This window comes from Rhamphochromis sp. 'chilingali' (assembly GCF_963969265.1).
Source record: "Rhamphochromis sp. 'chilingali' genome assembly, chromosome: 2".
Taxonomy (NCBI): Eukaryota; Metazoa; Chordata; class Actinopteri; order Cichliformes; family Cichlidae; genus Rhamphochromis; species Rhamphochromis sp. 'chilingali'.
In genome coordinates this window covers 55,219,418-55,274,536 of record NC_137930.1, presented here as the reverse complement: position 1 = coordinate 55,274,536, position 55,119 = coordinate 55,219,418, and the positions used below count along the sequence as shown (strand labels likewise).

General features: G+C 41.5%; 3 protein-coding genes across 5 annotated transcripts; 1 reads left to right on the top strand and 2 right to left on the bottom strand.

Annotated features, from left to right (window-relative positions):
* The first annotated feature begins 1,200 nt into the window (after positions 1-1,200).
* Positions 1,201-14,596, top strand: pkp3a (plakophilin 3a). The gene is made up of 13 exons (XM_080875483.1): positions 1,201-1,529; positions 6,233-6,324; positions 6,741-7,486; positions 8,410-8,524; positions 8,964-9,168; positions 9,937-10,138; positions 10,406-10,523; positions 10,957-11,118; positions 11,213-11,392; positions 12,050-12,206; positions 12,386-12,581; positions 12,693-12,780; positions 13,568-14,596. The coding sequence occupies exons 1-13, from the start codon at positions 1,307-1,309 to the stop codon at positions 13,607-13,609; spliced, it is 2,526 nt and encodes an 841-aa protein (XP_080731609.1). The 5' UTR covers positions 1,201-1,306; the 3' UTR covers positions 13,610-14,596.
* Positions 14,597-15,108: 512 nt separating this feature from the next.
* Positions 15,109-32,241, bottom strand: sigirr (single immunoglobulin and toll-interleukin 1 receptor (TIR) domain). Of its 2 annotated transcripts, none has more exons than XM_080867094.1 (9): positions 31,993-32,241; positions 24,372-24,579; positions 24,153-24,280; positions 22,919-23,059; positions 22,687-22,830; positions 17,658-17,760; positions 17,302-17,452; positions 16,481-16,658; positions 15,109-15,549 (listed from the first exon to the last, which is right to left on the bottom strand). In XM_080867094.1, exons 1-9 carry the CDS (start codon positions 32,060-32,062, stop codon positions 15,380-15,382), a joined length of 1,293 nt encoding a protein of 430 aa, XP_080723220.1. In that variant the 5' UTR covers positions 32,063-32,241; the 3' UTR covers positions 15,109-15,379. The 2 variants fall into 2 exon arrangements, with proteins under 2 accessions (XP_080723220.1, XP_080723221.1); XM_080867095.1 differs by lacking the exon at positions 31,993-32,241 and adding an exon at positions 24,811-24,933.
* A 2,306-nt stretch (positions 32,242-34,547) lies between these two features.
* On the bottom strand, positions 34,548-51,746 carry LOC308392221 (anoctamin-9). Of its 2 annotated transcripts, XM_080875162.1 has the most exons (25): positions 51,583-51,746; positions 51,351-51,469; positions 50,603-50,677; positions 50,363-50,485; positions 50,139-50,275; positions 49,772-49,821; positions 49,620-49,678; positions 48,700-48,779; positions 44,105-44,239; positions 43,941-44,034; positions 43,787-43,847; positions 41,315-41,397; positions 41,115-41,219; positions 40,777-40,941; positions 40,659-40,695; positions 38,721-38,832; positions 38,153-38,210; positions 37,955-38,052; positions 37,666-37,862; positions 37,421-37,573; positions 37,189-37,339; positions 36,970-37,083; positions 36,774-36,867; positions 35,846-35,958; positions 34,548-35,069 (listed from the first exon to the last, which is right to left on the bottom strand). In XM_080875162.1, the coding sequence occupies exons 2-25, from the start codon at positions 51,369-51,371 to the stop codon at positions 35,054-35,056; spliced, it is 2,331 nt and encodes a 776-aa protein (XP_080731288.1). In that variant the 5' UTR covers positions 51,372-51,469; positions 51,583-51,746; the 3' UTR covers positions 34,548-35,053. The 2 variants fall into 2 exon arrangements, with proteins under 2 accessions (XP_080731288.1, XP_080731287.1); XM_080875161.1 differs by lacking the exon at positions 51,583-51,746 and having other exon boundaries at positions 51,351-51,556.
* Positions 51,747-55,119: the final 3,373 nt, after the last annotated feature.

Genomic DNA, 55,119 nt, shown 5'->3' with positions numbered 1-55,119 from the left:
TGGACAGAAAACAAGTGGTAACGGGAGCTTTTTTTGGGGGGGGGGGGGGGGGGGGGGTCAAATAATCACCTATTTGTATGAAACCAGTCAGGAGACAGGCACAGCAGTGAGTGTCTACGGTCATCTGTAAACAGTGGAGGCTCTGTTATGGTTTGGGGCTGTAATTTAGCCAAAGGTCTTGGGTGGTCTTGTCAAAATTGATAGAATTATGAACACAGATAGACTTGGATCCACCATGCTTTACCATCTGCTGAGTGTCTTATTTGCAAACATACTGCCAGTACAGTAAAAATAAACCTGGATAGAAAAACACACAGTAGAACACTGTCAGTCATGGAGTCCAGAGCCTGGACCTCAACACTACTGAAGCTGTGTGGCATCATTTTCACAGAGAGCAGATGAAAAGACAGCAAACATCCAAAGAAGAGCTTTAAATGTCCTTCAAGAAGCCTTGAGAACTATTTCTAAAGACTACTTTAGAAATTATAAGAAAGCTTGCCTAAGAGTTCAGACTGTGTTAAAAAGAATAAAGGTGGTCACACCAAATCTGGACTTTCAAGCTCGCCAGAACTCCACAGACTGTTTTTGCCTTTATATGCTGTATTTGCATATTTCAATACATCACTGCAGCTATTTCACATTTTTCTACCAAAATTTGAAAAATGAAAGTTGGCTTAATAATTCTGCTCGATTACTGTTACATGCATCGCTCGCTATATTTTGTGTGTGAACTCTTGACGCTAAAAAGTGTCAATTTGAAAGTCATCTCACCACTTAAAATAGAAATACTCGAATACAATATTCAGCTTTATAGTATTTGAATAAATCTTCTTAATTTATTTATTCTATTTAAAAAATCGTTACTACAAAAAAAATGAGTCAATTTAAAAACAAAACCAAGAAGAAAATCAACAACTTAACGAAACAAAAACGGAAGCTGACGTTCCCACAACCGTTTTAAAGAGTTGTTTCCATATTTGTCCCGGTTTCTGGTATTTTCCAGTGAAGTAGGGAAAAAATGCAATCAACTTCGCATGACTGTTTTGAAAAACCTTCAAATGACTGACTGAGTCAGCGAGAATTTGGATTCTTCTCCATCTTATCGGACTCTTGTCTAAAGGGGGAGCAGCTCACCTGTGAATCTGGTAGTAAGTGTGACTCGTCTCTGAGGCTCCACCTCCGGCTGCAGAGCTCGGCTCTTTCGGTGCGTCTGACCAAAGACAGTTTGAGCTGCCACGACGCAGAGCGCAGGCACCCTGTCCGCGGCAGTGTGTGACCTATTTTTGCTCTCTTTTAACTTTTCACCATGAGTACAGTCGGCTCAGAGCACGTGTTTTTGACTGCTTTACAGCCCAACACTTCAGTCTCAACTTACGCCCTCCCGTCCGAGATCAAAGTCGGGAATGGGGGCTCTGTGTCTGACGACTCTGCGAAAGCGCGACGCGTCCAGCAGCAGATCCAGATGAGACTGGCGGAAAAGTCCACACTTCCGCGTCAGAATGGATCCACCTCACACTACGCCATGTCAGGTAAACATCAACGAGTTTTTAAGTCGCTTTCACATGGAGTTACACCTACACTCTCTCACTGCTCTGCATTTCCAATTGAGAGCTGCTGTGTGAGGTGGTCTGTGTTCAGTGCGGACAAGTGGCGGAATTAAGTGTGACAATCCAAGTTTCCAGCCTGGCGCTGCGGGCACAGGTGCTCAGCAGTGCTGAGTGATACAGATGAGTTGTTAATCAGACCACTCAGTCCTGTGACCATGTTTCCTTTGGTCTTATTTGACGACATTATGATCTGTCACACTGACTCAGGTAGTAAACATGCCAGGTAATAAAAGCATGATCTTTATATGTCCAGACATATCAAACTCCAGCCAAGAAAGGCTTGGTTTGAGTTTTGAAACAAGACATATTCATAGAGCTCACGCTGAGCTATAAAAGGATTCATCTACAGACTCCAACACCCATAGGAAATTTAAAATGCTGACATTTAAGAGGCTGCATTCATTTTCTTTTACACTTTTTACTGTGAAAATTACCCAGATGATTAATCCCATCAATACAGCTTGAAAGAGAAACTACTTCCCTGTTGCTTCACCACTTGTTTATTTGTCTAATAAATAGAAACCTAATGATAAAATTAATTTGTTTTTCTTTCGATTCGTTTTTTCCCTAAACTCTTTTCAGACCTCCAAGTCTGACTCCGAGCCAATAGTTTCAAATGCAAGAGTGACACTCAACTGATATGGCCTGGGGGGTGGGGGGTGTTCTGCATGCTTGTCTGAATTCCTGTGGACTCATTTTTCTCGTCAGCTCTTCGAGGAATTTGCGTTTTGTTCTGAGATGAGCTCCAGCAGCAGCCATTTTACTCAATGTCATGTCTCTGCAGAGGAGAAACGGTTAATGTGTAACAAGCCCGAACAAGTGCTCCTTTCATGAACTTCACTGATAGCAGACTAAGGTGAAAACCTCTCCCCCCTCTCCCCACCCGTGGGATTAGGTTTCAGGTAGTGCTTGGCTTAAAGGTAGGTGGGTTCAAGAGATAGCAGAGGGGCTCGTTCACAGTTGATACATTATCATAACTGGTCCGTCGGAGGCATGTTGACACGCAGTCAAAGTCAAGGTGGGACTGTTATGTAAGCAGTGACAACACTCCCACAAGGGGAATGAAAGGCAATACTGAAGCGCTGGGAATTAGTATGATCAGTAGTTACATCAAAGTTTATGATAAGACTTCAGTGAAAGAGCTGAGCTACTCATGCTCACAGTCTTGTCATGGCCTGTGTCTGCTCTTAAACCTCATGACTGCACACGTGACTGATCCATGAAGCTACATGCCAGTGGCATTTGAGGCCAAAGCATATCTCGCCCAAAGTGACCATAAAGTATATCATCCCGTGCATACCTTTGCACTCCATAATTTTCTGTGTGCGACCAAACTGCGAGGAGACGGCAGAGGAGCTTGACGGCTTGGGTCTTTGTTTACCTGAGCCTTTACTCGCCTGCTTCAGCGGAGAGAACATGACGTTCATGCTGTGTTCAGCTGCAGAAACATACGTGTCGGATAAATATGTCATTGCCTGCGTTTCTGTGTGCCATTCTTTGCCCTGGGTTTAGCTTGGAAGAAAACTTATTGTCATTAACTGTGACTTCATATTAATCATCTTCTGAAAGCATCTACAAGAGGCACATTCCTTACCACACAACAGGGAATGCTGCTGTTTCAGTGGTTTGCGGTTTTAGAAAAGTTCATTATGAATGCGTAAGTGTTTGCACATGGTTTCTGGTTCATGGATTCTGCAAGGAATGTTTTTTCTACTTCGTCCCAATTCTAAAAACTGCTGCAGCTATGCATTTATGACAGTGAGTGAACAGTGTTCAAGCTGTATGTGGACAAGTCTCAGCAGAAAGCGAGGGTGAAAAAGGAAATATTTACAAGGAGTCCTGGCTTGGTGATCAAAGTACATTTTTTTTGAGTGGCAGCAGAGGAAGGGAAAAAAAGTTTCCTCGCTGAAGGACTTTTCAGGGGGTGTGTTGTAACGGCTGTTGCTCTCAGGTGTGTTGGGCGTAGTCCAGGTAGAACAGGGGTCAGGCCCGAGAATGTGTCAGTCTGGTTTTTATACCTGTGGTATGCAATAAAGTAGCATAAAGGGCGGTCCAGCCCACCTTTCTTTACATATATGGTAGGTGTAAAACCGCTCAGGTTCAGCAGAAACATGCATGTTAAGTACACTAAGATACAATGCATGGCAACAAAAACACACAAACCTGATTTTTTTTTGAAAAAATAATGTCTACAAGCCAGAAGCTCAGGTTTTGTACAGTTTTTTTGCTCTTGGATCAGTATGATGTCATAAAGAACGGATATACCTTATATAGACATGTTTCAGATACACTGAAACATCTCTGATGAGACATCTCTGACTGTGAGCAGTGCAGCCGCACCCACCTGCATTTCACATCATTTGTCTTTGATGTGGGAAGTAATGAAAATACATCTTTACTGTACTTAAGTAGACTTTTCAGGTACATGACTTGAGTCTGTGTTTCTCTGACAGCATTTTTCTTTTACTGCCTTAATTTAAACACAAACATCTCTACCTTATACTCCTAACATTTTGCTAAATGAGATTGGTTTTTTTCCCCCAGTTTAAGACGTTTTAGGGGAGTTATAGTTTCATGTCACCACACGCCTTCAAACATCAAACCAAACCAAAATGAACCTAAATGGAGCTAACAATAGCACATAAAAGGCAGTCCTATTGGTGTGTCCATCACCTGTGCTTCTGACACTCAAAGAGATCAAAGAGGCAAAAAACAAACTTATAATTTATATCTTATGTATTGTGATAATTTTCTTTTAATTCTCTTTTTCTCTGCATAACAGATGTTCAAGCTGAGTCCTTTCATTAGAATTTAAGTTGTAATAAAATTTGTAGTACCGTGTGTTAATATTATTTTCTTATGATATTAACATTAAAATGAGATTCATTTAGCAGGCAAAAAGAGTTGGTAGAAATGCCTTCTAAAGAGCTCTCCTTTGCCTTTATAGCACAACATTTCTGTCTGTACTTTTATTTGTATATGTACTTCTGCTTACATGAACGATCTCTGCAAGTTTACCACCTCATTGTATGAAGTGCAGCCAGGCGGAAATAAATAGTGTTATGGGAGAGGCGTTAAAACTACTCTGAATCAGAATGAGCGGGTTTAATACAAATCATTAGCTTGAACCTCATTTTAGATCATTCAAAAGGTGAGTTGAAGACATCACAGTTTGAAAACTGGCAGCTAGTTACTGTTTTATGACATGTTAGTAGTCCAGCCTGTAAACAAGTCCATAGACTGTTACATAATATTAATAAATGTCCCTCTGCCACTACCTCAGTTTTGAAATTTTATTTTATAAATGACACATTCTGGTCACCATTTTGATCCCAATCAAGTGTAATAAACACATAAATATCCCTTAAATTACATTTTCCCTACAGCCACCAGAAGGTCAACATTTATGACCAAATCCTTGCAAAACTAATGATTCTCCAATAAGTCATGGCTCTATTTTGTGTTTCAGTAAATTACAGGCTGCAGAATTAATTTCTTGGGAAGGGATTCTAAATCACATAAACATAATTACACCCATAGATGCTACTTTATAATTAACATAGTTTTGTCACTGACATATTCCCCTCTCAGCTTAGATATGTGGGTCGACAAACTGTAAGCCTGCTTACACTGTAAATAGCTTGCTCCATGGCTGCTAGTGGAGTCACCACTTGCCATTTGAGTCTGGACGGAGAGCAAAAAAACATTCGCATACTCTGTGTTTGCTGACAGAAACCTGCAAATGTCTTTGTATGTAGGACAGGTAACCGGAGACATCGGCCCTGCTGACTGGTCAGGTCCTGCTGCAACACACCGTGTGAAATCAAACCTTTGGGCTTCGGCGCAACACGACACCGGCTATTTAGACAGAAATGTCTTTCATGTAAAACATTGTTGTAAATTAAAGAGGCACACCTTATTGTGGGATTTTCGTCTGCGATTGATCCCACCCTAAAAGTGCCTTTTTTATGACATGCAATATCTTCTTTGAACTTCTTTTTTAATCACACTTGGCCTCTTAGAAGTTGCAAGAATACAGTCAGCAGTTGATTCAACTTTCAGAATGAAAGTACTGTATAAATGAACTTCCCTTTTTGAAAAATGGGAGAGTGTTTCTTAAGAAAAAAAGGGAACTTTTTCAACTATTTTTGTAGTCCAATCACTTCCTGCTGTCATTGTTCCATTTTTGTCCAGACCTGTTTAGAAGGGATTTTCTTTGACACTAGTAGCAGTAGGGTTAGGCTAAAGACGAGCTGTTAAGTCATAAATCTCTCAAATTACTGATTCCTTACCTGACTTGGTGGAACAGCGGTTTAACAGAGACGTTAGTCACCAAGAAATCGCTTACGTTTCTGTATAAAACAGAATGATTATTATTTATTATTATAAAGGTTCTATAAAACATTTTTGTGACTGTAGCTCAGGAGGTAGAGGATAGAAAAAGCTTTTAGAAACAAGTGGTTGTGTGAATGAGACGTGTTGTATAAAGACTGCTCCAAAACACCATAATTATATACAGCAGTTGTAATGTGTATAAATATATTTTAATGTGTTGTAATTATGTGTTATTCACTGACAAATGGTGGATTACATTTTTTTTTTAATTTTTTTTTGCTTCTTTTCAGATTACGGTGGTTCATCGTCAGTGAAATATAACACCCATAACCCAAGTTTCAGCTCTAAATCATCCTTCATGTACTCTGGTTCCAGAACAATCGTGAGTGGAGTGTTTCTCACTTTTTCAGCCCAATATTCACACACACAAATGATTAAACTGAGTCTTTAATCTAACACCAGACGTTATATTAGCTGGAAGCTCCCATCTTAAAAAAGCTGATGGCTTTGCTGACATGTCACGTAGGACACAGCGTGTGTGGTATTTCACAGTAGGCTGTGATTAGATCAGCTCTGAGTTTTCTTGTCCACTCACTAGATTCCTCAATCTTAGTGATTAAATTCGAAAGACGCTGGCTGATTAATGCACGTCAGTGTCCTCGCCTTTGTTTCCGTAACAGTCCCCTGAATAGATTTAGAAATATTTTTGATTCATCCAAACTTACAGTTCAGTGAAATATATTGAGTAACTCTCTTTACACATCTGTTTGTAACAGTAACTCCTCTCTCCACCCTCAGGGTCCGCAACTGTCTCAAAGGTCAGGCTTCAGCAGCCGTTCTGCTGCCCCAGACATGGCTGGCCTTCAGAGGATGAGTATGAGGAGTGGAGGTCCAGGTTATGCTGTTGGTGGGGGTGGTGGGGGTTTTTATCAAGAAGAAATGCGCATGGGGACCATGAAACGAATGGACCCAGAAATCTCTACGCATTCAATGCAGCCAATGCCAATGCAAATGAGGGGCTGGGGTGTCGACAACAGCGATGCTGGCAGTTTAGTCTCCGAACGTGACACCACCTATGGTCGCTCGTATGCTCAGAGCGCGGTCAATGGCTACACCAGCCAGATGATGCAAGGAGGAGGCAGCTCGGGCTTTCAGTCAACCATGCGCCGATCTCTAAGCGGCACTCTTTCCCGTGGCGGAGGGGTGCCAGCAGGTGGGACAGAGATTGTCCAACAGCAGTCCTTCAAAGGCCCGGCCCACCGCACCATCAGCAGGATTACAAACCGTAACCGGATGAGCGTGGGCTCCATGTCTGGAACCATGCAGCAGACGTCAGGTGGGAGCGTCTACGGGGGAGGTGGAGACACTGTGGACGGAGGGTTCATGATGTCCACGATGTCTGGCTCCCAGGGGAACCTAAGGATGCAGCGTCAAGGCACCATGTCCCGTGCCATGTCGGTGAAGAGCATGCAGAGTGTGGGCAGGGGCATGGACATCTACGACGGGCAGATGGAGTTGGGAGCCAGCATGGGCAACCTGAGCGGGTGAGAAGCTTTTCACATTCATAGGATCAGTGTTTTCATTGGTAGCACTGATTTTCCTGTACTGTACTGAAGTTTGTGATAACTGTATGATGTGGTGCAGGTCAGTGTCTGGAAAAATGCCCATATTTACATTTGATAGGTCAGGTTTTATCAGTCATCAACATCATCAACCTCAACAACCAATGATGTTGGGTAAGAGGAATTCTAGAATCCTAGAAAAACAGAACAGTGATTGGTCTTTCTAAGAATTCAGTATAGTTTAGTGTGTGTACTGTATACAGGTCTTCAGCTTCAGCCCATCATTTTTTTCTGTCAAAGAGAAAACGGAAAGCAAAGAAAGCAACGCTAGCATGAAGAAAACTGGCATGAGTGTGATGTCACACAACCTTTAGAAAAAAAAACATTTAAGTGCTGATGAAAGGAATTGATGAGCTCAGAGGCGTATTGATCAATTTGGAAGCAGTCCTTTAACAGAGGTGGTTCTCCACTCCTCTCTCTAGTCATCCTCATGACTCAGTTTGTTGTATTTGTCACTGACGTTCTTAGTGAAGGTGATGAACCAATGTGCCATAAATTTCATGTGTCACTAAGTTCACAAGGGGAGTGTGCAATGTGAAAAGTGAGTTTCCTAAGAGCTGTGGATTGGGAGGTGGCTCCATAGTGGCAGGACTGGTTTCGGGTGTGGCAGCTCAGTGTCAAGCTTCACATTTCACACATCCCACAGCGTGTGGTTAGGGTGAGCTGATTTGCAGCACACTGTGCGATTTGGAAGAAGTTCAACAACACAATTTTGCACACAAGTAACAAACCGCCTGCGAATAGCTGTCTCTTTGTGTGCTACCAAACATAACAGCAGGGAAGTTATGTAATAAAGTGTTTTTTTAAGTTCCTGTGTTGAATTTGTTTATTTGCTTCTTTGTCAGGTTGGACATGCAAACAGCAGTGCAGTACCTGACAGAGGAAGATCCCAGCCTGCAGGCCCTGGGTGCCGCATACATCCAGCATCAGTGTTACAATGACAAAGACTCTAAAAACCTGGTACTTTGCACTGATTAAACTCATGGTTACAATTCCTTCAGTTCTTTCCTCTGTGCTATTAAGAAACTCATTCATGAAAGTTGTTTTCCTTCAAGTGCCAGCATCCACTGATAGATGTTTCTCCTCTTCTGGTGACTTTATATAAGCTGGGGCTTCGGTTCTGGTGTGTCCTAGTTCTTCTTCTACTTTTTCTTCTTCTTCTCCATTTCTTAACTTGAGATAGTGCGGCAATCTCTTGTCGGCAGATTTAACTTCTCCAAAAATAATTTTTAAAGGGAATTTTCTGACTTTTTCAAGAATTAAATGACCCTTTCACATTGTTTCACATTGAAGCAACTCTCAGTTTTTATAATTTCATTTAGGTCCCTGTCCCAGTCCTACAGTCCTAGAGATTGTATAAATACCCAAATGCCCAACTGTTTTTTCCTTCCCTCTTTAGGTGCGTCAACTGGGTGGCATTGGTGATTTGGTGCAGCTGTTCAACAGCCAAGACCTAGAAGTACGGCGCTACGCCACTGGTGCCACACGCAACATCATCTACGAGAACCAGGAAAACAAGTCGGCCCTGATCGATAAGGATGGCATCCAAGAGCTCGTCAAGGCGCTTGAGGAGAACGATGACGAGCTCCGCAAAAACATCACAGGTATTGCAACGCATGCACCAGAGAAGCACCTAGAATATTGTTTTGGAGCTTTCCCACAAGAGGAAGTGGCTACAGATTGGTTCAAGTCAGTGTGTGGATTTAAAGTGATCAGATTGTCAAAAAGAGCAGTCTTTGAAATTGATATTGTTCAAACAAACGAGAGCACACCGCGGAGATTTGCAAGGCATGGGGCGTGTCTGAATACACAGAGAGTTGGATGGGGAACTGCTGTCATGTCTATAGACTGTGTAGGTGAGGATGGGAGCTGTGTGGGCCCGTGAAGCAGCAGTATGTCAGCCGCCCCCTTTGATGAGACAAGACCTTGTCACTTTTGTCCTTTAAGCCACAACACAGAGTGCTAAGTAAAACGCCTTGGCATAGGGAATAACTTTTACCTGTACTTATTAACATCAGTGGGCTTCCAAAATGTGACAGCAGATGACAGGTTTTTGATTCATGGAGCACAATGTAATCCTCAAATGGATATTTTATTTTAATGGCATGTGTTTTTTGGGGGGGGATATTTCTGCTAAGCTATGGTAGGTTAAATAATTACTGTGAAATCATTTTAAATTGGTTAATGTTCATTTAACTCACTGCTGGCCTGAAAAAACATAGTTTCCCCCAATTTTTTGGTTAACTGTTGCCATACTTCTTGAACTCAATCAATAAAAACATCCTGAAATCATATTTGAGAAAAGCTGATGACAAAAAAAAGAAGCAATAGTATGCCTAAATGCCAGTTTTTATTTGTCCGTATTCGTGCAGGTATCTTTTGGAACCTTTCATCCAAAGAAAACCTTAAGGAGAAACTAGCCAAAGCGACACTTCCTACACTTGCTCAAAAGATCCTCGTCCCCCTCTCGAAAAACGAGATGGGTCGGACTGCGCATACCGATTCAGACACAGAAATCCCTCCTGAGTCCCCTTCCGAGACAGAAATCTTCTGCAACGCCACAGGATGCCTCAGGTGCACCTCATTTATGTGTCTTGCGTCTGCAGCTGCTACATGATTGATTAAAATGTATGCGTATGCTTTTCCTTTCCCATGACTGCATTTGCATTTGGCAAGCTTGTTTTTTCACACCCAGCGCTTTTTTTGCTGATTACTCCAGCCTCCAGTTACCTTTGACTCTAATGCATTGGTGCCAGGAGTCCTGTAATCTATATGTGCACAACACTCAATCTGACCTGAAGAAGTTCTCTGAAATCACTTGCTTATTTTCTGTGTTCTTAGGAATTTGAGCTCCGTGAACGAAAAGACCCGCCGGTCGATGAGAGAAACAATTGGAATTGTGGAGTCTTTGGTGAACTACATCAAGGCCTGCCTCAAAACAAACAGAGCCGATGAAAAGGTGGGAAAATAGCTAAAAAAATAAGGAGAAATCCAGAGAAGGCAAAAAATAAAATACACATTTTTTTAATAAGCCCCTCCTACCAGAGGAGGCGAGGCACTGCCACATGCTTCAATAGCACTAAAAGTAAGTCAGTGTTGACGTTGGCGTTCATGTGGGATTCAAACCCTGGTCCTCCAGGTGAAACCCTTCTTTTTATCTCTTTTTTAAACTATATATATAGTGCTCAAGTTGGTTTGATAAGTGACCTCTTACAGGCTTGTTTTTGTTGTTGTTGTTTTTAACGCCTACAGTCTAGTTTCCCCTAAGACAACTTGAGTTGCAGTATATTATATATGTTGTTTTTTTTGTTTTGTTTTTTTGTCCAAAATGATACACAGGCCTAATTTCCTTTGTGTACTTATTTGTCTGGATGTGTGTATGTCTGTTCTAGGGGGTGGAGAATTCAGTGTGTATCTTGAGGAACCTCTCCTACCAGCTCTACAGCGAACTTCCATCTTCTGTTTTAGCCCGCATTGAACCAAACAGAGATCAGGACAATGGGCTGGGCAAATCCATCGGCTGCTTTACACCTCAGAGCCGAAAAACCAAAACTGTAAGCACGTGTGAGAATCGCTCCATTAGCAAGTGCACATAGACCATCCTGCACATCTTAATTCTGCCTTCTCCTGTATTTCTTTGACTGACAGAAAAAGAAGCAGTTTCAAATTTTAGGTCAAGTTGCCAAAATGCCAAATGGTATGGAGTGGCTCTGGCATCCTGATATTTTGAAGGTGTACCATGAATTGCTGAAAAAATGCGAAATCAACAGTAACACCCGCGAAGCAGCAGCTGGAGCACTGCAGAACATCACAGCTGGAGACAAAAGGGTGAGCAGCAAATTCATCAGGGATTCAAATGTAGTAACCATACACTGTATATAAAAGATGTAAACAGCTACAGTGGCATCACCCAGCATCCCAGAGTGGTGGGAATACAAGTTGCATTAATAAAGAGTTTGTTGTGTTTAATGTAATGAAGACGTTCAGAGATCAAAGACAAATGGAGTACATCTTATCTTAATAAGGTCCAATTACCTAAAAGAAAAGTAAAACAGTCGAATTTCACTCACCAAAATGAAATAAAGTTTTCTTGGATGCACTGTAACACAGAGAAAGCCAAAACTGCTTTTTCCGCTAATTCCATTAAAAATGTTTCCAAAGGAGTCGCTGGTACATACAAGGCCAAACTGTCCGGATAAGGGACTAATGTCAGCCGTAGTTACATTTTTTGTCTTGTGCCCGCTCTCGGGGAAATACAACTACAACTGGAAAAAAAGACATCACAGTTACGGACATTACACATATTACAAGGAAGTGCTGAGTAACACAGTGATAACATCATCACAAATCAAAGCACAAGCGACACAGAGATGAAGGACTCGGTATAAAAGATCTCTAACAATGCAAAGTTTACAAAGGTTGTTTGATAATTGGCTATAATTAGTCCATCTCATACATTAATTGCTCTGTCTCTTTAACTTGTAGTGGCCTGCGGTGCTGAGCGATATGGCTTTGGACAAAGAACGCATGCTGCCAACCATCATAGACATGGTACCTCGTTCTGCCAAAGATGCAGAGCTGCGTTCGCTCACAGGTTTCCTACGAAACCTTTCCCGCCATACCGACGATAAAGACGACATGGGTCAGTCTTCTTTTTTTTCTTTTTTCTCTTCCCCTTCTGTAGAAATGTTGATGTCTCTAAGACACAGAATATAAAACCCTAAACTGTTGTCTTTGCAAAATTTTAAGAATTAGTGGATTGTCAAAATTGATTTTCACATTTCTTTTTATAAGATGTGTAATTTGTATCGGTTTATTTAGCCAAAAAGACTGTGAACACACTGGTGGATAAACTGCCTATGGATGGAAATCAGAAGTTTCCCTCCAGCGAATCGGTGGTCAACATCTGCGGTGTTTTCAATAACCTGGTGACTGGCAGCATGAGTGCAGCCAGAGACATCACCCAATTTGATGGCCTGCTAAAACTGATAAGCATCCACGACACACGAACCAGCAGGTTGGAACATTTTTCCAGACTCCTGATGTTCAATTTTAATGTTGCTATCCAAAATTTTGTGTGTGAAGTCATTTGTATCATTTAATAACCTTGGATGAAATATTTTTCTAGCCTTGAAAACAATAAGGCATCCACAGCAGCAGCCACAGTTCTGTCCAACATGTATCATTACAAGAAGCTGCACAGACAGTACCAATCGGTAAGAGATGGCTTTGAGCTCTGCACTTCTAATCATGACATGCAAGAAAAAATCAATAATATATCAAAGATAGAGCATCTAATTTCCTTCTATTCCTCATATATTTAGACAAACACCAATCTTTCCATTTTCAGTTTACTATTTTTTTCCAAGCTTTTGACACTTAAAAAAAAATCCTTTTAAAGAGTTTCCTGACCTGTCCACACAAAAGTGAATATTCATTGAAAACAGTTTCTTTTCTCGCCGCCCCACCCTCATTCTTATCAGCTTGTGTGCATTTGTGTGTACATGCACATTATGTCTGAGTGTGAAAGAGTGAGAGTGACGGGAATTCTATGACGAACTCTGTTCATTCTCTGCAAAACTCTCTCAGTTAGATGACACGTTTAACACCTCACACTGCTACTCTTTAAACACACACACACACACACACACACACACACACGCGCGAACATATCCAGTCAGGCAGGTTCAGGGCTTGAGAAGGATAAGGTAATTTTACTGCCTTCTGCAGATCGCAGCTTGTCCCACCCAAAGGTGTGGCGTACAGCTTGTTTCTTCATGAACTTGTTCACACAACAGGAAACATGATTTAATGTTGGCTTTGATTAGAGTTTTCATTTTATTAATCAGATACGCACTCCATTGCGTTACTTTACATTTTGCATAATACTGTAAGTACAAGAGCACAGATTAAACTTGATCTTAAGATCACGGCAGGATGTTTTTCTGTGTTTTGAAGTATATTTAATATCATAACATCTTGTTTGTACCTTTTGTGCTACAGAAAGGATTCACAAAACAGTATCAATCAACGCTATTGATCTAAAGCTGAGGTAACTTGGGACAAATTCAATTCTACAACAGCGAACAATCCTGAAGTCTACCAGCACTCAGTGGCAGAAATCTATACCACAGTAACATCTGCTCTGTCTTCACCTGCAATCATTTATGTTATGGATATCAATACACAAGTAACAGAGGATCCATCCAAAGGAAATGTCAGTGGCATCAATGCAGTGCAAGAATTTATGGATTCTAATACACATATTTGCACCTTAAGCATTTACTCTCTTTGTTAGATCACTGTATGCGTTTTATGTATAATCAGGGATTTATTTTCTGTCACAGAGGTTTTAAAGCAGTTGATGGACAATCTGATGGACACTTGTGCCTTAGGTTTTAACAAAACTCCGTTTTGTCTCTCTCGTTTACGGTTCAGATGCAAGATACCCTTGTTTTTGTAAATATTGCTTTTTCTTTTGCATCGAAATGACATGTGTGTGTTTTATAGACAGCAGTCCTTTGTACTCGTAGTTTTCAGATAGATGATGTCTGTTATATTTGAATGTAAACCATAGATTTATAGAAATTTGGATGTAAATAAATTAGCTTAAGGGGGGGGGGGGTGTCATTCAATGTGGAATTTTGTTTATACATATTTCTATTCTTATGCAATGTTGTTATTGTAATCACTGTTTTTCTGTTGTAATTAATGGTGTGTGCTTAATGCTGGGGTGGCTTGATTACTTGTTGCAGGACAGATGAAACCAAGTATTTGTCATTTTAGCTATTAGCTGTGGCAAATTGTAGATGTAAACGTCTTTCAAACCTGGATCCATTGTGCAGTAAATCTATTTTGCAAAGTCTATTGTATAAAAATTAAATCCCTGAACTGCAGCAGTTGCTGCTCAGTGGCATAAATGGTAACCTTGTGTTTCTGTGTGTGCAGTAGAAGACACTTTGTTTGATTCTTTTTGCAGAGGTGTCATCTGCATATTTAACATCTAATAAAGAGAAACATTTGGAAATGAAATGACATTTTGTTTGCGTTTCTTTAGCGTGTGCGCACAGCACCATTTGCTGCCGAAACAGACTCACACCAACACTGTAAAATGCCAGCCACACCCTGTTTGCATATTTGTTCCTGCTCAGACAGGAACAATACCAGACCTTCCCTGCTGCACCCTTATTTAGGCTCTTACCTCAGTGCAGGACCTCCATGAGGAGAGAGAACATCAACGTTTACAAAGGAAGAAAACCTTGTGATTGATTTCCAGTACGTGCAAAGCTTCCAGCTAAACAATCCTATTGTGTGGGAGTCCCGTTCCTTCACCTGACTAGGAAAAAAAGCATATTCCCTGGATTCTCTGGACTGATATCTGATCTGTCATGTGTATGTTTTTATGTCTTTGCCAACTATTTGTTTACTGCCAACTATAAAAGGAAGATCGAGTGCTTATAAATTAAAAAAGAAAATCCTTAAGACACCGTCATTACACTGTCTTTTGTTGGAGACTAAAATAAAGATCAACAGGGTAAATTGGCAATTAATAAAATATTTATTGTACACACACTCTTAATTACACTTACTTCCCTGAAATACTTCAGACAATTTCTCACAAAGTATGTTACACATCAGTATGAAATGTAAAAATGCTAAAAATCATCTATGGCATGTAGAAACAGAAAGCAACACACTGATTTTAATAACACATTGTACAGAATGGAAACAGTTGGCTACACGATGGAGAAAACAAAGAAAAGACGTGCCGACAGCGATCTCTACAGAGCGTCGAGTTTTAGAAAGGAGTGTGAATCAGATGTCCTCAGCGACCAGGCAGTAGAAGTCTGAGCGTGCTGCGTAGTTGCGTGATCCCAGGTCCGAGATGTCGATGTCAGAGGGTTTTGGCTCAGCTGCTGAGCTGGTTGCAGCGGGGAGAACTGGAGCTTTGCAGGACAAAGCTTTGTAGACAGGGAGGCGAAGACCTGCGACACAGAGAGAAAGAGAGCGATGCAAAATGTCACTTTCCCCTTCTTTGGTTTGTATTGATTAAATTGTGTGGTGATTTTTTCTGTATGAGTGTACAAATAAAATATTTTTTTTACATTTTTACTGCAAAGTAAAAGGAAACTATTGCTTTGATTTTTTATAAAGACTTAAAATGGGTGCTCTCTGCTGGGCTCTGTCCAAAGTTACCATCACTTGAAAACCTCACCAGCACCAAAGCTTCAACATGAATAATTGTATGCTCAGCTCTTTGTGGCTAAGTGTAGCGGCTTTTTGAAAACTCATAAATCCAGACCTAGGACGAGTGTGTTTATTACTCTTTACCTTTGGACAGACCCAGCCAAGTTGTTTATGCCATCACAAAGTTAAACTAACCTAAGCCAAGCCAAGCCCACCATCATTTGACTGCAGCGTTTTGTAAATAGTTTTAATTCTTGCATCTAACTTCCTGCAAGAAAACAAACTAATGAACAGTTTTTAACTCTTAAGAACGAAATGAAAGCATTCTAATCAATAGTGAAATGAAAAGTAAATATGTGAAAGACCATTGTGATATAATGCCTTAGTTATGAAGTTAAGTATTAACTATAGCTTAGTCAGTATTTGTTTATTCAAATTGGGAACTAACTAAGTGAAATGAAGAGAGTTTCGACTCTGACGTGTTTTTTTTGGTTTTTTTTTAAGTCTTTCAGGTTGAGACTTGTATGAAGGCTGGAACATTTTATGTTGCACTCTTGTGACAACAAGTACAAGAACTGCTGAATAGTTGATGATTTGCATTATTGGATCAAAGTCATTAACAGGTGCTTGTTAAACATGTGAATGCTTGCCTCAGTATTTTTTCCAGATATTAAAATTTTAACATTTTTGTGTGTGTTTCTCACACAAAACCTAGACTGCACCTCTTACCCAGATCACCGGCAGGGTCCGTATCTGAACGGCAGTTCAGGTAGTCCGGCTGAAGGGTCAGCATCGGGTCTTTGTCATCCTCCAGCAATGTCTGAGGGTCACCAGCAGACTCCTTGTGGAAGACAACACTGCGAGGCATTGCTAAAGCTAGCTCTTTCCAGAAGACAGATGAAGGCGTCTGTGCAAACACAAGCACAAAGACACCAAATAACATTCATCCCAGCAAGCTGCTACAAAGTCAAACGAACCTTCTAAAGTGCAATGCTATAGTTTTCATTTCATTTTGAATTGATAAAGCTGCTCATTTTTGATATCAATAATGCATGATAGCAAAGTGAAAACAAAGATGTTTCAACTTTTATGAAAGACTGAGAAAAATATGTGAAAATGCATGACTGTGGCAGTCACTTTTACAAGCTAACTTAGTGGTAATTCAGATCTTCTTGGGGGGGGGGGGTCCTGTAAAATAAACACTAGCTTTATCACTATTATTATTCTAGCCTTGAACCTTCCAATAAACTTTTGAGAACGTAGAAGAACACAAAAATCTTCTGACTTGTAACTGACAGATTTCTATCTGCACTGTTACTCTCTGTTATTGTCTCCTCTTCCTGGTTTTCCCTGGTTTGAAGTGGGCAGTGCTACAGTTGAAAATGTAATGGCATGTACAAATGCAAACCAATCATTAAAATTCCCCACATTTTAAACCTAAACATCGTGACAACCAATCAAATCTACCACACCCACAGTGTCCTTCGGATAATGTCAGTCGAAACTATCCATCATATTAGCAAGGAAACAACATATGGCTGGAGTATTACCACAGAGTTGTGTCTCCAGGTAAGTATGGTGAGGCAGTGCTGGTGCTCACTAAGCTGCTGTTTGAACTCTGGCCTCATGCGCTTATACTGAGCATCCAACAAGATGAAGATGGGCTGCTGACACAACTCCAACAAGTGCAGGAGGCCTTGTCTAAAAAATACACAGAGCTCCAGTTAAACATAGGACACTGCATATTGGAGCAATTCTGCCCTCAAGTGGTACGATGTACTAATACACAAATTATTACATTTGCTTTCACACTTTCATAACTTGGCTGTTTGCTATATAAATTCAATATCATTTTTATTTATAAAGCAAAGTTTAAATAGTGATATTTCTGTGTATTCCGTCCTACCTGAAGTTACTGGAACACCAGTCCTGTTCAAGGTAAGCAAAAGAGAGCAGCACGATGAGGCGCCGAGAGCGACTCATGTTCATTAGGAGCTCTGCAGAAGGATCTGAAAACAGATGGTGCAATTAAAAAGGCAAAAATTAATGTTTTTTACACGAATCAGTGCAGAATATTAAGAACACTCTTACTGTTTCCATAAACATTAGGAGGGTAAGTAGCAGCCATGTGCTGCTACCTCTATAAAAGTAGAAGAGCTGCATCTCAGACTTTGCAGGCCTCAGTCAGCATATTAAAGGTTAAAGTTACAACAGCCCCTCCTTGAATCGCTACCTTATCGTGGTGGAGGGGTTTGTGTGTCACAGGGATCCCAGGGGCTATGTTGTCTGGGGGCTTTTGCCCCCTGGTAGGGTCTCCCATGGCAAATTGGCCCTGGGTGAGGGACCAGACAAAGAGCGATTCATAAGACCCTTATGAAAAGGACATCGAGGGAACAGTTTACCCTGCCCGGGATAGGGTTACCGAGGCCCCGCCCTGGAGCCAGGCCCGGGGAGGGTGCCCGAGGGCGAGCGTCTGGTGGCCGGGCCTTAGTCCATGGGGCCCGGCCGGGCACAGCCCGAAGAGGAGACATGGACCCATGCTCCCGCAGGCCCACCACCCGCAGGAGGCGCCATAGGGGTCGGGTGCATTGTGTGCCGGGTGGCGGCCAGGAGCGGAGGCCCTGGCGGACTGACCCCCGGCTGCCAAGACTGGCAATAGGGACATGGAATGTCACCTCTCTGGTGGGGAAGGAGCCTGAGTTAGTGCGTGAGGTTGAGAGGTACCGGCTAGATATAGTCGGGCTCACCTCTACGCATGGCTTGGGCTCTGGAACCAGTCTCCTGGAGAGAGGCTGGACTCTGTCTCAGTCTGGAGTTGCCCCTGGTGAGAGGCGGCGGGCTGGGGTGGGTATTCTAATATCCCCTCGGCTTGCTGCCGGTACGTTGGGGTTTTTCCCGGTGGACGAGAGGGTTTGTTCCCTGCGCCTTAGGGTCGGGGAACGGGTCCTGACTGTCATCTGCGCTTATGCGCCGAGTGGCAGTTCAGAGTACCCAGCCTTCTTAGAGTCCCTGGGGGGGGGGGGGGGGGGGGGGGGGGGGGGTGCTGGAGGGTGCTCCACCTGGAGACTCTGTTGTCCTGCTGGGAGACTTCAATGCTCACGTGGGTAACGACAGCGAGACCTGGAGGGGCGTGATTGGGAGGAACGGCCTCCCTGATCTGAACCCGAGTGGTGCTCTGTTATTGGACTTCTGTGCTAATCACAGTTTGGCCATAACGAACACCCTGTTCGAACATAAGAGTGTCCATAAGTGCACGTGGCACCAGGATGCTCTAGGCCGTAGGTCGATGATCGATTTTGTAATCGTATCAGCAGACCTGCGACCATATGTTCTGGACACTCGGGTAAAGAGAGGGGCTGAGCTGTCAACTGATCACCACCTGGTGGTGAGTTGGATCAGGTGGCGGGGGAAGACGCTGGACAGACCTGGTGCACGTCTAGCAGAGGCCCCAGTCCGCGAGATCTTCAACGCACACCTCCGGCAGAGCTTCAACAGCATTCCGAGGGAGACTGGGGACATTGAGTCCGAATGGACCATGTTCAGCGTCTCCATTGCCGAAGCTGCTGCATTGAGCTGCGGCCGCAAGGTGGTTGGTGCCTGCCGTGGTGGTAATCCCCGAACCAAATGGTGGACACCAGAGGTGAAGGGAGCCACCAGGCTGAAGAAGGAGTCCTATCGGGCTTGGTTAGCCTGTGGGACTCCGGAGGCAGCCGACAGGTATCGACAGGCCAAGCGGAATGCGGCTCGGGCAGTGGCTGAAGCAAAAACTCGAGTGTGGGAGGAGTTCGGAGAGGCCATGGAAAAAGACTTTCGGGCTGCCTCGAAGAGATTCTGGCAAACCGTCAGACGTCTCAGGAGGGGAAAGCGGTGCTCTACCTGCACTGTGTATAGTGCTGGCGGAGCGCTGCTGACGTCGACTGAGAAAATTGTCAGGCGGTGGAAGGAATACTTCGAGGACCTCCTTAATCCCACTGACACGTCTTCCGAGGAGGAAGCAGAGTCTGGGGATGAGGGGAATGACCCGCCAATTTCCGGGGGCGAGGTCACTGAGGCAGTTAAACAACTCCTTGGTGGCAGAGCCCCTGGTGTTGATGAGGTCCGCCCCGAGTTCCTGAAGGCTCTGGACGTTGTAGGGCTGTCCTGGTTGACACGCCTCTGCAATGTTGCGTGGAGATCAGGGGCAGTACCTGTGGACTGGCAGACCGGGGTGGTGGTCCCCATCTTCAAGAAAGGGGACCGGAGGGTGTGTTCCAACTACAGGGGGATCACACTCCTCAGCCTCCCTGGGAAAGTCTATGCCAGGGTGCTGGAAAGGAGAGTTCGTCCGTTAGTCGAACCTCGGATACAGGAGGAACAATGCGGTTTTCGTCCTGGTCGCGGAACACTGGACCAGCTCTTTATCCTCTCCAGGATACTTGAGGGTACATGGGAGTTTGCCCAACCAGTCTACATGTGTTTTGTGGACTTGGAGAAGGCATTCGACCGTGTCCCTCGGGGTGTCCTGTGGGAGGTGTTGCGGGAGTATGGGGTGTCTGGCCCATTGCTACGGGCCATTCGATCCCTATACAACCGTTGCAAGAGCTTGGTTCGCATTGCCGGCAATAAGTCAGACTCGTTCCCGGTGGGTGATGGGCTCCGCCAGGGCTGCCCTTTGTCTCCGGTTCTGTTCATAATTTTTATGGACAGGATTTCTAGGCGCAGCCAAGTGGCGGAGGGCTTTCGCTTTGGTGGCCTCAGAATCTCATCTCTGATTTTTGCAGATGATGTGGTTCTGTTGGCTTCATCGGGTGAGGGCCTCCAGCTCACACTGGAGCGGTTCGCAGCCGAGTGTGAAGCAGCGGGAATGAGGATCAGCACCTCCAAATCTGAGGCCATGGTTCTCAGCCGGAAAAGGGTGGAGTGCCCACTCCGGGTCGGGGATGAGTTCCTGCCCCAAGTGGAGGAGTTCAAGTATCTCGGGGTCTTGTTCGCGAGTGATGGGAGAAGGGAGCCGGAGATCGACAGACGGATTGGGGCTGCAGCTGCAGTAATGCGGACGCTGCACCGGTCCGTCGTGGTGAAGAGGGAGCTGAGTGTAAAAGCGAAGCTCTCAATTTACCGGTCGATCTACGTCCCTACCCTCACCTATGGCCACGAGCTGTGGGTAGTGACCGAAAGAACGAGATCGCGGATACAAGCGGCAGAAATGAGCTTCCTCCGAAGGGTGGCTGGCCTCTCCCTTAGAGATAGGGTGAGAAGTTCGGCCATCCGGGAGGGGCTCAGAGTAGAGCAGCTGCTGCTCCACATCGAAAGGAGCCAGCTGAGGTGGTTCGGGCATCTGACAAGGATGCCCCCTGGGCGCCTCCTGGGTGAGGTGTTCCAGGCATGTCCCACCGGGAGGAGGCCCCGGGGCAGACCCAGGACACGCTGGAGAGATTATATCTCTCGGCTTGCCTGGGAACGCCTTGGTATTCCCCCGGATAAGCTGGAGGAGGTGGCTGGGGAGAGGGAGGTCTGGGCCTCTTTGCTTAGGCTGCTGCCCCCGCGACCCGGCCCCGGACAAAGCGGATGAAAATGGATGGATGGATGGAGTTACAACAGTACAAATAGAAAAAGACTGACAAAGTGTGGCTTGTTTGGAATGTTTGAAAAGTTGCATCTTAGCAAACCACAAGACTTCTGGAACAATGATCTGTGACGGCCAAGACCAAAGTGGAAATGTTTGGCCATGACGCAAAGCACCAAATATAGTGAATACCAAACATAGCATATTAGCACAAACACCTCATACCAACTGTGAAGCACGGTGGTGACGGGCTGTGATTTGCGCTTGTTTTGCAGCTACAGAACCTGGGCACCTTGTGGTCTCTGAGTTGACCAATGGTGCTGGAGTTTAGTGACTAAGAGGCTGGCAAGGCTAGCACAGAGAGCTGACCAGTGGATTTGAACTCATAAACCTTTTCTGTTTCATTTCTAACATTTCTAACTATTGTAACACTGTATGGCCTGAGTGTAGTTAACCTCCTAAGACCCGAACTCTTCCATGGCATGCATTTTTAATTTCTCTTTGATATTTGGGCATACTGGGACCTGATGAGTGTAAAAACAAAGAATTGCCAGATTTTTTTTGTTTTACCTGATTTTTGTTCCTGACAAAAATGAGATGCACATATGAGGATATTTGTTTAAAATTTCAATAGAACAGTGGCAGTATAATGTCCTCGTAAGTGGATATCAGGCCCTTGTAGAGCAAAATTTTGTATTTTGGTCTAGACAACCCAAAACGTGATGTCCACATATGTGGACACCGGGTCCTAGGAGGTTAAAGATGAATTTGACTTCTTCAATTTCACACATTCCTGAAAGATGTGAACTCAGACAGTCAAAGACAGCTGTTATACATTAACTCTCACTCTGTCTACAGGTGTGACAGGCAATCTGACAGAGAGTGAGACCTATATTTTTGGTCTTTTTCTGACTGGGACAACTGATTTTCTATGGTTTATACAGAGTGCTGGCTTTCAGCACTTTAACCATATCTAGTCACATATGGGGCAATCTGTCTGAAAGCTAAAGCCTGGTATGAAATTGGGTCATGCAACAGGCACAGCGGTAAATATACAAGAGAAAGCTTGAAAAAGAAAAGAATAAAGGTGCTACAATGCCCCAGCTGTGCATAGACGAATACTCACAAACTTCAATGAACTAAAGCAACAAAGAGTGAGACGAAATTCTTGCACAACGATGTGAGAGACTGATAAACTTGTGAAGAAGTTATTGCTCTGATGTGGTTCTGAAAATTACTGATTCAGAGTGTCCTATAAAAATGATGTTTTTCATGATTGTTCATTTCAGTGGGTTACTTAAAATTATATATGCTGATCATGAAGCAGGCATGAATGAGGGAAGCAACACAGAAGCAATAGTAGAGCTGCAGTGTGGGAATATAATCATACCTGCACCAGGTAGTATATCGTTGTCATTGAGGTGCACTTTGTACCCATTTATATTTTCCAGGTGAGGTTTGAGTACGAAGTTGACAAACTTCCTGTCATAGTCATTATTCACATATGAGATATAGGCATCATATAATTTCCCATCTGAAAAGGTTCAGACACAAACATCCAGGTGTTGTTAATACAAAAATATCAGTGCGGCAACTTAATTTAAATTCAAGAGAGGTCTCACCATTGAGTTCATAGTCTCCATACGAGTTCTTGTACCAGAGTTTGATGTTCAGGTGGCACCTCGAGTAAATGACAGCAGCTAAAGCCAGGAACAGGAGGAGGATGACAGCTGCAATCACGGCACCTGTGTGACTGGGGCTGCCTGGACATAGATACCAGAAGCAAAAGGAAAATCAATGGAAATCAATGGAGAATATAAAGGTAATACTCCAATTAAAAGATTTTATATTATACAACATATATTGTGGCACAATTTTTAATATACAGCATAGACAGCAAGTAAACTTTTGGAGGAAAATCCAAGATAAAAAAAAAAGCACAGTTTTTTCAATTTAAATGATTAAAGATGTATGCTATATAATTATTCCACCCCGGAAAAAGAACAGCTCAAAGAATTAAAAGAACAAAATTACCATTATATTTATAGAGTATATGTGAATGTCTGACCACAACTGCACAGAAATAGTTTCTTTCCCAGTCTTTGTTTTTTTTTTAAAATAACAATAATGTATACTTTATTGATCCCCGTGGGGAAATTCCTCTCTGCATTTAATCCATTCACCCAGTGAAGCAATGGGCAGCCATTAGGCACCCGGGGAGCAGTGTGTAAGGATGATACCTTGCTCAGGGGTACCTTAGCGTAGCCTTTCAGTGGATTTGAACCCCCGACCTACTAATCATGGGGGCACCACTCTACCTACTGAGCTATCCCTGCCCCATTTTTTTATTTTATTCTTACCATGTAAAAAAAAGTAGTTACTGCTCACATAATATGTGACTATAGTGCTTTAAAGCATCAGTCTGGACCTGAACTAACTCATTATCAAAAATTATTCAATCAAGACAGAGCTACACAAGCATATCAAGTCAGATTCCTGTGTTTGTTGAGTTTGATGGTCCTGTGTAAGCACTTTAGTTAGTCTTTAATATTTAAGTTTGCAGGGAAAGGGCTGAAAATATAGTGTACGCTTAAACTAACTTCTTTTAGCTGCCGACTGTGTCCAGAGCAGTACATGCAAAGCCTAATGCCATCCACTGGAAGTAAGCCACTGACTGTGGATCAAAATTTCAAAGAACCCCATTTAAAAGAAAACACCCTTAGCTGAGTAGATGGAATTTCTCCGTTAAATAGTTAGTATTTAAAGAATATGTTTAAATATGGAAAATAGACCCATTATGTATCCTGAATAGCCTCAACTCCTATTTGAGAAACTTGTTTGTTTTTTTATTTTTACCTAGATTCTTCAGACTGAAGTCAGCAGAAATGTTCCTCACTGTGCAGCTGTACAGCCCAAAATCTTCCAGCTCTCTGAGGGTGATCACTAGGAAGCTATTTACCATCAGCTGGTTGGCACCGGGGGACCTGATATAGTTAGACAGAAGATTAAGCACAGGTCTAAACACAGGTACATTATTAACTTTCGCCAAGCTAATATTCAACGGCTTCAAATCACCATGATGATGTGTTCAGCGAGGAAAGTGTGTGGTTATTGAGGGGATGACCATCTTTACTCCACTGCAACGTGGTGTCACATTGCTTCTCTGCTGGGTCCCAGAAGAGGAGAGCAGTGCAGTTCAGTTTCACAGTGGATCCCACATTTTCCCAGAGTGTTGTCGAGCCCCCGTTAGGTTTAAATTCTGGAGCCTTGGAGCACTGAGACTCTGTGTAAAGACACACAGCTGTTATCCATGTTCACTGCAAGATCTCCAGACAATAGGGGCCTTCATGCCAGGTAGCACCTGAGCCTGTTACTAGAAGGCATGCTGAAACAAAATACCTGTTTGCAGGTATATTCATTCAATTAACCCCTTCAAATCCACACACAAACTCTACAGCAGCTCATTGATTTCGAAATAACTTAATTACTCTAGCACACTGAAACATTACTTTACCTTTAACTAGGAGACGCACAGTAAATGTGACCGTGCTGTTGCTCTGTTGCATACAGGTGTAATTTCCTTGGTCTTCCAAATTTAGGCTATTAAAGTCCAGGTAGATTTTGCTCTCATTTGTAGGGAGCTCGTATCAGAACAAATGACCAGACATCCTCCAGCTTCTGTCTCCTGAGGGGCACCAGACAGGGATGCCCACTCTCCCCCTCACTTTTTGCAATTTTTATCGAACCTCTAGCAGCAGCATTTAGACAGGCTACAACAATTAAGGGCATAAAATGTAAGAACATAGAACATAAAATCAGTCTCTATGCGGATGATGTGTTGCTTTTTCTGCAAAACACACAAACCAACCTCTCTGAGGTAATTACTTTAATAAACTGGTTTTCAAGAGTTTCAGATTATTCAATTAACTGGCCAAAATCTACAGTTCTCCCCATTAACTGCTCCTTCCATAATTCTTCCTCTGCCCCACTGCAATCCGGAAATATTAAATATTTAGGTATTAATATCTCTCCTAAGCTTTCAGACTTAACTAAACTAAACCACATCCCACTTCTAAAGAAAGTAGAAGGCGATCTGACTAGATGGAAATCTTTACCCATATCACTCATGGGAAGGGTCGCCACTATAAAAATGATGATCTTGCCAAAAATAAATTACTTATTTTTGATGATCCCTAACAAACCATCACAAGATTGGTTCAGATCTCTGGATTCATATATTTCCAAATTCCTTTGGAAAGATAAACCCCCGCGTATTAGCTTAAAAACGCTACAAAGAACCAAGGATAGAGGAGGATTAGATCTGCCTAATTTTCACCAATACTTCTTAGCCAACAGGCTTCAGTTCATCTCAGAATGGTTAAAACATACCTTCTTAGTTGAGCCCTGGCTAGATGTTGAACAGGCACTATGCAAGGATCTAGAGATTTCAGACCTACCATTTATTAGCTCAAACATCAAAAGACATGAATGCTTTAAAAGTATCAACATCAGCTTTTCTCTAACAGCATGGTGGGAGTTTCTAAAAATAACGGAGTCTTCATTAATCCCATGCAAACGTACACCTATCTGGAATAACCCTGACATATTACAAAACAATAATATGATTAATTTCCCAGAATGGAGTTGTAAAGGAATTAAATACTTAGAACATATATTAGAGGGAACAGAATTTATTCCATTTGACAGACTAGTTGAACAATATGGGATCAACAAGACAAGGTTTTTAGAATATCAACAAATTAAATCCATAGTAAAAAAGAAATTTAACCTCAGTCAAGTTGAATTACAAACACCACTAAGTGCGGCACATTTTCTTACTCTTAAATCCCCCAAATTATTATCTAAAATATACAGAACACTTTCTAAATTAGATGAATCAATATCCCTTCCTACTGCAAAGTGGGAAGCAGATTTATCAGTCAACCTAGACCAAAACTTCTGGTCTCAGATTTGCTTAAAAACTTTTAAATTAATTAAAAATCCCAGTCTGCAATTAATACAATACAAAATACTTCATAGAGTGCACTATACAGGTCATCGGATGTTCAAGATGGGCTTTACATCTTCCAACAACTGCTCACACTGTCAAGGCAATACACCAGACAATTACATCCACGCTCTTTGGTTCTGTCCACCAGTGCAAAAGTTTTGGCGCGAGATATGTGAAGACTTATCAAAGTGTCTGAAATGTAACATTCCAACCTCCCCCTTAGTGTGTTTGTTGGGCAGCTTAGATAATGTCACTTCAGAAAAGAATATAGCCCATATGATCTTCACTGCCCTATGCATAGCCAAGAAAACAGTCCTCATGAACTGGAAAAATAAAAATAATCTTAATTCTAACCAATATAGAAATTATCTATTAGATTACATTAGTCTTGACACAGCCTCTGCCACCACATTAGATCAATTGCTCTGGGCCCCTTTTATCAGCTCCATCACCTAGTGGGGGTGGGGGGTCATAGTTTGGTCCCGCCTTCACTGTTGTGATTGGTGAGGGGGTAGGGACAGGCTTAGGGCGTCGGGGGGTTCCCCGGAGGCATCTTCCTTGGGGGGCTCAACCCGGGGTAGCGGTCACGTCCGGTTGAGGGCTCTGTTGGCTCTCAGGTGACTGTTTCCTCGCGGCTGCGTGCAGCGGGGCTAGGGGAGGGTCTGTGCTGACGGACGTGGGTTACTGACCTGGCAACCTGGCTGCCCCTGGGTGGGTCCGGGATGGGCGTGAGGTTTTGGGGGCGCTCCGTCTCTGGGCTGGGGCCCGGGCCGGGCCTCGGGGGCTCGGGTCCTGGTTGGTGTGTTGCCGGGGTTGTGGGCGGGTGGGTGCATGGGGGCCCGGCCCTGGAGCAGGGTGCCGCCGGTGCATCGAGCCGCCTGGGGGGCTCTTCAACTGGTGGGGGGGATGGTCACATCTTGCAGGAGCTTTCTTCTCTCAGGAACTCTCTGCAGGAGGGGGAGATACAGGAGAGGTGGAGGAAGATCTCAGCCTGGGCGTTTACCGTCTTATGTAGTCTGGAAGATGTGTGGTTGGTGGGGTGGGTGCAGTTTTCTCTGTGGTGGGGTTGGGTGGACTGTCCAGGGCTCTGTGGAGCCGGGGGGCGCTACTGCACTGGGCCCCGGTCTGATGGGCCTGGGCCCCCCTTCCCTGGCGGGTCGCGGAGGGTGGGAGTGCCTACTGGGGTCAGCGGGGGAGCTGGCCCCAGGGAGGGGTTACCTGCCCCTCCCTTCCTTCCCTCCCCATCTCCAGCTGCCTCCCTCTTCCCGCTCCTCCACAACCACCCACACATGCAGGGCCTTGGAGTGGGGGTATGTCACCAGGGTGCAGAGGAGGCTACCCCCCCCCCCCCCCCCCCCTGTCCCCTTCTGGCTGCCTCTGCCTCAATTTTATCCCACAACTTAGACATTCACATTATTCACACTCTCATTACACATACATATAGGATCTTGGGGGTGGGCACAATCACGGAGTCCAAATCACCATCAGGGTGTATACCTCACCCCTGACGTCGTTGCCCACCTCTCAATTTTAAATACACTTAGTCATTGAGGGTTAGCAGGAGGGACTATGCGCTTACCTGCTGCTCCTTGGCAGGTAGCTCCATGCCCTCCTGGGTTTTAATTGCACCTTAGAACACATATGCATCAACACTACAATGAGCGGGTGGAGGGAGGTTTGGAGTCTTCTCCCACCCCCATTCTCTGCGGCCTGCTGGAGCGGGAGGGCTAGTAGGAGGAGTTGGCCGTCCGACTGCGGTCTGGGGTGTGGGGCCTCCCTGCTGCTGCGGAGTCGGGGTGGTCTGCCTCTCCCCACCGCAGGGAAAAGGGTAACACCACCTGGGTCTGGGTGCAATTCCCCCCTCCAGGGGCAAGGGTACCTAGACCTGGTTTGTAGAGTACGCTTGGGGAGTGTGATTGTGTGTACAGCGTCTCTTTATGTCTGTCTCCACGTTGGTTGAGTGTGGAGTGAGTGCATATGAGAGCATGAGGGTGGGAATGGATGTTTGTGTCTGTGTGTGCCTGTATGTCTGTGTCTATATGTCAGGTTGGGTATCAGACGCCACCTCTCTGGGGACACCTCAGGCCCTCCAAGGTTTGGAGGCCTATCTCCACCCACCACCACTTCCCCTGCCGGTGGCGGACTCCCTCAGGTGTCGGTGTGTTGGTGGTTCTTTGTGTCTGGGGGTGGGCGTCCGGGTGCACACCGGCTCACTCCTTGGCGGCCGCTTGTCGGGGCCTGGGGCCTGGGGCTCGCTCGGGCCCCTTTGGAGGTGGGGTGCCCCCGGCCTCTCGGCCTGGGGCTCGGTCACTCAGGCGCAGCTGGGGGCCGGCGGAGCTCACGGGCGCGTCACTGCAACTCCCCCTGACTTCTGCTCCGCGGCTGCTGGGCGAGCCCTCATCTGGGACTCTCCTCAGCTCTTACTGGGACAGTGGCGCGGCTGCCCCTCTGTTGGTCTTCCATGGTCTCTTGTGTTCTGGGGGCCTCTGGATGTCTGGAGTTTTGATCTCCTCCATACCCGCTTCACACCCTGGAGGACGGGGCTGTGGCCCCCCCACACTCCCTAGCAGATCATTACATGGAGAAACCTTTGGAATGCAAGCATGCTGATCCACACAGGTATGCACACATGGGTATTCACAGACGCGGACTAAAGCTTTCTTGGCTGCTGCCTCAAAGCACACTGTGCGCTGTCTATCTTGCGTGCTGCACAATATCGTTTATTACTTAGTAAATACTGATATCTATGACTAGCTAGTTTATTGTGATGGTGCTTTGTTTTCTCTATTATTATGTTGCTCTTTGTTGTTTGCTGTCTCCTCTGTTTGTTTTTGTTTGTTTGTTTGTTTGTTTGTTTTTTCTCCATACAGGTGACCCAGGAGTTTTTTTTTTTTTTCTCTCTCTTCCCCCCCCTTCTCACCGTCTCTTCTCCCCTTTGGTTTTCTTTCTTTCTCTCCCCCTCTCTCTCTCATTCATTCCCCCTGTCCTATTTATTAAAAAAAAAAAAAAAAAAAAAATGACAAAGGATGAACTGAAGCTCTGCCATCACGTAATGTCGCATACTGCTGTTTCTGATGTCATTTAAAGGGAAAAAACAAAAACAAAAAAAAAACATACATTTGCTGGCCGGCTTGCCGAAACGGGAGTGTGGGAGTTGCTTCTATTCACCGTTTAATGGTCACACTTAACGACCGCTTTCACAATTGCTCGAGTGTCCTGGAGAGGATATGCTGCTGTAGGTAAACAAGCAAATTGTATAGAAGAAAAGCTTCTTAAAAAACTGCAATTTGTTTTTTGTGGGATGGCAGTGATTGACCACTGTGGACTGAACCCAAAACATTTGGTCTCCAGAGCAATAAAAGGATGAAAGATTTTTTATTTTACGTTTTTTCCATCTTAAAAAAAATGTATTTCAGAGATAAATGGTGCCTGACGTGTCCTGATGACGAATTCCACTTATCTTTGTATCCCTAATTTTTAAATATGTCAACATTTATGAAATGCAATAAGACAAAACTGTGCAGACAGTAATTGTTCCCCTGAAAAGGAAGTTTAAAACTCATCTCTTTGACTTCCAGGTGTTTACTTACATTCTCATCAGGCTGAAAACGTCTGTTCTTCACATTAAAATTTCACTTTGCTTCTCAAAAAAAAAAAAAAAAAAAAAAAGGTTTAAATTCTGGAGCCTTGGAGCACTGAGACTCTGTGTAAAGACACACAGCTGTTATCCATGTTCACTGCAAGATCTCCAGACAATAGGGGCCTTCATGCCAGGTAGCACCTGAGCCTGTTACTAGAAGGCATGCTGAAACAAAATACCTGTTTGCAGGTATATCCATTCAATTAACCCCTTCAAATCCACACACAAACTCTACAGCAGCTCATTGATTTCGAAATAACTTAATTACTCTAGCACACTGAAACATTACTTTACCTTTAACTAGGAGACGCACAGTAAATGTGACCGTGCTGTTGCTCTGTTGCATACAGGTGTAATTTCCTTGGTCTTCCAAATTTAGGCTATTAAAGTCCAGGTAGATTTTGCTCTCATTTGTAGGGAGCTGCACGCAGTCCTTTTGCCAGGTCAGCTGTGTTTGAGATGTGCTCTGAACAATCTTCAGAGGGCACTGTAGTTGATATGGATGCCCGACAAATGCCGCCTGTTCTTTAAACCTACTCTCATCCACGCAAGTTTGACCTTCGTAGAGAAGAAATACAGAGGTTTACTTAGGACAGAGTATTCAGTCTGTGTCAGTGCATTCATATCCCTAAGATAAAATCTGTAGGCTACACCTCAAAGTATTGAAAGACTTAATATTTATATTTACATCTAGATTCAATTAATTTTATGAATCCCCAAAAGGGCAGTTAGTTTGCATCTTACCCAGACAACCTATTTAACAGTCAAATTCACACAGCCTACACTCTTTAAACACTACTCACAAACATTGTTCCAGTAGAAGACACAGATCAACAAACAATGAAGTTAAATAAAAAATATTAATAAAATAAATTAATAGATTAACAAGGAGAACTGTTTAAAAACTAGCAATCATGGAAAAATTAATCTAAATGATCCTGTCAGGGTTAAGTGATCAAATAGCCGAGGGAATTGAGGATTTTTGAGGAACCATTTGTTCTATACTGGACATAGCAGTGACTTGAGAGCAGCTTCCTGAAATGAGACCACAAAGCATACAAAACATGATCAGGATGGTCAATACTGTTTTTTTTCCTCCTTTATCCCCTGTTTTTTCCTGATCAGGTATCATGTTATGTAAGGTAACATGACACCACGCACTGTTGCATCACTAAAAACTGAATCAGATGCCCAACAATCTAGTATGAATGGGATTTATGTTATTTTGGCCCATAAACAAACCACAATGTAATAAGGCTACAGTATTAGCACAAATCTACCCCTGATGCATGCGGTATGATCAAATGGATGCAGGCCAAAATCCCCCGAAACTGGCTTTACTTCCTTTTAAAGAAACATTTTGCATACAGTCTGTGCATACAAGCAGCTTGCACAGACTCTGTGGAGCGACGCGACACTGTGTAGTTTTTAGGGCCTGGAGTAAGAGGTTAATGATGTATGAAGGTGAAGTTGTTTACACTTTCACCCATGAAGACGATGAGCAAAGGAGTGTTTCCCTGACTTAGATTATAATAGATTCAAACAATAATAATAATAATAATCAAGAAAAACACCAGTGTAAACAAATGAGCCTTACCAAATTAAACACATCGGATAAACTAATGTCAGCTGCTGCTCTATTAAATCCTAACCTGTCGGTCAAGTTGGTCAGCGCATGCGCACATTGTGACGTTAAGGAAAAACCAACAAATATTCGCTCCTCCTTTTGACTTTTCCTCCTTTTCTTCTCTTTTTTTCTTTCAACCCGTCCGGGTCTAAAGTCCGTTTCTGGTCTTGTTGCCGGGCAACAGCATGTGACTGCGTGACAGTGACATGCGTGCACGCAATGACCACATGTGCATTGACCTGGTTGTTTAGCATACTCATCAGCATCTATGACCGCGATAAATAGTTTATAATAAAAACGCATCCACAATGAATACATTGAATACAGCCACAGCTCCCAGCTGTGGAGCTGTTAAGCAGGTGCTCCAAGCAAACTCTAAACCTGCCCTTAAAAAGTGATAAGTAAATAACACCCTTACCGACTGCGAGTAAACCTCTGTCCCATAACCCGGAGCACATCAAAGTGAAAGCCACTAAAATCACAGCCATGAGCGGGCAGCTGTTTCCCTCTTCCTCCGTCCTCAGGTGAACACTGAACCGAGTGCAGAGTTTTCTGTTTAACTACATCACTAAACCACAACTTTCCTGGCTTATTATATGGTTACAAACAGAGTCGAGGCGGATATGCAAACGACAGCCTTGCGGTTCACTAACTGCACCTGGAAAAACCTGAAGCTCTCCTGCCGATTGGCTGGCCCTTGGTCATGTGATGCACACACCGACTTTTACCTGCCTTGCACTTTAACTTCCTGTACAGGAAGAAAACTGGCTAAAAAGGGATGTATGTGAATACTGTAACAGAGAGAACAACCAAAATGGTTTATTGTCAACTTTTTATTTTAGTATTGCTGTTTAGATGTATGACACCTAATATACAGGCGCCATCTGGGCCCGAGAAGCTCTGGCAATAGAGATTATGAATCTCTAGATTTTGAATGCCTGGTAAAATAGAAATGAATAAACACCTACATAATATTAGTTGTTTATTAACAAAGGGTTTGTAAAAGGTGCGTTGAATTACTTTGTCACAACCTAGTACCGGTAAATGTATTACCTAAAGCTTTAAAATAACTTTTTATTACAAATAAAATTTACAGTATTTGACCCCTTCACAGTTTCCTTTTTCTTTTTCTTTTTTTTTTTGTGCATATTTTTCAGACTTCTATTATTCAGACCAATGACTGTAGAAAAACAGTCATTGATTCAGACAAAGACAAAGACAATACAAGCAAGTATTTGTAATAACTGGTGTTTACTTTGTCATAGCGCTGTGAAGGCATTTTGGCCCACTCCTCTTTGTGAATTTGTTTTAATTCAGCCACACAGGATGGTTTTCAAGTATGGATAGTCTGATTAAGGTCATGCCAAAGCATCTCAATCGAATTTAACTTTGGACAGCTACTCATCCACTCCAGGTGTACTTGAGCTTCATGACATGAACTGATGGCTGGATGTTTTTCTTCAGGATTTTCTGGCAGAGAGCAGAATTCATGGTTTAATTTCAGCAAGTCTTCCTGAAGCAGCAAAGCAGCCTCGGACCATCACTTTACCACCACCACATTTGCTGTTGGAATGATGTTCTTTTTGTGAAATGTTGTGTTAGTTTTATGACAAATATAACGGGACAAAAAGCCTCCAAAAAGTTAAACTTTTTTCTCATCACTGTAGAATATTTCCCAAAAGTCTTGGGGTTCATCAAGATGTTTTTTGGGAAATGTGAGGGAGGCCTTTGTGTTGTTTTTGGTTAGCAGTAGTTTTCTCCTTGAACTCCCCTGGATGCTATTTTTGCCCAGTCTCTTTCTTATTGTTGGATCAAGAACTTTGATATTAACTGAGCCAAATGAGGCCTGCAGTTCTTTTGATTGCGTTTGCATTCTTTTGTGACCTTACCATAAGTCTAAATGTCATAAATAAAGTCATTAGTAACTAAGTAAAATGTTATTTTTATAGCACTGCAACCTTTTGCGGCTGAATTTACAGCGAGGAAGACCAAGACAAGGTATGTTGGAAGCAAGAGGCATTTATTTGCCCATTTAGCTCTGGCTATGACAGTTACTCACATGTCAAGCCTTCTCACAGCACGAACAATCACACTCATCTGATGACAACTGGCAGCCTTAAATATTCGCAGCTCTTAAGTTCTAAACCATTTTTTTACTGTCAGGTAAAATTGAGGTTGAGGTTTTTCTAAATCTAACTGTCCACCAACATTCTACAATACACAATTTTATTAAATGAATATATACATACATTTTACAACTTACATGTTTGTTTTTTTTGTTTTTTTTTTAAAAAACATGTTTTGCAACAAAATGCTAGAAACACAAGGTTACCTTATTGCAGCTGCCCCTTATCACATGACTTCAGGGGCATGCTGGGGATGTAAAAGTTCACCGATGTATGATGTTGCTGCTTCATGCAGACCTCTAAAAGTAGAAATCAGAATCTGAAAGTGGACTTATAAGTTAATGGGGAGCCAGTGCAACTGAGTCAGCAACTGTGTGACATGTGAAGAATTAGTCTGAAACCTCGTGGAAGTGTCCTGAACAACCTGCAGCTCTGTCAAAGAAGTTTTGTTAAGGGAAGAAAACAATGAATTACAGTAATCCAGGCGTGATGAAATAAAGGTATTAATAACCATCTCCAATTCATGCCGTGACACAGAGGAATTCATTAAGGAATGTTTTAAATCAACAGCTCTTCTTATATTGGTAGTACAAATCCTATTTTGTTTTATGCACACAAAATGTAAACTGCAAATGTGTAATATTTACAATATCTTTGTGATTAAGCTACTGCTTTAAAACCTTTTGTTTTAAAATGTATTTTTCTTGAAAATCAAACTTGAAGACAAAAGACGTGTGGCTTTTTTGCCACTGAATCGAGATTGCTTCTACTCCTATCCATGGCTTTGCAAATTCAAAAATGCTCACATGTTAAATTAATAGACAATCACAATGACAGATGTTTTCTCTTTTGTATTTAATGATATAAAATGTTATAAAGCAAAACATTTTTGCATCTGAGTTACAAAATACACAATTGGATTCTGCCTGTAGTAAAGCAACAATCATCACAGCGCTTTTTGTGTAAAACAGTATACATTAAGGCATAACACAGTCAACACCCCGTTTACAGTATCAGTATAAATTATCTTTAGTCTTTCAATACAAAACACAGGCTCGTATATATGGAGTTTCTACAGCAAGCAAGTGGTGGATTCTCAATGCAGAATAAGAATAATCTCGTGAAAGTTGCGGTCAGTAACATCAGCTGCTGTACACTGGTTTTCTTCAAGACAAATTGCCTTTACAGTCCTTTTAATGGATGACAATCCAGCCACAGGCCTCCATCTGAGCTCCTCAGAGAGATGATTAAGAACCTTGAAGTTGACGCAACACTGCAGTAGTCTGGAGACTTTAATGCACAAGTCAACACTGGGTTTGTGTTGTTCGGGTAACATGTATCCCGTTTACACCGTCATGCTTCAAATGATCTGCAAGAAATAAAAACAAACACATTTTATAAGTCATCATGTATCAACAATACTGTTAAACATTTCAAATTGGAGTACTGTTGAATTTGTGTTTTTTTTGTGTGTGAAAACTATTTTAAACAGATATCACGTGGCAATCGCTAAGGAAGTCAGGCTGTCTACATGAAAAATGTTGAGAAAAACCAAATTTAAATACACCCTTTTTAATATAGGCATGTTTAAATAAATCTTCGTTAGTTTTTTAGTAGCACTACTATCAATATTATTAGTTCTGCAAGCAGAATAAAGGTTTAGCTTTTAAATAGATCTTAAACAACAAAACTGTGTTAAAGCAACTCAATTATGCTTATTGACCAAATACTTGACAAAGAAGCCCTTTGTCCTACTTGTCCGAATCTGTGTAAACGGGCCAGGATGGTTAAACTTGATAGTTTCAGCTGAAAATCAGAGACTTAGGGAAAGTGTACAGTTTAACTTTGGGGCAATAAATGAGCCACCTTTTCACTGCTCATATCAGCTCATGATATTACTGTAATTGAAAGAAAGTAACGTGTAGTAACAAAGCATTTTGATAACACTGACATATTTAGTGTCTCATGTCATGACTTAATAGAGCTAATAGTGATTCAGACACATTCTGAAACCTTTGGGGACACAAGCATTACTTACAGGTACATTTCAGAAGATACATGACATGTCACACTATTGCACAACAGTTTTGGGGGGGTTTCTTGCATTAAGCAGTCACACGTAAGCATGTATTATCAAAGACTCACTGGAGTTCCTCTTTTAGCCTCTTGAGTTTATCTGAGAGCCTACAGTTCTTCACTTCCATGGGAGCACTCGGTATAAACCAGGCTGCAATGAACTTGCATATGACAACAACATGCTGCAAGCAGAGGGTACATGGTTAGGAAGTGGATCTCATTTTATAAACAAACAAACAAACAAACAAACAAACTAACTAAAAAAAAAAAACGTAATTTATTATTTAATTAAAAAAGGAGGTTATGGGTTATTTCATACACCTTGGTTTTGTTACAGCCCGAGTCTAAGCTCTGAAAACTTTTTCAAAGCTGTCAAAGTTAGAAAATCATTGTGTTGAATACATTGTAGTTAGGAAGAAGTAGCATCCCAATGCAAACTCAAAGACAGACTTGAAACTTGCAACAACCTTTAATTTAAGGTGTATAATAATCCATAGAAGATGGGAACTTACACAGGGAGCACAGCTGAAGCAAATCATAGATAGAAAACCAAAGTACAACACACTGGGTAACAGACTATCACAATAAAACAGGAAATGTTGTCAACACTATGACATACAGACTTGATAGAGGGGCAGCAGAAACACATTGTAACAAACACAGAGATCACAAATATGGGTGACTAACTGGGGGAACAAAGGGATGAAGAAAGATAGTAAGTAAGAATTATAAAACCAAGAATAAAAATCAGAATGTAACAGAAAATGCAAAAGATATTTATCAGTCAAATAAATATACAAAGAGAGGCCAACAAAAGTATAAAATTCTCCCAAACTTAAAGGATGACAAAACCCAAAAACCTTAATAATTAATAGTTACAAGTACCAAATCCTGGACCCAAAACCCAGAGATTGTAACAGAATGCTAAAAAACTGCTCAGGAAAGAGGTGAATGTGTGAATGTAGTGCCGTGCTTTGTAAAAGTCCAAAGGTCTTACCTCAAACAAGATGACGAACGCAAAGCGCGCAGCTAAAATGATCCAGAACTGATGGGTATGAGTGTAGTCATCTTTGCTCCTGTAGTCCTTATATCTGTCAAAAGGAACATACTAGATTTTGATCAGATGTTTTATTTATTTATTTATTTTTAACTCAAAAACTTAATCTGTAAGAGAAAACTAAAGGAAAACAAACCTGCACAAGAAAGGCTCTTCACCAGGAGGGATGTTCTCGCTGTATTTATATGAACCATTCACACGAAGAAATGGGGCAATGGAGAGAGTGTTGTTGATGTAACCCACCATACAACTTGAACATGAGAAAAAGAAAAACGTAAAAGAAAGCCATATAACCATATAAGCCATACAGCCAATTGCAAAATGTATAGAATTTCGAGAGGAATGCACTTCTCACTCAGTATCTGGTGCAGCTGTGCCTAGGGCACACGGGCCGTAGTGATAACGGTACACAAGTCGGGGGATGAAGTCCGAGGATACACCAATGACCAGCCCATTGACAATGACTGCTAAGACACCAATAGCCTCTAGTATATCTAGCCACACACCTAAGGAGAAGCAGCAGTGTTACTAATGCTCAACATGCTAACAAGACCCACAGTGTCCTGCCTTTTCACAACAGTTCTCACCAATATTGTTGGTTTTCTTGGGAACCATCCTCCGCTCGAGAGTGACCATCTTAATGGCATCCAGACGTATCTCTATGACATTATTGATGAAGGCCAACAGAGGAGCGAGAGGAAAGGCTGCCACAAACAGGGTGGTAAAGCTGAACTGGATCACTGAGAACAGAAAGTAAAGATCAATTTTATTTTTTTCCCAATATTAGTTTATCCTTTACTGTTGCTGTTGAAGCATGACACTGAGCACATACCCATTTCCAAAAACTCTCTGAACAGGCTAAATGAGTCGACATCATTTAGGCGGTAGTTGCTTAGCCAGTCTCGGAGCTTGCAGTTTTCACAAAGTTCATCCCCATCTTTAGTGTCTGAGTCATCTTTCAGATAGCAGTGAGCACATTTCCTCTGTAGTTTCTGGGTTCTTTTTCCTTTCCACAACCGGCATAACCAGCTAATTCAAACAAACCGCTTATGTCAGCACAGATACAAGGTTGAGGCATATGTACAAGTTTGTATGAGATTACAAAGCTCTTTTATACTTACGGTCCAGTGAACTCAAAGACATTGCTGATGGTTTGCTTTAGTACCATGATAATGGTCATTTGGATAAACAGGTCGGTCAGACAACCAGTAGGGTGACACTGCACGAAAAAGTTTAAAATAAAGTCAGAAAGTTTATGTAAAACATCACAAAAATAATAATACATTTGTGTTTCTAAGTGTGGACCGAGCCATACTCACTTCCTCAAGTCTCCAACGGCCTGCAATTTTTACATAATTCCCAGGACGGCCATTTATCCTGTAAATATATATGTATCATTAAAATGTGAATTATTAGTCAGATAAGTCCAAATGATCAAAGACATACAGCATGTTTGAAAAGGTAGAACAATGAGCTTTATAGAGAACTGAGCAAAAATCTTGAGCCATCCTTCAATTCTTTGAAGAATTTGATAGAAAAAGGGGGATTTAATGAAACATCTGGAAACGCATAGGGTTTGTACCACTCTAACAAGCTGTAAAGTCAATGTCTGGTATGACCACTTTTATTCTTTATTTATTCTTTACTTTTATTCTTTGTTTTATTCTCATTCTTTATTCTTTACTTTTATTCTTGTTATTTATTTAAATAGCTTTCAGGAATAGTTCTCCAGGCTTCTTGGCTGCCTTTTGTTTCATTCTCTGTCAAGCTGATCCCACACTGCTTCAATAATGTTGAGGTCCAGGCTCTGAGGAGGACTGAAAAATGAAGATGCTGCAAATCAGTACAACCATAAATTTTGAAAGGCATTCAGACAGCAGTTCTTACCTGCCAAGGATGAAGGCCGCATAAAACAGTGAGGTGAAATAGGTGAAGAACTGGAAGGTGAACATTTTGACTGTGAAGCTCTTTTCAGTGGAAGCAAACGACCTTATCTCCTCTGGTGAAGACAGAAGTCGTGTTAGTGTACGTCAGCATGCATGCATCTCACTGTTTGGCCAATAGATGGCACAATCGCACATCCTACAAAAGAGCCACATCAATTTTCTCTGATTGTATCTACTTGCTGCAAAAGCGTGACTGGTAATGTTTGATCCCTGCATGCCTGTGTGTACATGCACACGTGTGTGCATTTGTGAGCCTCATCACACCAAAACAAGGGCAGCTGCAGAAACACTATCGCAAAAGTGTTTTGATTTCTTGGAATGTGGCTTCTCTTGGTGCGCAGATTTTATCAACATCACCAGGTAGTGCACCAGATAGCTGAAACAATCTTTCCTTCAAAAATGGAAACAAGAATGGGAAAGAATTATATGCTTCTGGAGTTATTCATTTAAAAAAAATCCCATTAGCCGCTTGAATTTCAAAATTTTCCGATAGGACCTTCATTTCCATGTTAGAAAACTGTTGTTTTACTGCAGAATTTCAACCATTGGTTAACTGTCAGAGATTTACTTTTAATGTATGTGCTTTTGTAAAGAAGCACAAGTACATAAAAGAGCTTAATTGATTCAAGTAAAACAAGAATACTGCAAAGACACATTACCTTTTAGATACTGTGACACATATAACTAGGTTCATACAGTTAACATTCATCTACTGTCAATTTATTCCTGTGCAAGTCAGTGAAATTCATGTATTCACTGCATAAAGACTCCACTACCCTTGGCTCAGCTTTTCTATGCCCACACCCTGTCATCAGTTTATTACGGCGATGATGATGATGATAATGATAATGATCATGATCATTATTATTAGTAGTAGTAGTATTTAACAGGCCATCACACAGAGACACATAACCATTCACCATCACACCAGCAGACAATTCAAACTCAAGCCTTCTTGCTGCAAGGCAACCAATGCATCATTCTGCTGCCAAGCTGTTTGTTATATTGCCTAACTCATGTAACTAAATTAACAGCACTGTAAAGCTAAAATATTTCTAAGGTTAGCCAGAGTTTTTTGTGTTCTGCTCGCTCCAAATTCAGCCCATGGCAAATAAACAGCAATTTATACAGTGCTTTTTTGCACTCAGATATTACTGAAAGCCCTTCTTATGCTGCAAGCTCCATCTCCAGACACATTTTAATGCTCTCTCTCTCTCTCACACACACACACACACACACACACACACCTAGATGGATGCACAAGTTATTTCCCAAGGACACAAAAAAACGACAACCATTCCAGAGAGCATCCTTGTATTATATGTAAAGGGTGCATGTTAGTCCCCATAGGGAAATAGTTCCTCTGCATTTAACCCATTCACCCAGTGAAGCAGTGGGCAGCCACCAGTGCAGCGCCCGGGGAGCAGTGTGTAGGGACAGTACCTTGCTCAGGGGTACCTCAGGGTAGCCGTTCAGTGGAGTCGAACCCCCGACCTTCCGATCATGGGGCCACCACTCTACCTACTGAGCTATCCCTGCCCATATTTGTTAGGTCTAGCATTTTTGCAATGTGTATCTACTTTTGTAGATCTTATTTTAGTGTCTTGGGTGTCCTAATTTTTGACAATTTTTGACCATTTCAAAGAGATCAATGCATCATAAATATTTTATAAATATTATAAATATGTGTATAAGTTGTGTAAAAATCAGTTTTAGGAAAATTTATTGATGAAAGCTCTGTCTGAAAGTTATCTGTCTATTACCTGTGTTATCTGCTTCCTATCTGACTACTTTCCTTCCTGCCTCCTCCTGAAGCTGTTACCTGACAGAAACTCTTTAAAGTTTGGGGGGGGGAGAAAATTAGGTGCATTAAACATACCCATGTCACAGAGCTTCCTGGCCACAATCCAATTTACCTGCAAAGGCAAAAGTATGATAATGGTCACAGATAGCATTATTAAACACATAAAGAGATGTACTTTAAGACATCTGTGTACCCGTGTCATGATAGTGATGATGAAGTAATGGAGGAAACCCCCAAGCACCATCACAGATATGTTGGAGTGGTTGCCTAAAGATTTCAATTTGTACTTTGCCAAAAAATCTGCTGCAATCACCCTGAACACCACCACAGCACTCGTTAGGCTGATGATCACTAATATCTGTAGAAACACAAAGACACTAAGTTGGGTCACCATACTTTTCCGATTAACAACATCATTTTTCTTTCCAAAACGTTCAAACCAGCCTGACTCTTATGTTAAGCAGTACATTATTAAATCATTATTAATCCTTATTAAATGCATTTAGACAAAGAGAAGAAAAGATATCCTACCATAATTGTTACACAGATAAAAATCAGACTGCTGGTCCAATAGGAGTGCTTAAATTTTTTTGGTTCACAGTTGACATCATTCACAAGTTCCAGGATCAGTTCCTCCTGTAGTTTGATTTGAAAAGCAAAAAAACACATCCTTACACATACATCCATGAAAAGTAATAAACACTGTATTGGTGGATAATACTGTCAAATACCTCTTCCTCACTCCAATCAGACACTTTCCATTCACACACATAGGTAGCACGATGTCTCTTCCAGAACTCCAAAAACAGTGTTGCTGTGAAAAACAGGAGTTTCTGTGAGATTTATAGAGCATTTTATGCACCAAATAGTTGCACCAATTAACAGTGACTGTTCTTGATCACCACATGTTAATAACCTCTGGCAACGTTGGGAATATTTTAGGTGTTTGTCTGTTTTAAATATAACTTTGAGTGGAAAATATGTCAGTGTTGGCCTGCTTTTAATTTGAGGTTGAAAAGCGTATTATTATTTCTTATTTGACCTCTGCCAGCTGTCTGTGACATAGTATTTGTGAAATGGTTTCTGTAGTAATCCTTAGTTTTTGCTGTTGTTGTTTTTCGTTTCCATGTCCCTCCTGGGTTTCCCCTGTCTGTGTTTTTGTTTGTCTGTTTGAGTTTTACTTTCAATTCTTTCTACTTTTTGAAGGCTGTTCAAGTAGTTTCGGTGTATTTACTGGCCCGCTTTGTTCCTTTTCTCACTCTCTTTATTCTTTTCCTGATTGAGCTGCCCCATGCCACATTATCCCTCACCCAGTGTGTGTGTGTGTCTGTTTATGTGTGTCGGCTCTATTAAGCATGATTCTTACTTATCCAGCCAAGCCTAATAAAGGTGTCAGTATTACAAAGACGGTTCACGTGGTAGAGAGCAGGTTATGTTTGAGATTCGAGATCAACAGGTTTGAACAAAGCACAGTGACCAGTCAGCTCTCTGCAAAATATCAACAGATCTTAGCATTCATGTGAGATCTGTGGCTCCCTCTGTGAGTAAGATGGTCAAAACTTTTTATAAATTGCATCTGTCAATAAAAAGCATCAGTAAGAACGATAAAATCTAAGAAGTAATTACTTCAATTTCCTTTTCCCAGTGACTGCAAAGTCATTGACACTTTCAGTGGTCTATACAGAGGGTCTATAAAGAGGGTACTAAAACAATTTATACTTGTGAACCTTTGATCAAATATTCACATAGATTTAACCTACTTTGAATTCTGTTTTTATATTCAATCTTTACTCTCCGACAATAAAACTACCTTAAAGACATTTAAACATTAACTGGAGGGAAGAACAACTCTAATCCATCAGATTTTTCTATCTCTGTTAAGTTACTCAGTATGCATTTTTGCCAACTTTCCTTCCAAGCTTCAAATAAGCTAAACATTATAATATACTAGGTCTTTTCCAGTTTTCCTGGCCACACTTAAAGTGCACACACATTCACTTTTATTTTCCCTTTAAACTCATAACAGAGTTCTCCATGTTTGTGATTGGCCAGATACTACCAACACCAGCAATTAATTCAGTGATAAGCTATCAAGTTGCTAATTACCTTTGTGTGACTATACAGCCTGATTAAAGATGTTAGTTTAAGTGAAGCTAGATAATGGAAAGGTGTGTTGAACTTGCTTCACAGTGTAATACACACTGTGTGTAGCTCACTGGAAGTATTTTTTGTTGTTGTTTTTATTGGATTATTCTGCCTCTTCCTATATGCAGTGCCTTTTATTTGATTGTGAATTAAAGTCTTCTTTTATGAACAATTCATTTGAACACTTAGACACGAGTCTCAGCTTTTGTGTTAGTAGCTGAGTCCACCTTAACAACTTTTACATAAACAGGACAGTTTCAAGGTTGAACTAACTTGAATGTGAACTACTGTTGAAAGAGGTTTAGTTTACAAAATCTTTACTTAAAAATAAAAAGAATGTCTGAAAACTCTAGCTATTCTCTATGTCAGTTGTCTTATGATAAACTCCTTATATCTACCTATAAACTGTCATATTCTATTATTTCAGCTTTTGAAGTGTTTTTCAATGAAAAATTGTGCATTACTTTTCTTTGATTTAGTTTTGGATTGTGTGTGAAAAGTGACCTTCATTCAGCATAATCCAAATAATATCATGTCTCACTTCCTTTTGCCCTTTCCCACCCCTCCCTACAAACCAGTTCTAGCTCATTCTCTTCAAATCCTGTGCTACTTAACACCCCTGAAGCATGATCGGATAAATCCTTAGCTTAAACATTAGAATTTAATATTAGATGAAGTGTGATTACAGACTCTAAGCATCTATAAAAACATATAGATACTAAAAGCAGAACAGTGAAAAGCATTTATATGTTCATATAGATGAATGCTCGACCACCCCCATGGCCAGATGGCCTGCGCTGATTAAGATATGAGTAGCCAGGGAGAGTAGGTTCAGTGATGTGGCATCTCTTGGCAGTGCATGTCTGAGCAATCATAAAAAGACTGGCATTTGAATGAAATAGATCTGAGGCTGATGAAAGACTTGTCTGTACAAAATGTCCTGTATGTTCAAGCAAATTAAAAAAAAACATAATTGCATTCTTATTTTCTATTATTAAAAGATCCTATTGCATGATTGTGTCTATCTCAAATATGGATGTGAATATTGACAAACTCACCCCATATTGCCATGAACATCGCAAAGAACACTGTCCCTTCGTTGTCAAACAGTAAGGTCACCTGTAAATAGAAAAAAAGCCATAGTAAGCGGTGAATGTACAATCACATTGTTAATCTATTTCGCAATAAATGTAATGATGTAAAATGATTTACCTTGGTATAAATGCAGGTGTCATTGAGCTTCCACTCTTTGCAACCCTTGTCACAAAGTGGACACATGGTTGTGTTGGAGTTGCAAACCTCATTTCTAAAAGATTTAAAGTTTAAGTCATTACAAAGGAAAGATGTACTATATGAGGATACAGCCAGAAACTTACAGGAGGGGTGAGTGTTTGTAGTAGGAGATGCCATAGAGGAAGATAATGATCCCGATGATAGCAGGTGGGATTAGGAGAAATGTGTACCAGCCCAGCCACAGAAAGTACAAGGCCACTTTTTCTCCAAAGTAGTTCCTGACACAATAAAACACAGACAGATAGAAAAAAAAATACATTTATGTCTTGATGCATGCTCAATCATCCAGGTAAGTAAATCTCAAAAAGTTGATTCTGTTCGTCTGGACATAGCATTTTCAATGGGACAAGCGTTTCTCACTCATCCAAGTGACTTCTTTAGTCTCAGCTGAGTGCAGGTACCCCCAACCTTATAAACAGTATATTTTGCACAATGACTGAAAATAGCCCAGTGAATAAACAATGGACTGTGAGGTCAGTTCCTTATTATTAATATGTAAATTGTCATGACAATTGATCAACATGTCACGGACCCGGTTCCAGGGACTCGGGGTCTGCAGTGTGGACTATGATGATGATGATGATGATGATGATGATTATTATTATTATTATTATTATTATTATTATTATATGGTTGTACTCTGTTCTGCTGCTTTTCCTGCACTCCATGTTTGTGTTTTGGAAGGTGTGTGTGTGTGTTTGTGGGCGCGGTCGTGACAGGCACCTTCAGGCCTGGTGGGTGTGGCCCTGCCAGTTGACCGGTCACACCCGAGGATCTCCACACACACCTGGCACCGATCGAGCCTCGTCAGAGGAGCTACAAAACAGTGTGGCTGAGAGCTTCTCGACGCTGGATCGTTGAGTGACTACCCGTCAGTGTTCCCAGCAAAATCAGTGAGTTCTAGTCTGTCACTTCGTAGTTGTGTGTTACCGGCTGCCTCTGTGGATTTTCCAGCAGGAGTGCGGGAACGGGAGAGCAGCGAGCACAAGTTTCACGGGAGCAGAGACACGGATCACGAGCACTGGGAAGGAGACGCGTCACGGGAGTTGGAAACACACGGGGATTCATTATTGTGTACTATTTACTTCACTGTAAATAAACGCACTGTTTGCACCGCAGAGTCCTGCATCTTGGGTCCTCCTTCCCCACACACCCACGGTCTGCCACACAGACCGTGACACAACAACCACTGATCAAAGCCAATGGGTTTACCACGGGTTCCCCAGTTTCACCCATCATCGCTAACTTGTACATGAAGGAAGTGGAAAAGAGGGCCTTGTTATCCTACCCGGGAACACACTGGTTCAGATATGTGGATGACACCTAGGTGAAAATCAAATCTCAGGACGTACCACAATTCATGGATCACAGTAACTCAGTGGACCAACACTTAAAATTCACCAGGGAGGATATGAAAAGTAGCAGGTTAGCCTTCTTAGACTGTGAGATTTCCATCAGTAATGGGGGACATCTAAAAGCTGATGTGTACCCCAAATCTATGCAGTATTTAAGGTTTGACTCTCATCATCGACTGGAGCATAAACTGGGTGTCATCAGGACGCTACAACACAGAGCGAACACCATCTCCACAGACACAGCGGCCAGGGAAGCAGAAGAACATCACATTAAGAAGGCTCTGAGTAAATGTGGTTATCCCAGCTGGGCATTTATCAAAGCTGGGAAGGCACCTAAAGAAATCTCCAGCCTAACCAAGAGAGAAGGACAACTCCTGCCTAAGCAAAAACCCTTAGTGATCCCCCTATGTGTCAGGAGTATCAGAACTGTTGAGATGCATTTTTTCTAAACACAGAGTCTGTGTGGCTTATAAACCCCTAAACACACCAATATTGAACTATTGGATCAGGTCCCCGGACACAAATAGACTAACATAGTGTACGCTGTTAAGTGCCAGGAGGATTGCCAGGATTTATACATCAGGGAAACCAAACAACCTCTGGCGAAGCGGATGGTACAACACAGAAGAGCAACCTTGTCAGGCCAGGACTCCGCAGTCTATTTACACCTACAGGCCAGTGAACACTCTTTCATTGATGAGGATGTACACATCCTGGACAGGGAGGAATGGTGGTTTGAGCGGGGAGTCAGACTAGCTGGGCAGCAGACTGATTTACGTGAAAAGGGAACGACCATCTCTGAATCGAAGAGGGGGCCTAAGGGTACATCTTTCACCATCTTACAATGCTGTCATTGCAGCCATTCCCCAACTCTCTGTGAATGGTACTTGTGGCCATTGATCAGTGGCCATTGATCAGTGGTTGTTGATCAATGGTCATGACAATTTGCACACTAATGATCAAGGAACTGACCTCCCAGCCCATTGTTCATTAAGTGGTCTAGTGTCAGTTATTGTGCAAATGTACTGTTTATAAGGTTGGGCAAACCTGCGGTCAGCAGACTGAAGAAGTCACTTGGATGATTGAGAAACGTTTCTCCCATCAAAAACGCTATGTCCAGAAGAACAGAATCAACGTTTTGGAATATACATTTATCATTTCTTCTGAAACAAATGTGGATAAAAATGTTCACTTCACAATAACACATTTCTTAACAATTCTATGCATTACTGATATAGGACAGACTTTCTTTATAATAACTCCTCACTGTATTTATCTACTTTACTGGCAAACTTTATGTCAGTGTACAGTTTATGCTATGCATAACATAACACGATATAACATGCACTGTGTATAGTTCTGATAATACACAGTGGTAAGAATAGTCAGCATGACATATTTTTACTGCAAGGAAGACATAATTCACTTTTGCACCACAGCTGAACTCCACTGACATTAGTGGTCCCTTTATGTCACTAACAGGTCAAAGCTTTAGTGATTCTAGCGCTTTGTTTTATAGCCAAATATCTACTTAACTAATAGCATTTAGCATTTCCAATTACTTCCAGTGTTGTGTGTGTGTGTGTGTGTGTGTGTGTGTGTGTGTGTGTGTGTGTGTGTGTGTGTGTGTGTGTGTGTGTGTGTGCGCGCGCGCGTGTGTTTATTAGAAAATACACTGAACTCCAACACCTTAGTAAACCTTGAACCAGGTAAACTGCAGGATGCTAGCAACAACTCGCTGAGATTAGCATCCTTGCCATGCAGCTAAGCCTCACTTAGTTAATGAAGTGGCTGTAGATTCTTTAAGTGTAGAGTCCTGTCTTCAAATGCATGTGTTCTTGCCAAATGGCATTTAAAATAATTACAGTCCTGAGAGAAACAAGTACTGCAGTGATGTTCTGTCTCAGAGGTTAGCTGATTAGCTTATGGTGCAGCACATAAGTGAAAAATCCTTTGAAAAGCAGATACAAGCATCAAAACGTGCACGTTTGTAACTTTAGAGCTATTCATTTGGAAAAATCACATGACCAATTTTAGGCTCAAATTACCGATTTACCACAGAATTTCAACCACTGGTGAATTGTCAGATGTTTTACTGTTACTGGATATGCTTCTGAGCAGGTAAAGAAGTAAGTTAAAGTTATTTTCAGAATTTTTCTTTGTTTCAAACAAAACAAAAGAACTGAAGTGCCACATAATATCTTATAAGTTAAAGGATAATCCTTTAACTCTTGTAGTACTTTAATGCAACTCACTTCAGGCAGAGCATTCTCATTCCAGACGTTGGTTCAGGCATTCAATATTCATCAGGTGCTAAATTATTCTCGTGCAATTTCATAAAATTCATGTATTGCGTGCATAAAGTCTCCTTGATTCTTGGCTCAGTTCTCCCATTCGCGCACCCTACCATCAATTTTTTTAAAATTATTAACAAGCTAACATAGAAAGACAGATGACCATTTACCGTTGCACCAACAGACATCTTAGTGACCAGTTAATCTGATTAGCAGGTATCTGGACAGTGCCAGAACCACTGCACAAATGAATTGTAATTTATAGAGGCACTTTTTACACTTTTTGCAAGCTGCATCCACAGATACTTTTTTAATACTCTTGCTCACACACACACAAACCCAGATAGATCCATAAGGGGCTAGCCCAGGTTTAGTATCTTTCCCAAGGACACTTCAACATACAGATGAAAGAGCTGGGGATCAAACAACCGACCATCATAAATAACAAGATTTTAGGGGGATCATTTTAGGGGTTGAGAACTGAGTAACCAGTGAGAAGAATAAGAGGTCCATCCATAATACTTGACTGAAACAGTATTACTTCTGCAACTACACCCCATATCATACTGCACCCACATGGATGAACATTAGGATCATTCAAATAAGGCACATATTATGGTGCACCCATCAACTATTTCCCTGTAATATTAACTTATCTGTTGCACTATTATTATAAGAGCTAAATAAATTCTGAAATTGTATCTGTAATACCAACTGACAAAGAAGCTAAAAATGTTTACTAAGGGTTGTTAAATGTATAAAAGATATCATATAGACAAAACTGCTGCTGTGACACGTGGTTTATGTTTTAGATACACCTGAATCTAAAGACAGAGACATCTCTGCTCTCTTCTAACTCAAAACTCCACGAATTACTGTACATTATTTTAAAATCATGGCTCCAAACAACAGATTCATCATGTTCATGACATGTTTGCTGTTGTCTTGTTTGGAAACCAATTATGCTGCAATAACTGGAACAGTATAGAGTGCAGAATAATAAATAGGCTGTTATGCTGCAGTCCAAACCTGACAGCAGTTATGGGTTGCCCTTGGAGACAGGCTGTCCACCGTGCCCATCCCGCCTTCAGTTCTCTCTGTTTCTTTTTCTGAAAGCAGAAACACACAAAATCAAAGCAAATCAGCAACATGTAGAAAATCTTTCTGCAAGCTGCTTAACAAAACACACAGTTACACTGAGAACAGAAGCTTTCTTGTGTGAATATGTAATCTGCTGGCTTTTTAAAAAACAGATTTCAACAATTAAGGGCTTCTAAAACCAACTCGACCTTACAAGTTCAAAGCTGAAACTGTAAGATACTTTATCTAACATACATGTGCTTGTAAAGGCGACACAACAGACTGTGGCTCATGTCCGTGCTTACACAGTAACATGTAGTATTCATCAGCAATCATGTACACGCACATACCCAATTATTCTCGGTATTAGATGACTCACAGCATTAACATGACTCGCAGTGTCTCTGCCAACAAATACTTTTTTTTTGGCACCACTATTCTGTTTTGAGAGGCCATTGCCAAGTTTCAGTTCATTAAGCTTTTGAGAAAACCTCAACACCTAAGCAGCCATGTGAAAGGCAATGGTTTAACAGTTTTTAGTGTCACTATCTTAAGCGTAGGAATGTGTGGACCCACATAGAGAAACAATGGCAAATACTGATTTATGTGATCATTCTTATCTGACTTCTTATCATTGTTACTCCTACGGTGACTGCTTTTATTCTTGGCTATCATTATCACTCTCCATGGATGTGATTTCTGAAGAGGAAGAAGACCATTTCTTTTCTTTCTTTTTTATACTGTAAAGCAATCAGCAGCCCTCATTCTTCCCATGTCTATACTGATCATGTCACTTTTGTCATAGTACTTCATATACAAGGATAAGACTTAAAACCCAGAATTAAAAACAAACAAACAAAACATTTCACCTCATGTAGACAGAACTTGGTCTCAAAAACCTTCATCTTTATGAGCTCCCGTAGATTTTCTGTGCAGATTAAAAGGTAAAGAGAATAATAATAAAAATATTCAGGGTCTGGTTAAATGCAAAGGATCGGGGTTGTAAATAATTCTGTCTCACCTCCTGAATGAATTCTGGTGTGACCTAAGATGAAGTGGACAATCCGTATCCTGAAACAAGGACAAGAATCACTCATGCAGCTGATCATAAAGTACAAATGTCATTAGATTAGTGCATCTTTATTGATTCTTTAAAAAATGCATTTTAAAGAGACAACTAGGCATTCCACTTTCATAAAAACACAAAGGCGAAGACCTAATCTAAATACCACATGGTTAGAAAAATTTGGAAATAAATTGCTTGAGAACAAGTCCTTTGTAATGATAACACAACACAGTGCAAATAAACACTGGGATGCTTTAAGTGTCAGAAAACAGCAGCAAGGAATGTTTAAAATGCCAAAAATAGTTTCAGTGGCCTTGTTTACCTCGTACTGAGAGACACTGCGCTCTGATCTGAGCTCCAGTTGCAGGCATCGGACACCTTGAGCAGATACCTGTACTTCTCAAAGATTTCCTTGGGCGCTTGAATCCCATAGAAGACGTGATTATCATCTATGATTTTCTAACAGAAGGAAATTAAGATGAATGACTGTATGGATGAAATGTATATTTTATAGCAGAAATGTTAAGTGTACTATTAAACACCCACCGTGACTTTGAAGTTCTTTTTTTTTAGCTCTTCGATGTACTCAGTTTGCTTCTTGAAAGACTCTCTCTCCTGGTTATTAATCGTTTTGGCAACCAGGACGTAGTCATAAGAGAGTGGAGTGTGCTGAGTGACAAAAAACAATACGCCAAAATCAGACATTATATGCTCTAATATATGCATTAACATGGCCAGGACTGGAATTATAATTATATTAAACTATAACTGTGGACAATAGCTTACCACAGGCGGAAATGATTGCTGTTCATTGCCATTTTCTTTTACCACTCCCAGCAGCTCCAGCATCTCAATACTGGACTGAAGCATCAAAAACAATGAACAATGTTACATTATGAAATCACCCATGCTGATGTAAATACATTAAGTCGTGGTTTTAAAAATGGCATGAAAAGTATGTGGTAAAGACTTTTGTCACAACAGATGAGTTTCAGGTGGCCACTGTTTTGTGATACTGTGCTTGTGAAAGTAAGCAGGAAGGTTATCACCTCCAAAAGAATCCTGTCTAACGATAACACGGGGGCGTGACAATGAATGCCACTGCGCTGAGAAAGCAAAGCACAGAGAGCTAATCTAACCTAAATGAAAAACATGGCGTGCTCATATAGTCTAGCAGTCAGTCCAAATCCATGCTTTCTTTAAGTCCTCAGGGGATTCTCTCACTGACACACGTACATCCACAAACAGTGAAGTCATGGCAGAGGCAGTAGCACCTGAACATCCTGATTCATACGCAGGGCAGATTAAAGCGTGAATATGTTCAGACCTCATCTGACTAACTTGATTTAAGTGAATCTGTAGTGGGTTTGATGTAATGACTGCTTGATGAAGCTATGTGCAGTCATGATAAACAGCAGGGCCGCTGATAACATAAATTCTGTTAAAGTGTGAGGCGGCCTCAGAGCATCTTCACTACGTAACGATAAAAAAAAAAACAGAACCATCATTATTATTCATGAATCGGATCACCTACCTGTCTGTTGTGGAGAGGCATGATGAGTCGGTACTGAATGAAGCAGTGACTTTCCGGTTACAATAAAGCTTCGATCACCATTCAGTGACACCAAAGCCTCAGCTCAGCGATTTCTCCAGCTATAAAATGATATGATGTCTCTTCAACAAGCAGTAGGCAACTTCCGGATTGCATCTAAGATGAACTGCGACGTTGTTTCACCAGCAGAGGTATGTATAAAAACCGACTCTACCTGTTGCTGATGTCACGCCATCTATCTTTACAGCCTCCACCTTCTTCTGTGATCACTCAGTCCAGGGGGAAATCCAACAAAAAACAAGACAGGAAAAAACACAGTGTGATACAGAATAACCCCAGAGACAAAGAACATACAGCCAGCCAGTTGAACTACCTCCTTTTCACTTGACAGATACGATGGAATGGCTTTCCTTCTTCTTTTTTTTGTTATGCCTCCTCCTTCTCTCCTATGAGCAAAGTACCATTTATCCACCGCTAGATGGAAGCAAACACACTGGCTGAAACCGCCTGTTAAACCCCCTGACTTGGCTGTGACTAAATCGTCCTACACACCATTGTCAGCACTGACTGTGACATTTACAAAATAAATAAATAAATGAAAATCTTACAAAATTTAAAAAAACATTTTGGAGTCTATAATGGAAGGACTAAGCAGGTTCGCTAACATTTACTAAAAAGGCAATACGGAAAAATAAAACAATAGGGGGAAGCACATTCATTCTAAATATTAGGACAAATATAGTTAAGTTCCCTGTTTAGAATGAGATCATTATATCTATGCACATGTGTTAAGCGGCACATTGTAATGGGCATCTTGTTTTGTTTGCTGGATATAATTGAATCTATTCCACCTATTTACAACAACCTGTCATCTTTACAGGTAGTACTAAAAGGCTTCAATGATTAGTATAGTCAATGTTCTGGTGTTTTTCATTGTGCTGGGGGTTTGAGATTCTCTGGATATACAGTCCTGTGCAAAAGACTTGAGGCACATTTTATTTCATTTTATTTTGGGAGGAAAAACAAGAAATGTGTGTAACCATTTATTGAAATGTGCAAATATAACTGGGTAATTACAGCATGTATAAGGCATAAACAGTTTATACAATTGTAACAAGCTTTGGTGCGACAACCTTTATTCTTCAACACAGCCTGAACTCTGTTAGGCAGCTTTATTATTGTTTCTTTAAGTAGTCTTCGGGAATAGTTCTCTGGGCTTCTTGAAACGTGTTCAAAGCTCTTTTTGGATACTGGGAACCTTTTGTTCCTTCCTCTGTGATCCCACACTGCTTCAGTGGTGTTGAGGTCTAGGGAGGCTGCTCTGTGTTTTTCTGTCCAGGCATGCTTTTACTGCATTGGGATCATTATGATGCTGTAAAATTAAACCATTGTCAGTCAGAAACATCCCAGATGGTACAACATGGTGAATCAAAATACGATTGTACTTTTCTAAATTTACAATTCCATAAATTTTGACAGGATCCCCAACACAGCTGGCTGAAATGGAGTCCCAGACTTCCACTGTGTTTTATAGATAGCTGTAGGCACTCACCATTGTAACTCTCTCCTGACATATTAATGATGACTTGAACTAAAACTTTCAAATTTGGATTCATGAGTCCATAAGATCTGTTAGCACTTCTTTTCAGTCCAGTTTAATTTATGTAATTTGGCATATCTCTGCCTTTACTCCATGTTTGCTTTCCTTAAGAATGACTTCTTAACAGCCATTGAGAGCATCTGTAATGAAGCTTCAGGGAACAATAAATGGACCAACCAGAGGGCCAGATCCACATCCCAGGTCCCGTGTAGGGTGTTGGCTGGATTTTTGTCCTGGTTATTGAGAGCATGACTTTCGGATACTGTTTGTTTGCTGATAGCTTTTGTTTTAGGTCTAGTTCTTCTGTAACTTAACAAATGAACAAACAATAGGCACTCCTCTAAAAATGATCAGGTTAAAGGAGTGAACTGCAAATGTGTGTGAATACAACCAATGTCCAAAGAAAAAAATCTTTAGGAAGACTGAAGAACGACTGTGTTGTGATATTTTGATACCACGGTTAGCATTTACAGGATATTGTTTTATACAGGAGAACTGTTACTCAATAAGGCCCATCTACTAGTTGTTTTTCTCTTTCTCTGTGACCCAAGAATTAATGTGTAAGACTCACAGGCTGGTACCCCAAGGTCGAAAACACCACAGAGACGAGACCACTTCCTTACTCCCATCCTCCCTTCCTTATCTCTTAGAAAAAGGCTCGTTAAAGGCCAGGTGGTTTGTTTCAGAATTCACTAATGAAAGAACTCTGTATTCTATGTCTAGGAGTGTATTTTGCTGGGATGATCATAAATTGTAGCTGAACTGATAAACTACACACAGGATACTTCTTTGCTCACAAGGCAGGAAGACGTTTCCTTATTTGGTCTGTACCGGTTTGAACTGAGAACTTGCTGACACACGAACCTTTTTTTTCTCTATATAAGCTGTTATGTACTAAATAAACCTTTGAGTCGATTTGGGAAGACAACCTGAAGCAGTCTGTGTTTCCTTGTTCTCCCAAGCTGCTCCCGACGTCGTAACTAACCCAGCTGAATGGCATACCTGAGTGTTACTTTAAATAATTAGGAATCTTAGAAGGAAAGGACAGAACTCTGCTTATCGCTCGTGCCTTGGAGGGAAAACCGGGATGGACATTTTTTCCTTCAATTTGGTGTCAGAAGTGGGATGGACTGACAGAAGGTAAATATGCGTCTTTCATATTTATATAAAGACCGTATTATACCTCTCTCAGTGATCGATCCATAAAAAAAACGGGATATGCTGACGAAGTTTCACTTAGTGATCCAGAGAGATACACTGACGACTTCCTCAGTCCCCGAATAAAGTAAATTAACCCTTGTGTGGTGTTGGTGGACCCGCTAGTTGTGGCTTTCCAAATTAACACTATCAAACAATTTTATGTTAAATTACTATGAATTAATGTGCTTCTCGTTTTTCTTTTATATAAAATGGTATAAATAAATCAGTTATAATCAAGTGGAAAGACACAACACATTTATACGTAAAAAAAAATAATAATAATAATTAATTGTTTAATTTTTCTTTTGAAAAAAAACAAAAACAAAAAAAAACACGGGTCTCAAGGGTTAAAAGCAGTAAATTAAAAGCAGAAAGACACAGGGAGTTGCCTGTTGTTTTGCGAGAAGTTGCTCGTTAAGTGAGAGTTGCTCACCCAAACAAAAATTGCTAGCAATAAATTTAAAGTGACCTCAGCTGTGCCGCAGCGAAAATACTAACCTAAATCCTCCTAGCGTGTAAACCCCTCTGGAAATCACTGAACATGGGTCAGAATAATTCAAAGACCACAGACAGGTCCGATAAAAAATCTAAAGTACCTGTAAAACCAAAAATTAATAAAATACAAAATAAAGTCTCAAATAACGGCTCAGTACAACTCCCATTTCCGGTTACGTGTAACCTACGTCCGCGAATCGGTGAAGACGTCCATGATCACGTATCCAGAACATGCGGAAGTGCTTATGTGACTGACTTTGTTTACAACTTACGGACTGTAAGTTCAATGCATTCTAATTTATTTCCGGAGCCCTATCCCGAACGATTATCGCCAGAAAACAGGTCAGTAAAACTGAAGGCCAGTGCAGATACTACCACGAAAGCTAAAAGTGTTAAGATAAAGTTGAATTTTGATGTAGAAGGCTCAGAGGAAAGTGAGAAACTAATGTATGCAGG

Bases quoted from the DNA above. Each gene is read 5' to 3' on its own strand.
- pkp3a (XM_080875483.1), top strand. From the start codon at position 1,307: ATGAGTACAGTCGGCTCAGAGCACGTGTTTTTGACTGCTTTACAGCCC. The intron at 10,139-10,405 runs GTGCACCTCATT...CTGTGTTCTTAG, and splicing joins AACGCCACAGGATGCCTCAG to GAATTTGAGCTCCGTGAACG. The intron at 12,207-12,385 runs GTCAGTCTTCTT...CGGTTTATTTAG, and splicing joins CGACGATAAAGACGACATGG to CCAAAAAGACTGTGAACACA.
- sigirr (XM_080867094.1), bottom strand. From the start codon at position 32,062: ATGGCTGTGATTTTAGTGGCTTTCACTTTGATGTGCTCCGGGTTATGG. The intron at 22,831-22,918 runs GTGAGACCTCTC...GAACCTTTTCAG, and splicing joins TGGAGACTATGAACTCAATG to ATGGGAAATTATATGATGCC. The intron at 15,550-16,480 runs GTAAGAGGTGCA...TCTGTGTCGCAG, and splicing joins GGACCCTGCCGGTGATCTGG to GTCTTCGCCTCCCTGTCTAC.
- LOC308392221 (XM_080875162.1), bottom strand. From the start codon at position 51,371: ATGCCTCTCCACAACAGACAG. The intron at 50,486-50,602 runs GTAAGCTATTGT...TTTGTCACTCAG, and splicing joins AGCAATCATTTCCGCCTGTG to CACACTCCACTCTCTTATGA. The intron at 37,863-37,954 runs GTAAGTATAAAA...TGTTTGAATTAG, and splicing joins GTCTTTGAGTTCACTGGACC to CTGGTTATGCCGGTTGTGGA.